Consider the following 72,089-nt stretch of genomic DNA (forward strand, 5'->3'; position numbering starts at 1 on the left):
TTTTTTGTCCGAACCCGCGTCGTCGATACCGTCGAGTTCAGCCGATAATGAGTGAATCGCGTCCAGCGATTGCGTAAAACCAAACGGGGAAGCAAATCGACGAACCCGACTCCGGGAAGTGTGTTCCGGAAGCGGTTCAGAGTGTGTGCAATTTTTAGAGAAGTGAAACCCCTGAAGAAGAGTCGAAACCAAACGTAGAAGCGGCTCTCCAGCAGAATCCATCATCATGCCGGTGAATGCCATCGGAGGCGAACAGCTGAGCGGCATCGAGGAAGAATCGGACATCTACGAAGCGTTCGCGCCCCATGTGGACACGGCCAACATCTCGGTCCTGACCGATACTCCGCCAGGTAGGTCAAACCGCCTTTCTTAAACCGTTAAAAACTTCTTGGCATAAAAAAAACCAAACCGGCACTGGTCATGTGTCGAACTCTCTGATATACCGCGACGACTGCCGGAGACTCGACCGTGATAAGGGAGTGGGAACCGGGCGTGCGCGTATCAGTAGCGGTTTGTTTTCGTATGCACACACGAACTCTCGGGGTGAACCGTTCAAGAGGTTCCACCCAGATATCGTGTGTGTATTCAGTGTTTACTAGCCAGTCGAGTGTTTTCGAGTGCCGACGAGCTACTGGGCGCCTCCCGAGTCCGAGGGTGACCCCCAAATGGGGACCGGCATCGAATGCACCCAGAATTGTTCCAGTCTTTAAAAGTTTAGGTGCTTGCTAATTGTGACTTACCATCGCATTGGAATTTTCGGCGCTGTCGGAACTAACATTTTCAATTGCATTTTTTTTTTCGAGCTGTGGACGCTGTTCTGGGTGTAGTTTGATTACTTATCGGGGATAGCAGAGAGGAACGTAAAGCTTTTACGAGCTAATCGAATTGGCTTTAAAAAAACGTTTTTTTTTTGTTGGTTCTGCTGGATTAACAGATAATATAAAAGAGGACAACTAGGATGTCCAGCGTTGGCTTTAGTTTTAAACATTGATATTTCATAAAGATATCTTAAAAAGTGTAATTTGATTAATATATTTACACTTTTTGTCGTAATTCTATCAATTTAGAAGTTCGAACCAAATAATATTATGATATTTTTTTCTTTCCATTTTTTAATCTATGGTTCAATAAACTTAAAAAACAAAGAATTCCTTTAGCCATCAGGGAAAAAGGAAGTATCACAACATCGAGCACCTAATCACACCTAATGTTGGCATATCAGCACTTTGACGTTCAATTCCAGCGTCTGAAAAGCTTTTTAAACTGAAATTGGGTAGAAAACGGTTCTGTAGAAAGTAAGCAAGCAACTTTCTCTGAAAAGTTTTGCACATAAGTGAAAGTTTAAATTTTGTAACTGAAATAGGACAAATAAAACAATAAAAAAGATGTAAATTTAAGAATGGCTTCAACTGGAAAACGATCCATTTTACTACAAATTATTAAAATTACTTTTTGTTTTTGACATTAAATTTATATTCAAAAATATATTTTTGAGGCTTGATTTTTTTATTGAAAGGTTTATATTTGTGAAAATAATTTCTTGCGATAAAAAATAAATTTAACGGTGCACATCAATGCTTTTGCACCAAGATTTTTGTTGCAGACATTTTAGTATCTTCAAAACTACTTTTATTTCTCCCCTAAAGTACAGTCTACCAAATAGTTTTCAACAAAATTTGATAATTTTTACAATCAGATTGCTGCAAGATTGGGTCCTTAAAATTGACAATTTTGGAATAAGAAGACAACAACTTCCTTGGTTGCTGTGCACTCTTAAAAATATATGTTATTGGTGTACCTATTTATAGTCGATTAGTCCTAATAACCTACTTGTTTGTAGAAACCAGTTATGCAAAAGGGCTTATGTTGACTTAAGGAATTGTTGGCAAAATTAAAATCTATTACAATATTGCAAAATTTCAAAAATTGTTAATGCTCTTCGATTGTTAATTTAGTTTGAAATCCAAAAATTAAGTCAGAGATGAGTAGTTCTCTAGACCTTCAATTATTTAAAATAAACCACGTGGTTCATGGATGGTCCCGTATCTTTAGAAGGGATCTTCTGATCGATTTGGTGCTTCGGGCAAAGTTGTGGATTATAATTAGGACTATTCAGAAAAAAAGTTATCTCTCAAAAAAATTACCCGTTTCTTTATCGAACTTTTCTTTATTTCATTTTATTTTGTTTTCAAGTTGAATTCACAAAATAAGTATTTTTTTATTTTTTTGGATGATAATGCAAAATCTGGTTTCACAGATATGATTTTTTGAAAAAAAAAAATGATTTTTTAAAAATATCGAAAATGCGATCAAACAAATTTAAAAACTTTTAAAAATTTGTATTTAAATAGTAGTTTATGCAACAAGTTGCAAAAAGTGGATTTTTTCAGCACGAGTCGTACATTTATCCAGCGAGGTTCACCGAGTTGGATAAATACGAAGAGTGCTGAAAAAATCAAGTTTTGCAACGAGTTCCATACAACATTTTTTGCAATTCCAAAAAAAACACACAATGAGTGAAACTTTAAGTTAAATTTACATGTATTTTGTCAATACATCGTTTAAATCAAAAATATGTTGAAAAGTGAAACAAGTGCTGAAAAGTTCAACTTTTCAGCACCCATTTGAGTGCTGAAAAGTAGAACTTTTCAGCATTTATTTTGAAAAGTGTTGCTATTCGATTCTGTTATTTTTGGTACAGAAAAGTAGGCTATTTCGTCGTTCAAGAATGACAGGAAAAGTAAGTAGTTTTACGACGGAATTGCAAAAAAATTACTTTACTACACCGGAGTGGTTCGATTTTGAAAATTACAGATTGATTAGGTGACACTTAGAAAAACTCATTTTCATCGATACAAACTATTTATAAGGCTAAACTAACAACTCAATCTCAGAATGAAAATTGAAGGATATTTTGTAAGCTCCGCAAAAAAAATCAGAGGTGCTTTTTTAAGAAGTTTTATTTGTAAACAAATTCGAAAGTAGCTTTAATTTGAGAACGATACATTTTAACAGAAAAAATGTAAAGTTCTTTTCGATTGCAAATTCAATTCGGGCTAAAAAATATATATATATTTTAAATGAATGGTGCACAGTAAAAACTTTGTTGTAAAGACTTCTGTAAACAGTTCTTTAGGGAATTAATCAGGAATTATATCGATAGTTCCGGTATTTTTCCAAATACTTCGAAATACATAAACCTTGGTGCAAAAGCTCTGGATTATGTGCACCGTTAAAGAAACACTATTTTTCAAATTGATTTTTCTGAAACCAGATTTCGCACTCATCATGACTTAAAGAATCATATAAAAAAATAGATTTCGGGAATTTAACTTTGAGTGATAAAATGAAATATAAAATATACAAAGGAGAGTCGATTTGCAAAACAGAAGAGAACTACTTAATTGTTTTCGACCATTATATCATTTTTTTTTTCAAATATCACTTCCCTTCAAACAATCATGACTTGTGCAAAACAATCTTGATCAATTTGTGCCATTGCTTAAAAGATGACGCCATTTTTGTCATTATATCATATTCAAAAATAAATAAAATAAGCAATGTCATTCAGATTGATCATTGTGTCGAGTTTGAGAGAATAAATTATCATCTTTCTTTAGCTAGTTTAAAAAGAAATATAAAAAACATGTCTGAAATCTTGATGTACCTCTTGTCAGCTGCAGTTTTTAGCAGATTGTTTTGGAACACTAAAATTCAGAATCGCTTAATGCCGTTTATAAAAAAATCAAAATAAATCAATTTGGATTAACTTAAATTACAAATAGATTGCAAAATCTTTGAGTATGCGTTCAAGCTGTCTGAAAATATCAGATAATCATCGAGTCACCTTGATGAATCAACTCAGGATTACCCCATCTATCTTCTGTTGTACCATCGATTGTCAATTTGTCATTTCAAGGCAAGTGACTATCTTCCGTACATTATACTTGAACTACTGACTCACATTTCTTCAAGTGATCTGATTTCAGCTTTCTTTGCCATTATCTGCAAAATGGCCAGTTTTTTATTTCTCTTGAATTGTTCAAACTTTTGAATTCTTTGGTTTTAAAATCTTTAATTGATCAAATTTAAGTTATTTTTTTATTATTACGATAAGTTTAATGCTCAACTTCTCACAAAACTCCCCAGCAATCGGTTGGCGGTGTCGTAAATTCCTCATAGATGTCACTTTAATTGCCTGTGTGCGCGCCATCTGGCGCTACCAAGACCAACTCGAATCACCACCACCAGCAAGTGGCGGACCATTCTAATTGTGTGCTAAGCAAGTCACTTTGCTGGAGATAAGCTGTCTTGCTGTCATATTAACTCGCGCACACCCTCTTGCTCCAATATTATGGTACCACACATTGACACACGGCTAAGCGGAGTGAGTGAGTGACCGCGTATGTAGGCTCAGCTGATTCGGGCCACGTGACTTGCCCGTTCGGGTGTCGGCTATGTTGGTGATTGTGTTGAGAATTGGCACGTTATCTATTACTAGGCCGGCCGTTGTTATTATTATTTGAAAACGAAAATTGAACTTTTATTGACGTTTTGATGTTTTTTTTTTTTTCAATAAGTTTGTAATTATATTGATTAAAGAATTAAAATCAATTTTGTTAAATAGAAATCTAAGAATAAAAAGAATCTGTTAATTGTCCATTGAAAATCCAAAAAATCCCCCTGTTTTTATTTCTATCATTTTTCATAACACGTCATGTGCAATGGCCAACCACCCCGTCACCACCATGGCGTCGTATCTCTGAGCTGCATAAATCTTATCAAACCCAGTTAGGTTCGCGCCTTCAACGATCGCAATAAATTGATTGATTTGATACGGTGACAATTTAATGTGCCTTGTTGTTGTTGTATCTCCTTCAATTTTCGTTACTTTATTGCCCAAGATAAAGTAGTGCGCTGAACGAAACTGCTCCAATTTACGTGTCGTGCCCATAATTTATTCGATTTGCATCGCGCGCGAAATCAGCTGCCAAGCAATTGTCGCGCGGGATAAAAACGGGATGTTACAAATTTAAAACAATCAAACCGTTTGGTACCTCCACACAACGGTTGCCGGTTCTGAGCGTTGTCAGACAGTATGACCATGACGGGGCTTAGACCTGTTGAGGCGAAAGTCGTCGACGCGTGCTCTATCATTCGAGATCTAGGTCAAGTCAAGCTCTCGAACCTCCAAGTCGCTCCAAGTTGATCATATCAACGCCAACCGCCCTGTTTGTTGGTCGTTGGCGTGTGTAATTGATGTGTGTGATAAGTTTGTAGGGTTCAACTCGGTTGCCGGTGTCATTGACCAACCCAGACGCGGAGTTAACCCTTAACAACTCCATATGGTAAGGTGAGCAATAAAGAAAAAAAAAATGGAATCGAAGGCTGAGGGTTAAGCTAACCTCCAGGTGACATTGTCCACGATCAGGTGGACCGTTCACTTGGCCACACATTAGACTAGATGTTGGACCCTCAAGATAGATTGCCGAGAGACAGGTGTGAGCATGAAAAATGGTGTTGCACGACTTGAAGGCCCAATCTCCGGGGAAATTGCCACCGTTTAGCCTCGATTGCATTCCTTTCTTGTAGCTATACTTATTGAACACGTCAAATCTGACCACATTGACTTAAGTAATTATAAGCTAGGGATCTATTTAAAACGTTGTTCCAATACAAATCCATCATCACAAGACGAGGATCGTGCACACGTGTCCGGCGCTGTTCCAATATTGACCAACTTAACACCCTGCAAATTGCCGATACACGAATTGTAAATTTCACCATTAACAACCTCCCTGTTGAACTCGGCAAATTAATGCAAATTTTGTGGCTTTTCTAAGCAGCTCGTGGACGTGACAATTGTCTGCGACCATTCAAATGATCTCGTGGCGGTAATTACAGTTGATTACCCGGGTCGAGTTCGAGCCTTCTAACGGCGGGAACGTGTCAACGTGGTGGCATCATATTCTGAACGGTAACTGAAACACAGTCGGTGTTCTTTGAATTGCGATAAAGCAGCATAACTGTTCCCGTTTAAAAATATTAAGTTTATTTCATTACAAAAGTTTTGCTTCTCTCATGTCACAAATCATAGTGCAAAACAAGAGCTCTTTTTCAAAATGTCCTGTGCACAATGGGTTTACTATACTGATAGAATCTAGCAGTTGTCTAGCTTCCGCATTTTTTTTAAATTTGGTATTTTTTATTTTAATGAAAATTTGTCTATTAATTTCTTAAGTCAAAATAAGCCACTGTGCATAATTGGTTTCTTCATACAAAATTTGGGGGCTGTCCATAGAAATGTGCTATGCAAATTTTCGAAAATCTGTATCTTGAGATGGGATTTTTTGATCGATTTGGTATCATCGGTAAAGTTGTAGATTATTCGTAAAAATCAGGTACATGCACAGCAAAAAGGTATTAATCCAGCTGCGTGTAAAAAGCCTGGGTGTAAAGTAAATGTTGCATTATTTTATGAAATTATATGTAATATTACACGCTGAAATATGTAGCCCATTAGTATGGGAAACCTACTTGTCCGAAATGTCAAGCTCATATATGCGTTTATCCTTTTCATTCCTCATCGGTCTGATGGCCGAGCGGGCTAAGGCGCCAGTCCGTATTGTTGGTGCTGGGTTTGAATCCCGTCGCTTGCAACTTTTTTTTGTGTTTACAAAACTTGTACATGCAGCGTGTAATATTAAGTGTCTTTTTTGACGAAGGTCGGATTATTTGCTGTGTGGAAACAAATTTTTACTTATTTTTTATCATCTTTTTCACAAAAAATCTATTTTACATCTCCTTCGTTTTTTTTTACTTCATTTATTTATATGTTTAAGTGAACAACTTTTGAGCTATAGTTTTTCGACATGTAATGAAGGGATTATTAGAAAGTATCGAAAATTCCTCAGGTGTTCAAACATAATTTTTGAATAAAAAATTAAATTTGGATTTGAAAAATGCATTCTTTGTGAGTTGAAGTCGTTTATTAATTCAACTTTTCAGGAAAAAAATATCTTATCAAAAAAAACCGTTGAAGTGCGTCCATCCCGGGAATTCCCGGGACAAAGATCCCTGGATTTTTCCATAACCGGGAATTTCCGAATCCCGGGAATTTTCATAATTTGTCCCAGGAATTCCCGAAATTGAAAAAAATATCAAATTTTGGTATGGAAATTCAGATTTGGTTGTAAAAATAGAATCAAACATCAAACACCAAAATCAAAACAATCAGTACACCGATTTCAAATTTATTGCTCTGAAATATTTTGTACCTTTTCAGCCTGTAGTCTTGATTTCCCCCAGTTGGCGGAAGTAACATAAAGATAATTAGTAAAATATGTTTTATATAAAATAAGACATTCAAAACTTATCCAAAATTTTAGATCGACTGGTATCATTTTATTTCCAGAGATTTTTTTTAAATCTCTGTAATTACTCTTAGCTTCAAGAAAAATGTAAATACAAAAGCCGATGATTTGCAAGCAGCTAACAATCGCCTCACACAGCTACCTAAATTCTTTGAAATTTTTGCTTGGCCTACTCGGCTTATCAACGACAGTCACTCACGAATTCGCTCAGAGAGGAGCGAAGCTAACAAAGTATCAGCATGGCACTCATTTGGCCTACACTACCACAGTTGGCCGTCAATTTTAATTTCGCATTAATATACTGTTGTCAAAAGTGTCTTTGATTTTGGGTACATAAAAAATGCATGTAGTTTTTTAAAAACACGAATTTTAAGCAATCGAATCAATGATTTAATCACAACCCATCTATTTTAAACCAGCTTGGAGCGATACAGCGCAATTGGTCTGGCTGAGAGGGAGATTAGAAGAGAGAGTATTCTTTTGCGATTGATGTGGTAGTGATAACTGATAGCGATTCATCTGGACAGATTTGCGTCACGTCCCATTTGTGCTCGGGAAAGAGAAGAAGGATTTAGAGTAATCAGGACCCTTGCATTATATTTGTTATAAAATACAAGCCTTACCCGTCAAACTTCGTTCTGCCTTTTTTCGATTGTTGACGTTTTTACATTTTTTGCTTCCTCAGCCTCCTGTGATCAAAATTTGATTTTAAGTAAGTTTTCCCATACAATCTGCAGATTTTCCGGAATCGGTTCCAGAGTGGCCAATGTTGTAACTTTTTGGCGTAAGAACCTTCCTTGAACTTATACGAACCCAACGCAACAAAAAGCTCGATCCGATGCTCCGTATTGAACTGATTCGTGTTCGAACAAAACCGTCGAAATTTTTAATATATGTAGATTTGTACGAGGAACCTTTAGATTTGAAAACTTGAAAATACTACTTCTCTCAGATGTATATTTCTGGAGTTTTTTTTGAAAAGGTCCAAAAAACCAAATTTTCAGTTTTTGCGTTTTGGGTGTTTTTGAAACCGCCTTGAGTCAGGAGTGTTAAAAAACACCCAAAAAGCAAAAATTCAAAATTTGGTTTATTGGACCTTTTAAAAAAACTCCAGATTTGAAGAAAAGCTCAAGTCTGCGTAAGATTTGATCTAATTCTTAGCTTCTTCGCCGTTGAAATGTTATCTTTAGTTCCACAATCCATTGCCATTTCTCCACACACTGCAAATCTGCACTCCAGTAACGACATGCTTCACGCTTCTTTTGAGCAATCAGTTCCATTCAACAACAACAATTACACTCACTCTTGCTTCTCGGATTTAATCTCGGACAAAGTGCAGACTAACACAAAACCATACCCAACTGCTGCACATCATCGTAGTAATTCTAACCACAGCGCCATTAACGACGCGTGTGGGTGTCTTTGTGCCAAACGAGATGAGCACGAGATTGGAGATTGTACACCTACAACCGTGGTGCATCATCAAACGACGACCACCGCACAGCACTCAACTCATTATCAACCATTCAACGTGATAATCAGTTGCTCAATGAGTGTCTCCATTGCGAAGAGGCTTTCCCCCCTCTGAAGTTGCGGTTTCTGGAATCTGGAATCAATCGTATTACATTGTAGAACGATGCCTTAAATGTCCATATAGAGCAGATTTAATGTTTCAATGTTGCAGAGACAGGCTTTGAAGTAGTCTACCTTAACCCATCGCGTACCACGATTGTAGTCGTCGGTATCAATAGTTACTACTTGGGTACGACCGCGATAGAGTGCGCGCCCTATCGAACGAAAGTTGGCTGTTATTATTAGAACCCCACACGACGACGACGGCGACGGCATCGCAATCACAATCACACAGACTAAAGTGGGCTGTTGATGTCGCGCAGGCTGCTCGGAACTCGGCCCAAGTCAGTACACCGTTGAGGATCGCCGCGATAGGTTCAGCCGCTGTGAATTGAACTTTCGTGCTTGGACTAGTTCCCGGAACTTCAAGTTGGAAGTTGTAGCGCAGTTGTGGGGCTAATCAGAACGTTTGAGATTCTTAGTGGGAGCTTTAGCACGGATGTCATTGGAAGTGTTCCGATAACCCAGAAACGGTGTTACGTACGACTACTCGTTGAGTGTTTATAGCAAAAGTGCTAGTGCGGTGAAAAAGTTGCCCAACCGTGAAGTGAAAACATGATGAGAAGCTGCTGATTATGTAAACAACCGATCGTCTTAGAACAGCTCGAACTTTGGATCGCTAGCGGCGCTAGCCGGCGCTGAAGACTGACCGCTGGCGAATCTCCAGTTTTAACTTTCCAGGCTCTTCGCCAGTTACTGACCTCTGCGGCGTCGATATGGTTCGATGATCTTCCAATCTACGCTTCGCGTACGGCACCAACGTCATCGCCGTCTAATGCACCATGAAAAATAGTGCAACTCGAGCGTAGTTTTCCCTCCGTGTCCTCCTCCCGTGTCTTTCTTTGTTGCATTGTCTCGACGACGTCACGCGGCATCCAATCTTGACACTACCACTTATCGTACTGTATATAAATAGTATAATTTCGTTTGTTGTTGTTTCTTTCCATTACCTCCCTCCCCTCTCAGTCGGGCCCAGAGGTAGCGATCGTCGACATTGGCGTTTTGTCGGTCGGATTTTGGTCGCTCGCGATGTGTAAGCGATATCCACCCGTCACTGTGTCGGTCAATAGTCGATATAATGTAGAACGGCACACAACACAGCGTTGAAAATCGGAGTGAAGTGCGAATGTCAGAGGGGTAGCGGCGATGTGGGAGATAGGGATGGTGCAGATTTTGTTTGAAGTACTTGGTCACGTGACAGAGCGGCAGCGTAACGTATCGAGAGAGTGTTGTGAGATATGGCGGAGAGCTTTTCGTACGGAGAGGCGGAGAGTCTACCATTTTTCGAAATGAAAGAGCATGTTTTCTTCAGTGCTTTTGATCCAAACATTATTTTTATTTTTTTGATAATCCGATGATTCGAAGAAACTTCGGTTGATCGAATCATGGAACATACAATTGTTTTCTCGAGTTTTTCGATCATGTTCAGCGTCCTTAAATTAATCAATTTAAATTTAGATTTTGGAGTTTGTGATCACATTTGAACTCAACGATCCAAAATGAGACAACAATTTTATTGTAGCGATTCGATTATCCTAAGATTCAGAAATTTTTCTGAGAACTTCGGAAAATAGAGGACTGTAATTTACACGTATTTTTGTGCTTCTCATCGTCATGAACATTGTTCAAATTTTTACAAACTTTTTTGTAATTGTTTTTTTGTTTTTAAGATTTGACTAAAACTTTAACCCAGCTCAGTGAAGCCATTTTGCATCATTACGTTGCCCCTACAATTTTGAAAACTGTTCATACAAAATGGGTTCTAGATAGTCGAAAATCTGTATCTTTGAAAAGAATGTTCTGATCGATTTGGTGTCTTCGGCAAAGTTGGAGGTATTTAAGCTCGACAGTCAAAAATAGGAAATAGATTTTTTTTTGTTATTCGATTATCCGAAGTGAAATGTTGCCAATGCCGTCGGATAATCGGGTCTTAACTGTTTTGGATTTAGGGCTATTTCTATTACCAACTTTTTATCACCGGACATTCCATAGATCTAGATAGATTTTTGAAATATTTTTATATGTTTTAGATTACCAAAAAAGTCATATTTTGTGCCACATAGAAGTATTGGAAGAACATATCTCACTGAGATAGTAATTTTTGAAAGAATATACATATTTAATTGAAATTTTATGCAAAAAATGGCTCAAGAATGTGGTATTTTTTTTCAGTGTAGACACTTTTGAAATAAAAAATAAATAAAAAAAATAAATATTGAAATAACAAGCCGTAGTTTCAGCATTTGCATGGAAAAGGTGTTTTAAAATGCATTTTACACTAGTTCAGTTGCATTTCAATAATTAATTTTCAAAAAATGAAAGATTTGACAAAATCAAAAATTTTAGCGGTAAAAAAACTTAAACTGCGAAAATTTTCAAAAACTCAAAATATTTTTAAATCAACTCAAACATGCTAAAAGTGATTTTAAACGCAGGGAAATGCATTTTAAATTGAGTTCAGCTAATTGTACTTAATTTTGAAGCTTTTTGAAAAAAATATTTTTTTGCTCCCTGTTTTTTCGGGCCAATTTTGAAGGAGAGGTGAGGGGGGACAAAAACTTTTAATAAAATTTGTACCAGCCTTTTTCTTCATGAAATAACCTCAAACGATGCATTTTCCAAAATGAAGAGTAATGCTTTTTTGTGATGAAAACATTATTTGAAAAATTAGGTAATGGGAAATGGGTTTTCCGAAAAATTGTGCTATTCTAGAGCTTTGAAAAATAATTATAAGAAGAGGTTACTTTTGGCTTGATTGTAAATTAGGGTGGTTCACGATAAGAATATTTTTGAAGTTACAATTTTGCAGGAATATTTTGGGAAGGATTTAGAATTTCTATTTTTGGTCATATATTGGGTGTCTATGTAAACGATTGATATAATCACACAGAAACCAAATTCCAAAAATTAACACTTTAACTTTTTGGCTCAATTCTGAGAGCAGATTAAGATTCAGCAGGCATATTCACATGGAAAAATATATTGTTGGACAATTTTCGAATTTCTTTAGAGAGGGTCTAATACATTTTTCCCTGGAATCAATTTTCTCTAAAACATAGCCCTAAATTTCTGCAATAAAAAAAAGATTTTTGATGGTTTGCTCATATACTTTCTCTTAATGTACTCGAAGAAGGCGTTGGTTTTGAGATAAAATCTGGAGTTTACTGTCCAATAAACCAAACTTCCAGATTTTGCTTTTTGGGTGTTTTTGAAACCGCCTTGAGTCAGGGTTGTTAAAAAACACCCTAAAAGTAAAAACAGAAAATTTGGTTTAATGGACCTTAAACAAATCTCCAGAACTTAATTTTTCAATGTAAAATCAAATTTGAAATCAAACAGTACTTTAGTAAAATGTTGATATCTTGGGCTGTTGCTTGGATTGACAAGGTCAACAAATTTCTAGAAGACAAACAGTTCTCAAAAATGTTCCTACAAAGTTATATTTTCAAAAATAGCCTGATTGTGAATCAGCCTAATTTTCAATTAAGCCAAGCCATTTTTCGTAAAATCCATTTTTATTTATTTTGCAATCTGGACCACTGTATGATGCAAAATGTATTATTTGGTTATAGAGTAGCCTCCTCTAAAGTTATAGTCAAATGAATAAAAAATACAAATGAAATTTATTTCCGATTGTCGTGAACAATTATGTTAAAATTTTTTTTTGAATAAATCAAAAATGTTGGATCTGAAGTGCGGATATGTTTTAAAACAAACCAAACACTACAATTGATACAAATTTGATCACGCTCCCGAAGCTGGCTCATGACGAAATGGTGCTGATCAATTACAACCTTCTCTCCGGACAGAACCAAAAATATTTGACGCTTTCCGGCAGCAATGATAGTCGCTAAATGGTTGTACAGATCGTGTCTGACAGTTTAGCAAATTGGGCCTAAAATTGACGATTTTGCTTGAACTTTTCATTAGCGCGAAATGACGATGACTCGAGTGGAATTATTTTTTCTACTTATTTTGAGCAAATTGAATGACAAGTGAGTACTGCTGAACTCACGTAAGCTGACCTGAACTTGGTGAATATTAGTAAACAAACCGGATGGCTTTCAAATCCAACCCACGCGACTCCGATTCCGCAATCCGATCGCCTTGCACATACCTTTCAAATCACGTGTTTACGTCCGAAAGGTGCTGCTGCATTCCAGTGGAATCGAATTTCCAGTCTGGATAAATCGATCAAATTTGCACTCCCATTTTGTCACCGCTCGAGTATGAATCACAGCTGTTTCTATCCTACCCTTGGGTCTTACGCTTTGTTTTTTCACTTCAGGAGAAGAGGGTTGACATTGACAAAAGGGAGAGATTTATAGTCCCTTGGGAAGGACGTGACGTTTTACTTGACTTGACGCGTAAGGGACTTGGTGACGAATCGCTGGATCTCAAGCTTTTAAAACGAACCTTTCGTTCAGTGATTCCAAAGGTCAGCAAATCCAGTTCCCCATAAGGTTTTATTATATAAAATTGTATTACAATAAAACCCTCATCAGCACTTCCGTAAAGTGCAAACGTGACACAGAATCCTCCTGCCATCATCAATCCTTTTACTCGCTAAGCTTCTGCGCAGTTATACTGGATGCAACACCCAGAGATTAAAAGTCGATTAGTCGTCCAAGCACAAATCAACAATACCCGCTGGCTGGGTAGCTTCTACTACTCCTCTATCACATTTCGCTTGTTCAAAGTTGACACCCAGCTGTGGTGAACTTCCAGCTAATCGAAGTATTTCAAACTCATTGCCGGCAACGTGACAACTCGCATGTAACCAGCCGTTTCTTCCTTTTATTTTTGCACACTCGCCGAGTTGGATATGCAAATTTTTCGTCAACAGGAAAACTTTGGTAGCTGCTGATTCGACAGCGCCTCAAATTTCAATGAATCACCTTTAGCTCGGCGACTACCGGCGAGGAATCGTACGATTCTTCGGACGACAACATCGACTTGATTTTTTTTAATCCAGTAAGCAATTCCAACCCTTTTCAACCCAAAAATTGCCGAACGTTTGCTCGTTACGCTCCGAAGGTCTTGATTTGGCCCGGCTGCGGTTGTGTTATTTGTTGCGGTCAGTGCGTTCCGCATCTTGAGGCGCGATAAAGAGGAGCAAGGTCGAACGCTTTCTGTTTTTCTATGTGCGTTGTCTTATTTGTTGTGTTCATGTTTCTGCACACGTACGACGCAGACCATCAGCAAATTGAACCGTTGTGAGAAAGCCTTGGGACGAGTCTCTCACTCGAGAGGATTGCGCTTAAATATTGATTGGAAATTGATTAACGCCGAACTTGAGCTAGCTGGGATGGCTATGGAGAGGCATTCCCAAGACAGGAAAACCAACTGGATGATTGATTGTGACACAAGCAAAAATTGAGCAGCAATTGATAAAGGTTGTGGCCGAGAGGATCTCGAGAGGTACTCAAAGGGTTATTACGAAACGATTTGGTTGGCACCACCGCCTGGGATTTGAAGGATCTGATTAGAGGTTGTCTTGAATCGATTTTTCTTTTCCTTTTTTGCCTTTCTTACTAAAGAAAGGTATAGTGTTTTTTTATTATGTACACACAGCAAAAACAGTAGATTTAAGCTGCGTTTAAAAAAAGTCAGTATTTGCAAATTGGACGAAATAAAGTTTTATGAGTCATTCCAGGTCAACTGGGTACACTTTTGGACTTGACCTTCACCGATTTGACCAAACTTGGAGGGAACGTTCATCTATCGATAGTTAACAGAAATCCCAAGATTGGTGCTGAATGGACCAACCATTTTGACGATTTTCTAAAATGCTTTTTTTTTTCTTTTGATCATAACTTTGAAACTATTTGAGCAATAGACTTTCTACAGGTTGCATTTTATAGAAATTTCCCAAGGAATTCGAATGAAATTCAACGCTTAAATGCTCCCTAATATTATATTTTAACGTTTTAAGTATTCAAATTTAGTTTGACCAATTCCTTGTATTTTTATTTTCTTTATTTTAACACCATCGTGTTCCCCGGACAATTTTACATAAACATCGATGTAAACCTCAAACTAAAATGAACTATTGGTGAGATACAGCGATTTTACTGAAAAAAAAGTTTGATTTTGGGCAGCACTCTGTTCTTGCCCGAAATAAGTTTCTCGCGTATAAAAACCGAACTATGCGGGATTCATCCCTTTTTGTTGAAAAGTACACAGAAAAAAATAATGTAAATTTGAGAGCTGTAATTTTGGAAGGTTGAATATTACCTCTTTTATGATGTAATTTTACCTCAATTTAGACTGAAAAAGTGACATTACACCAGAAAAGTGGTAAAATAACACATTTTCAGAGGTAAAATTACACCTTTTTTTGACATAAAAGATGTACCCCTTCCCAGATGTAATATTACCATGATTTTTTTTTTCTGTGTACACCATGTACTCCCGAGTGCTGCGCAAAATCAAACTTTTTACAATCAAATCGCTGTATCTCGCCAATAGCTCATTTTAGTTTGAGGTTTACATCGATTTTTATGTAAAATTGTCCGGGGAGCACGATGGTGATAAAATAAAGAAAACAAAAATATAAGAAATTGGTCTAAACTGAATGATTAAAAGAAAAAAAAAAGTTTTTTAGAAAATCGACAAAAAAGAGGGCGGTGCCAAAAATAGAGGGATATTCCAATCAGCACCAAACGTGGAATTTCCATTGACTATCTATAGATGAACGTCCCCTCCAAGTTTGGTCCAAATCGGTGGAGGTCGAGTCCAAAAGTGTACCCAGTTGAAGTGAATTTGACGTACCCAAACAGACACGAGTTTGACGTATCCAAACGAGCATTTGCCTTTGCGCCCAGCAAAACTTATCAGTGTTGCCAAGCTCAAACATACGTTGCCAGATCGATTTAGTCAGCTTAGACCAGTCCCTCTATTTAGGCTCTCTAAGTTGACCTGGAATGACCCTTACTTGTTGTCATCTAAATAGCCCTCATTTTTCAACTCGTGATATCTCGGGAACTGTTGATTCGATTTTCGTTGTTAAAAAATTAAATAGAAAGGTGATTTTGTCTGTTCTTTTAAGTATTTTTTTTTGAAATTTCAAAACTGTGCCTTATATTTGAATCTAATGATCTTATATCTAAGTACTAATATATGCTTTTTTTTTTAAAAAAAAGGAGAACATTTTACAAAAGTTTCAACGAGCTATAACAATCAGAAAAAAAATCATATTTCACAAAATTTAAATTTCAAGAGACTATGCCACCACAACCAGCAGTGATTAAAAAAGTCAAGAGAAAATTGTAGGACATTTTCTTAGTTTTTCAAAAATATTTTTTGAAGGGGCTTTTCCTTCATGAATTAATTTTAAATTGCAAAATACTCAATGAATATAACTTGAAAACGGTGCACTTTATCAAAAAATGTGTTAAATAATTTTCAATTTCAAATTTTGATTAGGCCGATGCAAATATTTTTCAAAGTTTTTGGCCCTCAGCTTTGGCCGGTGTCGAGAAGTGGGGGGACGAGGCATAAAAAAAATATATAAATATTGATATAACAAGCCATAGTTTAAGGATTTGAATGAAAAAAGTGCTTTAAAATGCATTTTACACTAGTTCAGTTGTTTTGCAATCATTAATTTTCGAAAAAAATGACGAAAACAAAAATTTTAGCGAAAAAAACTGAAACATCGAGATTTTTCAAAAATTCAAAAGAATTTTAAATTAACTCAAATATGCTTAAAGTAATTCTAAACGCAGGGAAACGCAATTAAAATTGATTTCAGCTGATTGTACTTAAATTTCCATTTAAATTTTGGAGTTTGGTGTGAAAAAAAATTTTGCCCTCTGATTTTTCAGGCCAACTTGGAAGGGAGTGGGAGACAAAAACTTTAAATTAAAATTTGTACCAGCCTTAACATCGAAAAATGATTTAAAAATTTTACTAGACATTATTTTAGAACTAAAAAAATCATATTTTTTCAAGAACTCCTGGAAAAAATGAATAAATAAATTTCAAAAAATATAGCATGGCATAGCATAGCATTGGTGTCTACCCGTAGCTGCTACTTCGTTATTGACCAGGACCCCCAAACATTGCTCCGTGGACCACAGATGAAAAGTAGGAACCAATCATCACCCCTTCGCAATTTTCAAAGGTCCCTATCGTGCTGATCAATACCGACGCCGGCCACGACCAGTGGTAAGACACGGGGAAGTGGATGGGAATGTTAGCCGATACTTGAGTGATGGGACCGCCAAATCGACTGCGTCTCCGACAAAGTATCACATGAGTTTTGAGGGGTTAGTAAGATGGGTATGAGGTCAGGATTCACTGTGGTAGGTGATGCGACCATGAGCAATTTGTTTATCGGTTGAAATTTTAAAAATCTTAGGCAGCCGGCTGCGGAAAGATACCTATCTAAGGATTTAAATATAGTATTAATTCGACCGCGATTCTCCAGAAATTCTCCGTCGGCGTGCCTTCCGATCAACGGTGATGTAGGAAGGGCTTCATTCATTAAAATTATTTTATATCATAAGCCTTAAAACATATCCGTCGACGTGCCTTCCGATCCTCGATGATATGGAAAGGACTTAATCCAGCAATACGACTTGCTTGTCTCAAAAAACAAAAATCGGATCGTTTCAATCGAAAACTATATAAAGAGAACAAAAATAAAATTTATCGGCCAACGAACGCGCGATCAAAAAATAAATGAAAAAAGAAGAAGAAGAAATCCAATCACCCCATGTACACAAATAGCGACACAAAAGAGACGGAAAATAAAACGAAAAAAAAACAGGACTGCGCGTCCACACAGGCACCGCACTACTGATGCCATTATTTAATTACCCCATGCACTCGAACAGCGACACAAAAGAGACGGAAAATAACACGAAAAAACAGGATTGAGCGTTCACACAGGCACCGCACTACTCTAAATAAATTTCAAAAAATATATAATAATAAATAAATTCTAGACCAAAAGAAGCTTTTTGAGTTCTCTAAACATAAAAAAATCGACTTTAAATTAAAAAATACTCAATTTGATCCAAACATTTCAGCAATCAAAATAAAAATAAAAAAAAAATTTTCTTTGGAAATCTTCAGCGTGATAATCCGTAAGGAAGTGAGGTAGTCCAGAGGCACTGTTACGCCCCCTTCTGCTCCCATGATTATAGCAATCGTGCGCTATATTTAATCAAGCAAAACCGGTTCGTCCATCCCCAGCCGTCAGTCAGGAAAGATGAGAAAAGTGCGCTTTGTGCACAATAATGGCTGCACATCGGACTCCTTGGATGCCTCAATGAGTGAGAATATCAAAATTAGAATTCAAGTCACCTAAAAGGTCGATGCTTTCCTCATGACAAATTTGATTACGCATTTAAATCAAATGATTCAAATCCGATTTTGTTCAATAAATAACAAAACAAAATTAAATATTTTGGATTTACGAGGTAAAACTTCCGTCAACCAAGTTCCGCCAACACACATTGCACCAGGGTGATGCTGATGGCGTGACGGAAGATATGATTGACAAACGAGCCTTCAGGAATGCACTTTCGGTCGTGCTGTTTCGTGACCCGTCCATTGTGACGCTGCGAAAACAGGTTCTGGAGTTCTGAATTCAATTTTTAAAATAAATGTGTTTATTTCGGTGGATGAGGTCACCCGGCGAAACAGAGTCCTTTTGTTGTTACTACAAAGATCGGGACCAAATCGGATGAGTCTTATTGGGAAAATCTTTCTACCCATTCCCGGGGATTTTTTTTTTATTACAGATAACAACCAGTGACTTCACATTACGGATTTCCACAAACCGCAATTTACATTTTCAATTTGCACGGCTTTGTACTTCGAAAGCGATAAACTCGCGCAAAACCCAGCAAAGCGCGCTCCAAAGCCATTCAGGGCCCGGGGCGTAAAAAGGTTGATCATTTTTAATGAACCAATTAGAGGAGCGCTCCTTTATGGGGTCCCGCGCACAAATGTTCATTAGGAGTTGTGTTGCCAACGGGCGGCTCGATCAGGTCAGATTAGGCCGATATGTGACCGGGTCTGACATAATCTGCGGTGACAGATCCGCTCCTGGCGTGGGCATCCCGTTACGCCCACGCGTCGTTTGTGCAAGAATTACGACTCTTGTCGTCGGACGGAATTACACCAAATCTCGCTGGTATCTTCCTGCCTGATAGTCGTTATTACGATCCAATTTCGTCCAGATAAGCATCCACTGCAATCCAGTCAGCTGTGGCGTCATTGGCTGCCAGAATTACCCACGGGGGGACAAATCTCGGATGGCCTACGCTGTGGGAATTTTGTGTATTCTGCACTATAACTATAAGTCTGATATACTGTGTGTGTTTGGTAAGACATTACTGTCTCTCTGTTTCAAAGTTGCTTCTTATCGGACTTTATGTTTGCAGTTTTGTTGTGCACAGTTAAAAAAAATCACAAAACTATTTTTTTTTTCAAAATAAAAAAGGTCACCCCTTTTAAATCTAATAAATATTATCTTTGTGGGAAAAAGAAAAACTGCAAGCTTTTTCAAAGTTTCTCACGCATTGCCATATTCACGGGTAAATCGGTGACGTTCTTATCTGTGACGGCAGTGCAAGAAAAGAAAGACGAGAACTGGAATTTTCCCGTTGGTGTCTGTCAAAATAATTTATGGTTATTTTGCAAACGATAAAAATCCCTTTTCATAACTGGTCCGTGGCTCGTGACGGGAACGTTGTTTGTTTTTGTTTACTGAAGTGCATTGTTTCAATTTTAATAAATATTCAATATGTTCAATATGAGTCAACATGAGTATTATTGAAATATTGAGAATGTTTTGTACTCGACGTAGTTTTCTAAATTAATTATGGCAAAGAGCACGTCAAATTTACATGCAATGAATTGATTATAAGTATTGGTGATTGCGATAAATTTCAATTTGTCGATAAATATCAATGTTATGTTATGTTTTATATAGTATAGTTTGTTCAGAATTCCATGGTTTCCATTTTTTTTAATGGTTATGTCGCCCTCCTTCAAAATTGGTCCGAAAAATCAGATGGCAATAAAAATCTTTATCTATTTTCATTATCATTTCGAAGTCTTTTGAAAAAAAAAAATGTTTTTGCCCCTCGATTTTTCGGAATTATTTTTATGGGGGCGACATAAACTTTGAAAAATATTTGCTACGGCCTAGCTACAAAAAAATGTCACCAAGTAATGAATTTTGAAAAAAAATAATGATTTTTTGTAACTAAAAATACTTAAAAAAAACAACTCTGAAAACAAATTGAAATGCCTGCGTTAAAAATAATTTTTAGCATGTTTGGGATCGATGAAAAATATATTCAATTTTTTAGAATTCAATCTACAGCAAAAAAAATTCTTCAGCTTTTGAATGATCAAAAATTGCTGGGCAGGTTCAAAATGCATTTTAAAACACTGTTTTCATTCAAATAATAATACCATGGCTTGTAATTTTAAAAATTTCTCAAAGATATGGTGATGATTAAAAAGTTAAACATAGATTTTTAAAATATGTCACTTGCAACGAAAGTAGCTTAAATCAAATCATCGTGAATCAATATCTTCCCAAGAATTATTCATAAAATCAACAATATTCATCGAAACTTTATCAAACCACTAACCGTGAAATTCCCCAAACCTTTTAGCCTCGAATTTTCCACATTCCATTCGCCGAATGCAAATCCAACTCAAATGTGTCCTCTTTGTTGCACTTGCCAATTCCGTGGAAATTTCAGCCCTTTCACAGTCATACAGCAAATTTCCCTACCACCACCACCACCGTGACTAATCTGAAAGCTCAAAAATAGCTCAAACCGCACTTAGAACGATCACCTCGCGATCGTCTTTCAACCAAAGCCACCCCTAATCTAATACCCGACCACCAACCGCACTCGTGATCAACCCCCTTCGAGTCGTGTCCGTATCGTCTTTCTTCCTTTCGTTGTTTGTTTATTTGTTTACGTTCGCATCGCCCCAAACGATCATCAGTGTGTGTGCGCGCGCGTATCTCACGACGATCACTCACCGCGCTGTTAGTACTCTCGTGCGATCTCCTCTTTCCCGATTACGCCGGTTTCAATTTGAAGCCATTCTTCAATTATCGCACCCTTTTCACACACTCATACGCAGAGCGCGCGCGCAAAAGAGAGGCACGATGGCTGCTGGAGTTCGGGCGATCCGACACTGCTATACTGCCGGCTGCGCCGAGTTCAGCTCGACAGTCGAGATCAAGCTGCGGAACCGGACGGACGTGTGCCCTTGGGAGAACCTCGGGAAATCGTCCAAGTCGTTGGCGCCAGGTTGTGTTTGTTGTGATTCGCGGAACTGTAATTGATACCGAGTTTGATCTTTGCTGTTGTTTACGTCGAGTGTGATCGCGTCGCTGATCAGTCGGGGATCCAGAAATAGCACAAGCGGTCAGTCTGAGGGTTCCAGTTCGAGCTCGAGAGCGAAGGGGGTTGAAAATTGGTATTGATGATGTTTTAACTCGCAGTGAAAGATGAATATTTGAACAAGTTCGGAGAAGACCGACCGCAGCCGGTGTCAGCCGGGCCAGAGACGAGTGGTCTTGTTTTCGAGTGTCCCGCGTGTGTGTTCAAGATTCGACCAAAGGTTCAACGAAGCGGAGATATATGGTGCAGTTTCAATCAGTGAAGAAGCCGGTCGTCGTTCTATATTTGGAAGAATTCAGGATGAGTGAGTTACTGGCACCGATCCTAGTGTCGCCGGTTCAAAAGTGAATTAGTGATCTAAGAGCGCCAGCTTTGAGCAAAAACAACACAAGTTTAAAGAAACAATTCTTGGCTGAACCAGCCAAACCACCCACAACAAAAATTCCGTCCAACGAGAAACGGCCGAGCGTCATGGTGGCCAAAACGCCCGAGGGCATCTCGCTGGAGAACCTCAGCAAGCAGCGGGCCTCGGTCTACATCGACCCGGACACCGATCTGTACCTGGAGCTGCAGTATCTCCAGTCGCGGGCTGACCTCACCAAGTGTACCTGCTTCGACCTGAAGCTGCTGGCGTCGTCAGGTAAAGTGGTTCCTCGATGGTCACGAATCGAGGAAAATTTAGCGTAAATCCGCAAGTCGTGCGATTCGTTCGTTAGTGAGTTGGGCGGCGATGACGAAGACGAATGTGATTGTTTTTGCGTGACAGTTTTCTTTGATGGATACTAATTGGCGCTAAAAATATGATAGATTCGTTTGCTTCAGTAAATTTCGCCAATGGTGAACCTTGTTGCTGTTTTGGCAAGTGTTTGCCAATTGATGGCTTCCGTTTTCATGACGAGCAAAAAGCTGAACAAAACAAGATTGATGAAATATTACTCTTTAAAACATTAAATTAAACAGCAGTTTTGTTTTTGTTATTTATTTTAACCCACCGTAAATATATTGTAATGATTTGAACGTTGTAAAGATTACTCAATCACGATTATTGCTTTTAAGCTCGTTCAAAAATTCCAAGATATTTCGTTTTTTTTTTTAAATCTAGAAGAATTTGGACAAATGGAAGTGATCCAAATCCATTTAAAAAAAAAGAAATTTTTACTAAATTTTACAAACAAACTGAGCAGTTTGTGAATTCCGTTATAACCAAGGACGTAAATAAAATGTCTATCAAAGTTCGACGCCGTCGTGCTATCATGACGTACGTCGCTTTTTGACGTTCAGAGAAAAACGCGTTTTAATGGTTGACCTTGAACAAACAAAAACGAGTGCACGCAATGTAAACAATAACAAACACGTTTTGTTTGGTTGACCATGTGCATTGTCCCGAAGTTTGGTTGATCAGAGATAAAAGTTACCCCGTAGGACAAAGTTTCACGCGAATCGAAGAGGGATCGGGGCAACTTTTCCCGATTTCGTGTGAGTTGGTAGAGAATTACCCAATACCAAAATGTGGTATCCTGACTTAGAAAATTTTGCCACAATTTCAAGTCATTGCTTTAGAGGGTATATCAAAACTTTTTGAAATCATGTTTGAAATTTTCGGTATTCAATCAAAGCAATCGCTTTGAAACATCATTTTAGCGCAAAATTTATTACCTTATCAGAATTGTTAAAAAAATCCAATGGTTTCAGAGGAAATCGACAAAATTCCATGATACCAAAAGAATACCAAAATGTGGTGTTCCATCAATGACAAATTCTGCAATTTTGCAATATTAAAACAATACCTTAAATTGGTATGAAGCCAAGTCTTGCTCTTGCATTGCCTCAAGACAGGGTACAGGAATACCGTAAACTGGGGTGACTTTGATAGCCCGGGGTGACTTTGATAAGTTTTTCAAATGCCCGTCAAATTAATATCTAAACATTTTTGAGAATTTTGAGTATGTAAGCATTAAGGGATAGCTTATTACCGAACATATATGCAAAAATGTTACTGTTACATTGAATGTATCAAAATTAGTGGCCAAATCAAATTTCTATCAATGTCATCCCGGGCTATCAAAGTCACCCCAGTTTACGGTACCAAAAGTTGGTATTGATGCCAGAGAAAAGTATTATCACGCATTTACTTTGTTATTTACCCATGCTCGAGTGACCACATACTCGTCCCACCAGTCTCGTTCCCAAAATACTAGAACAGTGGTTCTCAACCTTATTCGTACCATTTATCCTTCGGCAAATTTTAAAGAAAATCGTTTTCCAAAGAATGCAAAAACTCACTAAAGTGTAATTCTTAACGTTTTCGCAAAGGGATTTTATGACCGATTTGTTGTCTTAGGCAATTTTGTAGGTTATGATAAAAATTTAATAAATAAACAGGAATACGGAAAAACATACAATTTTTTTTTATTTATTGTTTCGTTACTAAAATCTGAACTTCCAAAATACTTATATTTTTATTTGTTCTAGAAGACTAAAAATGCATCTTTTGTGCTACATCTTAGGATGCTGGAAAATTTAGTACAGAATATATACTTTTTTTTGAAAAAAATCTATTTTTGGAAAAAAAATATAATATTTTTGGAAAAAATGGCGAGTTTTGGAAAAATTCTAAAATATTGTCAAACTAAATTTTATTTTCAGATGCAATATCAAATTTTCTGTCGAAAATGACTTAACACTTTAAGTAAAATACATTTTTTTGTCATGTTATTGCATGTTATTTTTTGTGATTTATCTGTTTTTTTTTTTGCCTTCCTCACCTCACTGAGGCAAGGCTATAAAATCACTCAAAAATTGAACTTTTTAAATAAGCCTCCCAGATATACCTTTACGTATACATATCGACTCAGAATCAAATTCTGAGCAAATGTCTGTGCGTGTGGATGGACGTAGAATTTTTTTTTCTCACTCACTTTTCTCGGAACTGGCTCGACCGATTTTGTCCGGATCTATGTTTTTGGATTTGCCTTCAGGTTCTTTAAGTCTTTTTTAAATTTCATCCGGCTTGGTGCAGTACTTTAAAAGATATGTTCGAAAAACTGTTTTGGTTGATACTAAAAAGGGTCATTATTTACATAATTTGAAAGCTCCGGCGGATAGCTGTCGGAACTTTACGCTCAGTGCACGCACACAAACACTGCAGTGCTTTCAAATGGTTCATTAAATTTATCATACCTAGATGGCAGCACTCAGATGTATAGTGTCTTTACTAAGTAAGCGTTAGCCAAGGCTTTTAGGAGAAAGGCAGCAACCACCTTCCGGTGGATTAAGTAACGTTTTTTTATAAATATTTTCTGAAGGAAAAATATTATTATTTTTGAAAAGCTGAAAAATTACTTTTTTTTTGTTTTTGACTTTGTTGGACTGCTGCTTAGATACAGCCTCTCAAAGCTAAGCCCCGGCGAAATATAGTGCACATTTTTTTCGGTAATTATCTCCTTTATTCAATGTTTATCACTTTCCAATGTTTCTCACCATGAGACATGTGTTGCTTTAATGAGATTTTTCTCAGTGTCATCTGATTAGCCTTAATTTTTCAACATGTGATTTCTTAGAAACTATTTGAAAAAAACCATTGTGAATTTTTTTGCCCTTTCCTACAAAAAAATCGAAATTTAAATATAGCCTTACAATTGAAAAATTTCAAAAATGAGTGTATTTCGCCCTTTCTAATTATTACCATTGATTTTATTTCATAACTGCGGTACCAGATTTTGCACCATCTTAAACTCTAGCGCAAAATAAAGCTTTAAAAAAAAGAAAAAAAAATCGCGTATTTTGAGAATTCAGCTTATTGTGATAAAAGGTTGAATAAAAAACTTGGGACATTATCCACACAGAAAAAATAATGATGGTAATATTCATCAGGAAATGGTGTCAGATTTTGTGGCAAAAAATTTGTAATATTACATCGGGAATTGGTGAATATTCATCAGGTTCACATTTTTACACATTTTTTGAGTAATATTACCCAAAAAATAGGTAATATTCAACCTACCAAATTTTCAACATTCCAAAATTCAACTTTTTTTTCTGTGCACAACTTTGCCGAAGACTCCAAATCGATCAGAAAATGTCTTTTCACATTTTGTATAACCAGCTTACATTATTGTATGGAGCCTTGCATGGAAAAACAACGATCTAAAAAATCGCCATACATCCATTTTTCAACCAATCTTTGATCTTTAAAAAGCATTGGAAACAAGAACTCTTTAAATTTTAGAAAATTATAGGGTTGGATGTTTAACTTGTTTTATGTGATTTTGCCATTATTTAAAAAAATGACATTTCTTTTGGGGGTCAACTTTGGCTGTGAAATTTACTAACATTTCCTATATTTTCAGTAAAAAGAGGTATGCAGTAATTTTTGTAGTGTCCCAGACTGTGTCTCTACGCATTATTTTACAATTTAAATGATGATGGTTCCATTCTATAGCAAAAAAATTGAAAAACAAGCAAAAAAATAAAAAAAGTGGCTGTAAAAAACGTGAAAAATTAGATAGGCAATACTAGAGGGTGACGATTCTTGAGATTTTCAATTTCCCGGGAATCGAGAGTTGAATTTGGCAATTTCCCGGGAATTCCCGGGACCCGGGAGTTTTTTTTTTAACTTTGCCAATAAAGCCAATAATTTTTAAAGAAAGGTAATAAATGTTTTTCTTTTCAATAAATTCAGTTACAATTAATTCGTACTTATTCATTGAAATGTTAATTAGAACCTCATTATTTTCGGGAAATGTCTACCTATTTTTTTCTAAATCTGCAAATATAAGATCGTTTTTTTGAGCTTTTTGTGACTGTGGATTGAAAAGTCAGCGAATCCTTATTCGCACAATATGATAAATAAAGACTCAAAACAACACTTTTTAATTTTTTTATTCTTTTTAATGTCAACTGTAAATATTCATTAAAGAAATAGTTATCAGGAAAACCAAATATTCACATATTGTGGACATTAACTTTACAAAGATTTGCAGAGTTTTTTTTTAATATGATTTAACATTCCAACGCCCAAGGCTCCAAAAAAAAGTTGGAACGGTAATTTCAACTCAATGGTTCTCAGGCATAACTCAACCAATCAAAATGATTCTTCTTTCCAGTGATTTGTTAGGATTTCTAGATGATTCTAGAACTTTGCAGAACTTAATTTGATCAAATCTGTAATTTCTGCGATCAAAAACATCGTTCCAACTTTTTTTTGCGTGTAAAAATGATCGTCAAAAAATCCGCGGAGGCAGTCGTTTTGAAAAAAGGTGGAACTGTAAAATTTTAGGATCATCTAGACATTCTTACAAATCACTGGAAACATCGTCCCGATTGGTTGAAAAATTCCCGAAAACCATCGAGTTGAAGCTTTTTTTTTGGGAGGCTTGGGCGTCCGTGTAAGTTGGGCATGCGTTGGGCGTTCCAGTGTTAAAAGAGATTAATTGGAAACACAAAATGACTTATTGTCATCGATAAAGAAAATTACCTTGATACAGCAAAATTAACTTACTTAGAATTTAGTCCTAAAATTAAGCTTAAATTTGTGATATTATTGTTCACAACGATAAAGCTTTTGAACGACCTCAAAGGAATGAAAATAGATTTTTAGTTCAATTTTTAAAATTTTCAAAAATTAACTTCGCAACCCTTCATGACAGAAAAGGCCCTACTTGACAGCTCGTTCCAAGGGAACCATAGTTGATCCATCGAAAAAATGTTGTCTTGTCAATAATTTGTTTGCATTAAAATGAAAAAAAAAAGTGATCAGAAATGGTTTTTAATTGTGTTTTTTATTAATGTGCATAAAAATTGACAAATGGCTTTAGTACCCAATGCTCGAGAGAGGATATGGAAATTATACTTATTTCGAAAAGTCTTTTCCCTCTTAGAAATAATAAATAGAAACAATAACAGTAATAATAACAGTATATTTAGGTGAATTTATAAGTATTTATAGGTGTTTGATAAGTTAAAATTTACACTTTCTGAATAAAAGAATATAAAGGGATGCATTGGGTTATTTAAACTTGAGCATCGAAATTTTGAAAACTAATGTTCTAAATAATTCAGAATTTTTCAAATGTTTTTTTCTGATGAGTTAATATAATATTGCTTCGATATTCATAATTTTAAAATTTCCCGGGAGTCTCGTCCAAATTTCCCGGGAATCGAGATGTCCAAAAATGGTCGATTTCCCGGGAATTCCCGCTCGTCACCCTCTTGGCAATACCAAAAACAAACATAGACTTAACAAGATAACTGCAAATAAAAATACTAAAAATGAAACAAGATAAACATAAAACAAGAGAAGGAAAGTTTTTCGTAGAACAAAAGTTGCTCAAAATGACCAATAAAAATTTGGGCAATAGAGGGTTAATAGATACATTTTCGATAGATCTTCATTTGAGGAAAACAGGATTAAAAAACATCTGCAAAAAACATTTATATGGAATTCCATTTCCTTAGTAATTTTTTTTTGCAAACGGTTTTTTTATATCAAAATGCACATGAAAATTCGATTTCATGCTGATAACAGCATAATATCGACAATTTCAAATGGAAACCTCTATTCATATTCACGCTGCAGTGAGTTTGAATTGCTTTAATCACCACACTGCGCAATCAATTATTATCCTATAATGCCATAATCCTTTGAAAGCTTTTGCAACGCTTGAATCGCCATCATTACCGGGAAAACTGTTACCCATTGTCGTTCACAATGTATTTCACCAGAGGGATCCTCCCACACACTGCACGTGAAGCGGCAGACAGACCGCCAGCATTGACGTAGGTGTCCCCGTTTCGCAGCAATAGTTTTCCCCTGTGACGTCGTTGCTCAACAATGTTGACGCAGAGGGCACCGCCCCCTTGGGGGAGGTCAACATCATCGATGGCGTCACCCCTTTATCAACGGTTCGTTTTGTTGGCAAATCAATTATTCACGTGGGCTATTGCACTCCGGTGCACGCAACAGTGTTGTTTGCGCCATGATTGATTGACGGACGTTTAATTGGGTATTGGCCATAATCGATGGAAATTACTCTAAACATGATTGAGTCAACATTTTGCAGGATATTTTCAGGACATGCCAACTCATGGTGATGAAGCAAATTTTCTAATAATTGTTTCTTTTCATTTTCTTCTCCACTTTTCAGGAAAGAAACCCAACCTAAAGACATTTCAGGATGTGCAATCACTCATACAGCAGGGCAAGAAACGTGAAGCCAAACTAGTGCTAAGGGAAAACTCGTGGCCCACCAACTCGCCGATCCGATCGCAGCTATGGCCGGCCCTGTGCAGCCAGCACCACGTTGGGAAGAACATGCTGGACGGGTTCTACTGGGACATGGTGAACCAGGTAAAGAGTGCACTTTCAAAATTTCAGTTCAATTTCTTACATTCGATTTTCCCCTCCCGCACAGGTCTTCGGCACGACCGAGCTGCCGGAGAAGCCGATCATGCTGCCCCCGTTCGTCGACTCCACGCACTGTCTGCCGTACCACCTGACGCGGAAGGGCCGGGCGGTGGCGGACCGCGTTGTCAGTGTCCTCGGGTACGCCTGCCCGGACATCACCTACAGTCCGACGCTGTACCCGATCACGGCGATGCTGCTGCACTTCATGTCCGGTAAGTTTCAAGTTGTACTGTGTGACCTCCCCTGCGAAACGTACTTTAAGTCAAACATCGGAAAGCAAGAAAATTTCGGTCTGTTTGTTGTTTCAACTTGCGCTGCGATGCGAAATTCGCCGAAATAACCTCACCGACACGGAACGAAATCCAAGCTCCGAATGTATAATATTTACCTTACCGCCCGGGCTTGTCTAATTCGCCGAAGGGAAAATAAACACAAGACGGTGGAAAATATTAGAATTTTCCAGCCCCACGACCGCACAAACCACTGAATAGCATCGGAGGGGGTTCAAATTGAATCTTGAAATTTATTTGCCTATTGGAGAGAGGAGTTAAATTATTTAACGACAGTCGCGCGCGCGCTCCGCAAAACAAGGGGAATCCGTATCGCGTTTGCCTTTTTTTAGCATTTAATTGCCCGCGCTGAACTCGAACGCCTATAATTACCATTTATTCCCGCTTCAATATTTATAAACCGCTTGGACTATGCCTTTTGGGGAGGTCGGTGCTGCATCGTGCCGTGTGTGAATGTGTGTTCGTTGTTTGAATTAAGATTGCGACGACACTCGGCCAGTCACATTGTGTCGTGATATAGTTTAAAATATGCAAAACTGGCACGTGTTGCTCATCAAATTGTGGTTGGATCAATTTTCAAGTGGAATCTCTTAAACAAAATACTTGATCTCAATCAGCGGGTTGACCTTGGAGGAGAACATTCCCCCACCCAAACCAACCCGAAATTTATTGTCCATTAATTTGAAACCAACTTCAATCACTTTCTTTTTGAACGCTTTCTCGGCTGGGTATCGGCAACCTTTTTGCAACCCGCCAACGATTCGTGAAAGCAATCGGGTCCCAAAAGATGAATGTCTAAATACTTTTTTTAATGGAAGATGAAAAGGTTAGGGCACGGATAATCATATCCCAAACATTTTGTGAGCTATTTTGATTAAAAAAGCCTAGACTCCAAAAACATGAATTTTTAACTTTTTGTTTTAAAGATTGTGATTTGAGACTGTAGAGCGAACCTTAATCCAAAAGTTCTGCACAAAATTTAAAAAAAAACCGCTGGAACGATGAAAAAATACATCGCAAAACAAACAAACATGGACATTTATTTTAAATCAACATGAACTTTGATATGAAAACAGCATGTATTTTATCGAGCAACTTACGTCATTTTTTTGGCAAAATTATTTGTTTGAAAAGTGAGGCGCATCAAATTGGATAGAATTCCCCTAAATGTATCGATTTTAACACTTTTCTGAATATTCTGATCGCTTCGAAAAATAAATAAATCTAGAGTAACATTTCAAAAGGGCCAATTTTTCAAAATTGCTCATCGGCACCTTAAAAAAATTAAAAACAGCAATTTTTTAGTGAAACAAAAGGCTATTTGGGTGTCAAAACTAGGAGCTTTTTTCAAAACTTCGCCCCACAAGCTTAATATTATTTCTTGACCTATTTTAGAACTCAGTGTCAAATTTGAGCAAACTCAACTTACTTTTTTATGGCTCAAAAGTTGCGGAGTTATGAGATATTGAATATACGGGTATTGGTAAGGTGAATTTTCACAACAACAAAAAAAAAATCGGCGTTAAAAATTCCGTTTACCATATTTTTGAATATTCCTCCGACTTTGCCAAAGACATCAAATTGATCAGAAAATGTCTTCAAAATATACAGATTTTCGAATATTTACGTCACATTTTTTGCATGGACAAAATTATATGGAGACTTTTAGGGGTGAACCAATGACACAAAATGGCCTCTTTGGTCATAGGGAAGACCATCAAAAAGATGGAACCAAATAAAAATAATGCAAATAAAATCCATTTCCGGAATATGGACAAAATTGTTCAGGTGGAAAAAAACCTTTGAAAAATATAAAGAAAATTTTGTGGCACCACTGGGCAAGTGGTCCAGATCGCAATGTTAAGTGGACTTGACAAAACTTGTTGCAAATGAAAAGGGGTAACTTTTGATTAGGTTGAAAATTAGGGTGGTTCACGATTAGGGTGATTTTAAAAAATTAACTTTTTAAGAATATTTTTGAGATTTTTTCTTCCTCAAAAAAAGAATTGGGCTTGCCTTTTCAAGCAACTTTGTCGAAGACACCAAAATTTTATCTCGTAATCTACGCCTTCTACGACCAAATTTATAGGAAGCATCTGAGCATACCTTCAAAAATCAGTGTTTTTGAACGTGGAAATTCAAGGTTAAGTTTTAGAGAAAAGTGTTATTTGGGGCAAACGAACATTTTTATGTTTTTGGCATGTCAATTTGGACTAAAGGGTCAAAAGTTACAGCCATTTAAGGTAAAAAAGATGCAAAATTAAAACTTGAATATCTCGACGGATTTTTCACTCTTTTTTTGGTAGGAGATGACCACTCAATTATTTTACTTCTTATTATTTATCAATTTCAAATTGCACGTAATTGTCGTAATTGCACAGAATCAATTATTAAACTGATGATCTACGAAAAAGAACTTGGATTTTTGTACAGAATGGCTATAATATTTAATATAGTTTTGAATGCGTTAACTTAAAATTTAAGTTTTTCTTTTCTGTGGAACTTGATTAAAAATGATTTTCAAATAAATGAGTAAACAAAAAATTATGTAGTTGTTAAATAAGTATTTCAGTAATAAATTTTAGGAAAAAGCTTTTTGTTCTGCAGTCTCGAAATAAGTCAAGAAATTAGCAAAAAATATATTTTTCAAATAAACTTCAATTGAAGATTTTTTTTAAAAATTTGGTGTGTTTATGAAACAATTTTAACCAAACATTAGTACCACCCCGCCATTGCTTCAGAAAAATCTGATCTGGCCCGCAGGGCCAAAAAGTTGGGCACCCCTGGTCTAGACTTAAATCTATCGGGCAAATATTATTAAAAACTTTTATTTCTTTTAGTTAGGAGAAAATTAAGACAACTTTTAAGGTGTTTTGAATTGGAATGAAAAACAAAAATTCTCAGAAAATTTAAAGGCTTTCAAATTTTTTTTAAAGGTTTAAAAAACTCACTCACCTTTGAGGATAAAATTAATAACTCAAGTTTTTGGGAAAATGTATCTTTTTCGATAAATCTCAATTTTACTTGAAAAACTCAAAGCTGGCGCCTTTTGCCCCATATCATGCATATCAAAATACAAAAAAAAATATAAAGAAAAACATAAAACAAGAAAGGTAGTATTTTAAGTAGAAGAAAGGTTGCTCAAAATTTCTTCTTGAACAAAGAACAAAACTCTCAAAAGATTGTCAAAAATTGTTATTTTTTTAAATTAAAAAAAATCATTTAAATAACAAACAAATATTTTAAAACTTTTCCCTTCTATAAAAGCGTCTTGTTTTTTCACATTTTTTTTTAAAGGAATAAACTCAAAATGTTAAGCTTTCAGTCAATAAAACGCGCCCCCTGAATTGATTACTCCCACGTTCGTCCCACCACCAACGTTTCAAAAGATGAAAGCAGAAGGTGTTCTTGCTTTCAATCTGTTACCTTCGAGGGTTCAATCCTCTGTGGGTTACGGTTCTTTTATTCATGAATCCTTGTCGTAAGATGTACTCAGATTAAGGCTACAGGATAATCTTGTTTTCGATACGCAAAATCGAATCCGCTCTGTGATCTGTGTGGGAGTGAGTCGCTGAATGGAAAGTTTCCATTTTTAACCTCGACTGAAATGGATATGGTAAATATGTACACCCCGTAAATGTCGATTCAATAATAGTGCGGAACCAGTTCAAACCAGACAATCCAATATAAACACTTCGAGCAAGTCTACAAACTGCAGCTCCACCTCGGACGTCGTCCAGGTTGATAAGCTCGGCTCGTTTTTTTCGCAAATTTATTATTTATTAAACAACCTGCCCGGAATGCTCTGCTTTTGCTCGGGTACGATTGTGTACACAATCGATGGCTTAGAACCATACTAGCCCGCGTTCCTCCTGTTTGGCAGTGTTTACACCGCCAATGAGCAGTCGGTCGTAAATTACATCGCCCGGTGTGGTTGCATGTGATCGATCCGTCAGGAGCTACAGTTGGACGTCCGAGGTGTCTGGAAACGGCAGATTTGCGGGGTTGACGGCCAAATCGAAACCCTTTCACTTTTCCTGATTTTTTCGGATTCATGATTTTATATTTCGTAAAAAAAGCGAATTTGTCCCAAGACGACACTCTGCTTGGGGGGTGCTGTACGATTTGACCGAATTTGCTGGAGAACTGGACAACGCAACCAAAATGAGGTTTTTCATAGTGGTGTGAAGCAGGCAATCCGCCGTAAACCGGAATCCGTCTGGCGTTGTCCGGCATTGCGCAGTTGCATTTCTGGAGCTTCCATGGAGGTGTTGGAAGTTGGGAAAGGTTCAGAGGCTCTGTATACTATTTAATCTGTGTTACTCAAAGTATACAAATGGAATGGAAATTGATAAGTTGCTGTTTATTGTTTAGTTTCAATTCCGACTCGAGTTCCGAGTTAGCTATTGCTGAAGGAAAAATTTAATTTTGGCTTACAGGAGTAGTTCATGACATTATGCCTGCGATTTTATCATTTTCGACAAAAGAAAAATGAACATTAGACAATCGCCAAGCCCCTCTTTAAACAGTTCTGATATGAAGGTTTATAAAATGTCTCTTCTGGTACATATGTTTATGATATCTTTCCTTCTAACCCTCTTCTGTTTGCATTTCATACCCTGCAAAAACCACCATCCACAATCTGCGACTCTTTCCAAATGTCCCCCAAGGGAGCTATTTCCCAAGTTACGAGAAGAAATGTGCCAAGCCGAGTCCCGTCTTCGCCAGATAGGACGACCAGAGAACGTAATTTGCGTGAAAGCTCCCATTCTGCACGGCTTGCGGGCTTTTGTGGCATTTCATTTCGACTACGACGATTTCACTTGTTTTTGTTGTAATGAATGTTGAATCATCTGTTGAATGTTTAAGTGGAAATCAGCTACGAAATTTCTCACTTTTAGCATGAAAGAAATGCTCCTAAACAAGCTAAAATATTGTCCGCTGAAGCCCAACAATCTTTCGCGAAGAACCCAAAACAAATTTAATCATGAATTTCATTTCCTCCCGAGACTTCCGTGAAAACGGCACGGAGGGCTCATTGCCTCCAAGAAGTTCGAAAGTGGGGACGTTCCGGAGGCTGAACAATTTGCAAATTACATTTCCCACTTGGGCGTCGACGGGGCGGCGATTCTGCTTCTTATTTTTATCCCAAGAATGGACTTCGTGTGTATCCTCGGAGGAAAGAGGATTTTAATGGTTTTATGGCGATGAGCAGCTGCTAGGCTGATGTGTTGGGCGGTGGACCGGGATTAGCTTACTTTTGGAATACTTTGGGTTTAATCTACTGGGTGGTCACTTGTTGATTGGAGGGACTTGAAAGTTAGAGCGACGATTGAATTAATTTTGGGGGGTTTGGGGATGTTATTCGTTTTCTGAGAAACTGAAATAGCTCACTGTCACTTAATAATGTTGAAAATCTTTGCCAAAAAAGAAACAACATATTTCGCAGATGAGCGATGTTCACAATATTTATCGCACGTTGTATAAATGTCGTGTGACAAACTGCAGAAAATAACAAATTACCTTCGACGGAAAATTTTCCACCTCGCCAAAAAATTTACATGTGAAATCCCGTTCGCGTCAATCTTCAAATAAAGACATTCCTTGGAAGGTTTCCAATCGTTGCCGACATGGAAGAAAATATATAGCTTCAAAACGATGGAGACACCCGGTGTTTATCAAAAAAATTTCAGTGAAGACGCTCGGTACTCGGAAATCGATTCGATTAATCTCAGAAAAAGGTTTCTTACGAGGAGTAAAGTCTTGGAAACAGATAAGCCGGTTTAGTGCCCTTGTAGTGATAATGCTCGCCCAAAATCCCATAAACGTGCCTCGAGGCAATAAATGTAAATATTATCTTGCCAATATACAAATCAGATTATTTGGGGTGGATAAATATTTTTGTGTGTGTGTGTGTGTGTGTGTGCAACCAACCAAACGGGACCACGCGGTCGCTTCTTACAAATTGAGTTGTTTCCATGTATTTTTTGATCTACATTCTATACATGCAAATAACTCGCATAGGCATTAGGAAGGTGTTAGCTCTGCCGAGCTTCGGTGACCCATTTCTACGCTGGCTAGCCGAGCGCGAGGTACCTCAGCTTGAATCGACAAGCCCCGCCCTGAAGAACGTTTGCATCAATCGGGTTCAAACGTTATTTAGAACTTCCGAACCCTTGTCAAATGCACAAGGACCCAGCGCGTATATAGTTGATAATAACAGTATTCCTAATTCCAGTCGCGATGGCCGAGTGGTTAGCATTTTTGCTTAACAATCCAAAGAACGGGGAATCGAACCTCAACTCGAGCGACTCTGATTTTTCGTTCATGTTCAGGGTTTCAAGATTTATATTTCCTATACTTTCTCGTTTGAAGCAGATGGGAATCGAACCCAGGACCATTCGCATAACGAACTCCGTAACCAGTCAGCTACGGCTGCTCCTTGGGAACGCCCTACCGGCGTAGTCTTGAATGATGTGTGTGTATGTCAGAATAAATGAAAGAATGGTTGTTTTATAAAAAGAACGAGCTCACCAGTGAACAAATTGTTCAAAACCAGCTTCTCTTCAATCGTCTTCGTCTTCGTCAAACGAGGGCGGGTACCCGCTCAAAGAGGCCTGTTCCCACTTGCCACCACCCACTCGTAATCCGCTCCGTCCACCTTTTGTAGGATTTTTCACGCTTTCGTTAGCGGGATGTTGACCTTGACGGGGACCGAGCACCATTCTGGTCTTCGGGAAAGGTTCGACACCTACCGAGTTCCATGCAAGTTCCGCAACCAATCCGGAACAGGCCACGTTCTCCATTGAACCGTCCTCCTCCAGCACAACCACCACCACCGCGATCCATCTAAATTATCCCATTTTTCCGCCGAACACTCGTTTGAAAAAATTAACTTTCCAAGTAATTTTCAGAATCTTTCATGAAAAATTATTGGAGCCCGAGAAAAACTGTGACAGCGAAAAGTTTTCGCGTCCGCACACCCCGATTGCTACGATCGATCTTCTTGGGGTGGATAAATATTTTTCTCCCAAAAAAAAAAAAAAAAAAAAAAAAAAAAAAAAAGAAAAGAAAATATCGGTACTATCTTGCTGGTATTCAATTCTTTATCGAATGAAAGGAAATAAAATTTCACTTTTTTGTTGCTTCAGCAATTCAACTGATTGCATTTAGATTCGATTCGAATTTTCAATACGAATTTCTCACTCTTAATATTTTATTGAATTTTTGAAATGTTTTTGAACTTATTTGGAACATAATTTATCGAGTAAATTAATTATTTTTGAATCTCTATAATGGACGACATTTCTTACATTTTTTAAACTTGTTCTTAATATTTTATAGGAACATATATTTTTCTTGTATATTAAACATAATTGTCTTTTTTTTGCAGGGTTACTTTTGTTTCGATCAAACTGTAATGGAATAGTTTGCATTAAAATTACTTACAGGATACCATTTCATGAATGTTTTTCATTTTTTAATTAAGATTGGTATATCTTGAAAACAAAATCGCATTGAACAAATTATTTTTGTTGCCAACTACAACTTATTTATAGCATGCATATGCATATCAAGGTTGCCCAACGTTATTGAATGGCTGGTAAATTCAAACTTTTGTAAAAAATGCCTGATGTCATTATTTTTTCAAAATAAGGCAATTTTATTTCATGTTATATTTTCTGAAAATTTAAATTACATTGAAAAAACTAGTGCAGTTGATTGTAAACAATTTCAAATATATTGTTTTACTTAAATAATCGTATTTTTAATATTTTATTTTATTTTTCGAGGCCACAGATCGGAAAAAGACATTACACCTTTAAAAAAATCATAGGTTCATTGATATTTGGCGGTAATAATAAGAATAATAATATATTATCATTTTGTGACACTTTTTGATCGAAATTTTTTAAAATAACCTTGAAATTTGTTTTTTTTCTGGCTTCCAACCCTCCTTAACCTTGCCCAGAGCCTTAGGCCGATGCAAATAGTTTTTAAAGTTTATATAACTAGACTAGCCAAATTGAGGGGTTTCTTGTGTTTTTTTCCATAGTTTCAACATTTGCAAGTGTTACACAATGCCGTACACACTAAGACAGATGTATTATTTTTTGTTTAGTTTTTAACGGTGCACATTAACCAGAACTTTGCGCCCGTTTTTTTTACAGACATTTTAGTATCTTCAAAACTACGGGTACTGTCGAAATGTTTTTTTATTCATCCCCTAAAGTACCGTTCACAAAGTAATTTACAACAAAGTTTTTGATAATTTTACAATCCCGTTATTGCAGGATTGGTCCGAAAGTTTGACAATTTTGGAATAAAAAGACAAGGACTTCCTTCGTGTACACCCTTTAAATGTTTTTTTTTTGCGAATACCTAACTCTTTGCGGCACTGTACACCAAAATTTCGGAAAAAAAAATCAAAATATTCATAAACTGCTTCAATGCCTCAATGCAAAAATATCAATACAACAAAATGCATTTGAAATTAAATTCAGATTTACGGTTTATATGTTTGAAAAGTTTGCTATTGGAACATTATTAACATTTGAGTAAATTCAAATAAAGCTTTGAAAACATACAAGTCTTGAATTTGATACAAACAAATGTTAAATGACCAAAAAATGTGTGGTGTTGTTTGTCAGGTCACAAAAAATAAATTAATACTAATAAATAACCCTAACTTGATGATAACAAATATCTGGTACTTTTTTTTATAGGTCCAATAAACCAAATTTTCAGTTTTTGCTTTTTGGGTGTTTTTAATACCCCTGACTCAAGGCGGTTTCAAAAACACCCAAAAAGCAAAAACTGGAAATTTGGTTTATTGGACCTTTTAAAAAAACTCCAGATATCTTGTTTACAAATTTTGCCAGTAGTTCATTAAATGAAAATTTAAAGGCTAATATTTTTTATATCTTTTGATTTATGTACCGCTTCTTAACAAAAGTTTTTTCAAAGCAATTTATTCAAAACCTGGAAAAAACCTAGATTTGTGAGTGAATTTCAGGGTTGTCAGTTTGCCAGATTTTCAAGTGCCTGACAGAGTACAGATAAACAATAAATGCTCTACACCAGTGATAAATGCTGAATGCTGTAATGATAAATACCTAAAACCAGTTTTATGTTGATTTTGGTAGATTTTTGATTTTCAGCTGATTTGAAATTAACTTTTTATCAAAATAAACAGTCACAACATTTCGTAAGATTAAGTTATGTTTTTGAATATACTTATATTTTATATATAGGTACTTTTTGCAATTTAATTTATCGAAAAAAAGGAATGGATTTACACCCAACCCCCGGTAGTTGGTCACTTTTTCGTTTGACACTTTTTTAGTTTGTACCCCGTTGGTTGGTCAAAGTCAAACTAAAAAGTGACGAACTGTCACATTTTACAGGGTGCTCACGCACACTATCAAAACAAACGTTTGGTAGTGTGTGTGAACGCCGTGTAAAATGGGTGTCAAACTAAAACGTGACCCCGTTCGTTTGACAGTTGGTGTCAAACCATCGGGGTTTGAGTGTAATTTGAAAAAATCACTTTTAAAAAAAATGTTACCTTCAACTTTTCCGTTTTCCGTCCATGGTGCATTTTTACTTGCCAGATTTAAAAAAATATATATCGGCGCCTTGTCAGATCTTAAATACTTTTACCTTGCAAGTTGCTACCCTGATGAAATCTGTTTTTTTTTTCTAAATATTTGGCTTGATATAACAATCATCAATCTTTGCAATTCCATTATGAAACTTCATCGTTGAAAACAACAATACTGAAAAGTATTTTTTGCAATTCCGTCGTGAAACTATTTACTTTTCCTGTCATTCTTGAACGACGAAATAGCCTACTTTTCTGTGCCAAAAATAACAGAATCGAATAGAAACACTTTTCAAAATAAATGCTGAAAAGTTCTATTTTTCAGCACTCAAATGGGTGCTGAAAAGTTGAACTTTTCAGCACTTGTTTTGAAAAGTTACACTTTTCAAAATTTTTTTTTGATTTAAACTATTTATTGACAAAATACATGAAAATTTGACATAAAATTTCACTCAGTGTGTGTTTTTTTTTGGAATTGCAAAAAATGTTTTATGGAACTCGTTACAAAACTTGATTTTTTCAGCACTCTTCGTATTTATCCAACTCGGTGAACCTCGTTGGATAAATGAACGACTCGTGCTGAAAAAATCCTCTTTTTACTACTTGTTGCATAAACTACTATTTGAACATCCATTTGAGTGCTTAAATGTTTTAACATTACAGTACTTGTATCGAAAATTAATATTTTTCTATACCCGATTTTGAAATTTTACTTTTATAACATTCAATAAATTAAATATTTGCTTTTGTTAACTTGATAAATTTTAAAAATTACCTGTTTTAATGTTCGTAAAAACGCGTTTAATTTCAGGGAGATAAGAAATTTTCATAAATCTCCTAATCATAAATGCCATTTTTCGACTATACCTCATAACTCAGCACCATTACAATTTAGACATTATCTCCAACCCCCAAAACAACCCCCCACTATCTGGAAACGTATTTTCCTTCTTAATGGCTCAATCGCAAAATCTAGCCAAATCCAGTTCAAAAACATCAACATTACTAAAATATGTTCCGCGTGCCCGGCCCAATCCGCTTGGACGACGAAATGCAAAACAACAACATTCCTGATAGCTGCACGACTGCCTACTGCCGGCATCGGTGACCTTATCTGGCGCGTTGATTGACATGTAGGGACGCAAAAACATGGCGACTGGCCCAGACAGTGCGGGAGCAACAGTTGACCTGCTCAAAGTTTTTTTGTTTTTGTTTCATTAGCCTCGGGATGTATTTTGGTGTGCGCGATTTTTTTGGGTTGATTTATTGTTTGCTTCAGATTTTGGGGGGTTCTGATTTTAATTACATTTTTTTCCTGCATCGTTCTTTTATCATCTTTCAATTAAGCTACTATTTCGTTTTGTGGTTCGTGCTTTTAACGAAAAAAACACGAAAAACATCGTTTCAGTTTCGGGTTGTTGACGCTCGTTTGCGTTTATTTGAGGGTGATTTATTTGCATTTGGTTTGCTCTCGTAATTATACGTTTTGCCAGGTAGACAGTTTGCTGTAGCACAAAAAATGTTTTCAGTGGCGTGGTCAATTTTAATTTGTTTCAGTGGAAGAACGAAACGGTTTATTTAAGCAACAATGACAAACAATGTACGTTTGGAAAGCATTTGAAAGGAAGGCTAATTTTTAAAATGGTTAGTTATTTTCAAAATGCATTAAACATTATTACTTGACATTTTTGAAATTAATGTTAGCAAACGCTTGAGTTTCTTCAAGGTATGATAGATTTGAGCTCCCTGAACATACTCCAATCAATAGAACAGAATTTTTGTAAATTTCCTGCCAATAAATATAATTGCAAATTTCCACACCGTCTACAAATGTGATTCTACCTTAGTTTGTTCAGTTTATTTGGTTTTCTTATCGTTCTTCTCATATGATAAAGTTTCTATTTTAGTAGTATCTCGTGACGTCAATGTTTACATCCTGAAATAGCTTTACCAGTGCGCGGCAGTGACTGCAAATTGTGTAGTTCACGGTTCGTAATTCTCTTGCATTCTTTCCTCCTCTGTACACAATATCACGGCAAGTGCAGCGTTATTTTCCTATTTGTTTGGCAAATATTTCCCTATCTACGTTACACACGCCCCAGGAAAGCTTCAGCATTACGGAGAATGAAAATATCTCCACCGATGCGAAACCAGCCGGGACTCCCCGTGTTGTGGATGGAATTTTTCAACCAGATGGCTTGCAAAATTGGCCAAACTTGGTGCAGACATCAGCAAAAAGAAAAACACTCTGAAATAACAGCTTTTTTTTACTACATCGAACCACTCGTTTTTCCCTCTCTTGATGGGGATGGATGGTACTTGGTGGTGGTGTTTTTACTTAAAACGCACCACCATTTCAGCTGCTGCTGCCGGACCACCGGTAAAAATAGAACTTTTTTTTCGGGGTGTGTTTATATTTTATTTGTTTTTTTGACCACCCTTCCTCCCAGAAACAAGCAATAGCTCACATTCGACTGCGCGAATGAGTTGAGAGAATTTGCATGACAGCTGACTATTTTTTTTTTGCGATTTTCGATGCTTTAATGTTTGTAATTTAAAAAAAATCTTAGAAATCATGTATTTTTTGCAAACTATTTACTACTATAAGGTGAATCAACCTTACAAACTGTGTTATTTCCCATCCCAGTTACAAATGTGCGAGCTCTGCTAAAATTGGACATTTCCCAGCATTAATGCCAAAAAGTGATAAATCATCTTCGAGGGCTGCTGCTGCTTTTTTTGCTTTCATCGGATGAACGTGCAAATTAGGTTCTGCACGGATTATGTGTTGCCAGTCGGTAGCTTTTTTTGCAAAGTTTAGGACGATGACGAGAAGTTAGTTGTGGTTTTACGTAAAGAATGAAGTTATATTAAGTAAAAAGTTCGGTGTTAATTTGCAAGTGGGACATTTATCGATGAGCTCAAATCAACTTTCAAATCGCAGAAATTTAGACTGTTAAATGAAATTCTACAAAACACAAAAACTGAATCAGGTTTGAAATACATTTTATTGAATTAGGAATCACTGAAATTAAAACATCTGAACATTTGAAAAGAATAAGAGTGAAAAGTAAAGAGAGAGAAGAGAATGTAAGAAGAGAGAGAGAGAGAGAGAGAGAGAGAGAGAGAGAGAGAGAGAGAGAGATGATTTTCTGATGTTGTTGTCTTCATAAAAGTTTCTTTTTTCTGAATCGCGCTACTCTCAGCAGGCTGTTCAACGAAATATGAAGAGGATAATTATTATTAAAAAAAAAGTTTATTTACTGTCAACACACATTTTTTATTTAAGTTTTTTATTTAAAAAAGAAATTCTAAAAGACCCTTTTTTATAATTTTGTTTTATCCACACTTTTTTTTCAACCTCCTTCCGACAGTAACCTCCAATAACTCCGAAAAAAGTCTGACAAAGCTGAAAAACAGGGCTCGCACCCTGTTGGGGGCCTAAAAGGGTGCGGCAGACAGCTGGAAACTGACAGAGGTCAATAGTTTTGTAAACATAAAAATGTATTTTTTTTCCAGCTCCTGAGGGGAACACTTTTGAAAAGTATCGGGGCCGGCATTTACAAAGCGGATTCAGTGGCAGTTTTTAATTCAACTTATGTTAACATGTTAAGGTTAATGTTTCCATAGGTCGCCTTCCTAAGGTGTCGTTGATAAGGTCCAGTTTGTGACGATACACTACCTTCCCTTTACTAAGCAGCGAATCCAGAAGGGAAAAGATCACCAGTTGTGTTGGTCCGAGCTGGGATTTGAACCCGGATCTACCGCTTACGAGGCGGTAACGCTTTCGCTAGGGTATTTCACTCGGCATACATACATAGCTTATGAAAAAAAAAACTTTAGACAACTTTTAGAAGACTAGAAGCATAACTTGTTACTAGTATAAATCAGCATTCCAATGAATTAAAAAAATTGAATTTTCTCACTGTTTTTCTACTGACGATATCTCGGCAACTAATGGTTTGATTTGCAATGATAAAAAGTGAAATTTCTGTGAAAATATCGTATCTTTCAAATTGATTTGTTTCAGTTGTTCAAAATCAACCATATCATTTCAAAATGATCAATAAATTTTCTTTAGCTCTTTTAAAATATGCTTGATTTTGAAATGTTAAAATCATTTTTATTTTAAAAATAGAAAATTTACAACTAGATTTCATTGTTTCAACCTTTAACTTAGTCATTTGAAAAATCAGGGATTATTGGAAAACACATAAAAAAAATCAAAATATAATTTTTAGTTTTTGCGATGCACTTTCTTGACAACTATTTGTCCGGTGTTCAAAGTTTAAAAAAAATAATTGCAGCGAATTTTCTCAACTATTCGATTTTTTGGTTTTAGAAATGGACAATACACAGTAAAAAAAAAATTAAATTTGGAAGGTGTGATTTTGGAAGGTTGAATATTACCTCTTTTATGATGTAATTTTACCTCAATTTAGACTGAAAAAAATTTAGAGGTAAAATTACACTTTTTTCTGACATAAAACATGTACCTTCATAGATGTAATATTACCATGTTTTTTTACTGTTTATATCAAAAAATGAAAAAAATAACCCTCAAATGGCTACAAATTGAAAACAGTACGTTTTATCGCAAAACTTATAACGCACTTTTTTGCAATTCCGTCGTGAAACTACTCACTCATCCTGTCATTCTTGAACGACGAAACAGCCTACTTTTCTGTACCAAAAATAACAGAATCGAATAGCAACACTTTCCAAAATAAATGCTGAAAAGTTCTACTTTTCAGCACTCAAATGGGTGCTGAAAAGTTGAATTTTTCAGCACTTGTTTTGAAAAGTAATACTTTTCAACATTTTTTTTTTTGATTTAAACGATTTATTGACAAAATACATGAAAATTTGACTAAAAATTTCACTCAGTGTGTGTTTTTTTGGAATTGCAAAAAATGTTGTATGGAACTCGTTGCAAAACTTGATTTTTTCAGCACTCTTCGTATTTATCCAACTCAGTGAACCTCGTTGGATAAATGTACAACTCGTGCTGAAAAAAACCTCTTTTTGCAACTTGTTGCATAAACTACTAGTTTTAAATTTAATTGACGCCCTTTTGAGACCATTTGAAAATATAATAATCTGGGGGATGGATAGAGAGAATGCGTAACGTGATTTTCGAATGATCCTACTTTGTTTACATTTAGAAAGTAGGCTTGTTCAAGCAAAAGCATGACTTTTTCTTACTGGTAAATGAGCTGTTTTATAATCAGTATAATGTGTTTTATTTTGTCTAGTTTTTGTCATTTTTTTCTGGAAAATTGTGCGTGTTTTTAAGTTTCGATCGGTTAGAAGAGATTTTTCTTTTTTACGGCGAGAATGTCATTCTGCGAAGTCGCAGATAAATTCCCTGGCTGATTTTGGAATCCTGCAGCTCTTCCTGGTCCAGTGAAAAAACATCGCTAATTCTACAAACAGAGAAGATTTGCACTGAACCAGTAGATTTTCAAACGGAATCATACAATAAAGATTGCTTCTGGATGGATACAACCGAGTTGACTTCGATCTCGCCTTCAATTTTAGGTTCCAAAATCTACACATTTTTTATTCTTGCAAAAAAAAACAATATTTAATGATCGATAACAATACTCTCTACCTTTGGCGAACAGTAAATTGGTTCCACTTTGACAGTTCAAAATTGAGGCCGTTTTGCGAACCACTACTCAACACCCAGATAATAATCATCAGGAATTCTTCAAAAGACAGACCAATACTAGCAAATTTTTTATGATTCTAAATCTATCTTAAGTTCTTCTTATGGAACATATAAAACAGGTTTTTGGGGAATGTTGTTTTTTCGTTTAAACATTAATTTAATTATCTAATCAACGGCTATATTTTTTTAATGACTGATTTTTGGTATTGTCCATCATAAACTAAAACTTTGCTGAAGACACCAAATTGATTAGAATATCGCTTCCCGAGATACAGATTTTAAAATATTTTCATACCATTTGTGTATTGACAGCTGCCAAAATTGTGTGGAGATTTGCATAGACTAGACAATGTGAGAAAAATGAAGAAAAAAATCATTTAAAGAAGCATGTAAAGAAGAAGCTCTAAAAAAAAGTTTTAGCCATTAAACAAAAGTTTTGTTGAGAATAGTTCATAAGTTTGCAAATTCAAATTTTTAAATGCGAATTAAGGATGTCGTAAATATTTTAAAATTCAAGGTGTCCTTTCAAAGCAGAAACATTAAAAAAACAATGATTTTTTAGTGTAATTGGTCTTAGTTTTACTAATTTTTAACGATTCTGATTTGGTACAATCTTTATTCAACTACTCATTCCTTGCATATTGTTGTTGTTTTTATGTAATGCAACCCATCTTCTTTTCTATAATCCTTTCTCAATATGGTCAACATACAGCTCCATTCACAAGACCCAAAATAAGCTTAAATAATGGGCACCTTAATCTTCCTACCCTCACAAAAGGTTACCAATAAACAAAACCCATTCTACCATAGCGTTCTCCGCAATATGTGTGTGTGCAAAACAAGTTGATGTCACAGTCGAGACAATTGCACGTCGCCATCGTCATCGCAATGGCAAACCACTTCAAGCTTCGTATATGTGTCTTGCGTGTGCGACAATTCAACTATTTTTACTATTCATTATCCCTATATGTGTTTTATATAACTTTACTTATCCCCACCACTCCCTTTTTACACCTTTACTAAAAAAAAATTAATCACCCAAAAACTCTACTCAAAAATCCCACATCAAAAAACCCTAACCCCCCAAAACACATAATCAAACCCCAAAACTCTCTACCACCCTCTCTCTCCACCCTCAAACCAATACCAATATTTCATCTCCCTTCAACTAACCAAAATTACAATAACATTATTCACCCCCACAATCTACTCCCCTAATTCCCATCATACAAATATTTCCTATCCTCCATCCAATACTTCAAAAAAATAAAAAAATTAAAATCCCTCAAAAAAAAACTCCTTACCTCCCTAAAATCAATTCTTCAACACCAAACCCCAACTCCCACTACCACACCCACCCCTCCCCCCTCCCTATTACATTCCCACCTAACTATACAACTCCCCATCCCAAACTCCCTCTCCTCCCTCCCATTACCACTCCTTTTCACAACAATATCAAAAAACACTATACCTATTCAATCTCCTTATGTCTCCCCCACATCCATTACCCCACAAATCCAAAACATCACAATAACTAATTCTCAACAACATAAAAACCAAAATAAACAAAATATCCCTTTCCTATATCTACCCAATTACATTCCTATCCATTATTCCTCCTTCACCGATTATAACCTCCTACTACGCTTCTGAACCTAATTCACCCTTTCATTACATAGATTCCACAAATATCCCCACAAACATGCTTTGTATAATAATATATTAACACGATAATAAAACAGCACTCGTCATATTAATCCAGCTCGGCAGAGCTTCGTCGGGTTGAAGTTTGACTCTTGCTTGACAGCGGTCCTCATTTTTCGTTCTTTCATCTACGCGCAGAAATCCGCCGTGCTGTATTTAACGAGATTATGCCCGGGCCAAAAGTCCGAGCGCATCTTCATGGACTGGTGCTGGTGGATCCTGGGCGGGCTGCCCTTTCCCCACCTGGTGCGCGTCATGGACTGCTTCTTCCACGAGGGCATCAAGGTGCTGTACCGGGTGTCGCTGGCGGTCCTCATTCTGTTCCACAAGCACGCCACCGCCACCAACAGCGACTGGGACGCGGACACGATCAAGAACGACATCGACAACGCGCTGCCCAAGTTCTGCAAAAACATCCCGGTGTCGCCCGCGAAGCTGCTGCGGACGGCGTTTAGTATAAGAGCACTTAGGTATTTTCGGCTGAGGGTTGCCACATAAGGAGCTAATTTGAACTAATTTCGCCTTTTTCAAATTTTCAGTTCAACCTACATATCTAGGATTTTTCTAAAGACTGAAATGGTACTAAAGAGTAAGTCTGTCCTTAGTGGTTCGAAGCAGATGGTAAGATCACGTTCTAGCGATAATTTACCAACGAGTCAATCCCAAGTCAACGTACAAATGATGTCACACACACTAACCATTAGAGAGGTGAGTACTGGCCGGTTAACGGCACCTTTAAAACTTTTTCCCTTATCAGGACTGTCTGGTTGTCGCGGTGGTGGTAGCCTGTCACAACATTTCATTATTAGAAAAGTTTTTCCCACCCTTCCCTGTATGTCCATTAGAGTGTAACAAAAATGACTTTTTGGCGGGCATTCAAGGGTTTGTTCCGGTGGGCATACTAAGCCCAAATCCAAAATATGAGCTTGATTGGACGTAACAGGAGCTGGCGCTCCGCTCTTCAATTTTAAATGGGATTTAACCCGTAAAAAAAGATTTTTTCAAAAATGACACTTTTTGAGGCATTTTGGCCACCAATGCGTTTACCAAAAACATCACTGGCGTGTTGGCCAGATCCTTGCGCATCTTTTGGTATATATAACATTGACATTTGGAGCACCTTGGAGCTCAGTACAGGCCTTCAAAGTTTGGCATTTTTTCGAAAAATCGGTCCCGGCAAAAATGATATGCGTCGCGCCTCGCGACGCCCTAGACACCATTTGATTTTGCCGGGGCCGATTTTTCGAAAAAATGCCAAACTTTGAAGGCCTGTACCGAGCTCCAGGGTGCTCCAAATGTCAATGTTATATATACCAAAAGATGCGCAAGGATCTGGCCAACACGCCAGTGATGTTTTTGGTAAACGCATTGGTGGCCAAAATGCCTCAAAAAGTGTCATTTTTGAAAAAATCTTTTTTTACGGGTTAAATCCCATTTAAAATTGAAGGGCGGAGCGCCAGCTCCTGTTACGTCCAATCAAGCTCATATTTTGGATTTGGGCTTAGTATGCCCACCGGAACAAACCCTTGAATGCCCGCCAAAAAGTCATTTTTGTTACATCCTAATGTCCATTGTGTAAAGAGCATTCCGTCTGGCGCCAGGCCAGGCCATAACTTTTCCAAACCCCATCCCGCAACTCCACCGTCGTGGGTGTAATTGCACATTTGTCTCATGTTTCTGCCTTTTTTTTCTTTCTTTCTCTCTCTCTATTTTCCCCCTCCCACCCGTGTCCAAAAACATTGCAATTTGCCCATGGGCCTGTTGGCCATCCTTTTCCTTCCAACTCCGGAACATGATGGTTCTGTTTTAGAGATCCAAGGATTGTCGGGACACGTGCCGGGCCATGGTAGGGGTACAGTGTCGTTTACTAACCCAGCTTTTCTAAGAGTGTTTTTGGTTTTCAATGGATAATCACTAAACAATGTTTTTATTGGAACTAATTTTGTTTGAAAATTTTTAAACCTATTTTTCATTAACAAAGTTAGCATAAATGTTAGACTGAATAATTTTAACTAGATGCCATTTTCATCCCCCTAGCCCTTTCTGAACGGTTTTATTTATCCTTTGATGTTGGCACTCGATACCCCGAGTTAATTGGCTACTTAATTTTTGTAATCTCCAGTTTAAATTTAAGAAAAAAATCCTGCGCAGTAATTTTTTTATAAATTTGGAAGGTTAAATGTTGTAATTTTACCTCCATTAAGACTGAAAAAGTGACATTCAGGGAAGGAATAATCGCGAAAATATCAATTTCGCTTGCGAACTTTCTTCACCCGCGAAAGAGAGATGTGGCAAATCACGCAAAAGAAAATCGCTCCCGAAATTCTTCAAGAAAATCAATCTGCTGATGTTTTTTTTGCGAATTTCCTTGTCAGCACCACTCAAAAAAAAAAAAAATTCACTTTGTATACACACATTGCCCATCTACAAAATATGGCAGGTCATTTTTGTTCGTTTGACGTTACACTTGCAAGTGTAGTAGTGAAAAAGATTTTCCGTCGAATAATCAAGATGATGATTTTTTTAGATTCTTTTTACTGATCTTTCGTGCGCAAGAGAGGAGAGCCATGCTCCCTTCGGATTTTTTTCTCTTGATGAACATCCAACAATTTTCTTTTGATGATGATTATTCCATCGCTGGTGACATGTGTAATGTGGTAAAATTACACTTTTTTTACCAAAAAGATGTACAGTCAAGCCCCCCTGTAATAATTTTTTTTAAAGACTCAAAATTTTCACAAAACTACGTATTTTAAAAAAGTACTCAAAATTTCAGTTTTTTTTATCAATATGGGTATCAAATGATCGGGATTTTTTATATATTTTTTCACACTTTTTTTTGAAAATACTTAAAATTTTCACAAAACTACGTATTTTCGAAAAAATACTCAAAATCAGGTTTTTTTTTCAAATTTATTTGATTTAAAATGAATGCATAAATAATCATTTTGTATTCTGAGTTATTTACAATCAATTTTATAAGTGTTTTCAATGAATATTAAAATTTTGGTCCGTAATTTTGTTTCGCTACCTCATTTAGAAAGAAAATTAAAATTTTCAGGTGATTTCAAAAGGCATTTCTTAGAGAAGAAGCCAACAACTGTTTTCAATGTACCGGATTTGGAATACTTACTAGATACACAGTAAAAAATTGTATATCTTTGGATGATTAATTTTGGAAGGATAAATATCACCTCTTTTAAGGTGTAATTTTGCCTCAATTAAGACTGAAAAAAAAACAAAACAATTCTTAAAACAAAACAATTCTTAGTTTGAATTCCGGAGTGACTATGATAGTCATAGTTTTTCTTTTTAAAATCAGATTTAAGGTGTTCAAACTTTATTTTCACGTCAAATGTACCATCACTTCTGCTCTGCACTTATTTAACCTTCTGCTAGAGGAAAATTGTCCAAATAATCCAAAGAATGACTGTACCCATTCTCAGAGGTAATATTACTATGATTTTTTTACTGTGTAAGACTTTTACGTTTTGTACCGTTCTGTAATTAAACAAGTTCAATAGTCGTAAAAAGATTTAAAAGTCTTTATTTGATTTATAAGTCATTAATAAGCGTTTTGTATTCTGAGTTATTTACAATCAATTTTCTAAGTGTTTTAAATGAAAAATTAAAATGTTGCTTAGTAATTTTGTTTTGCATTCCTTAGAGAAGAACCCAGAAACTGTTTTCAAAATACCGATTTTGGAGTACTTAGATAAGCAGTAAAAAAATGTGTAAATTTGGAAGCTGTAATTTTGGAAGGTAGAACATTACCTCTTTTATGAAGTAATTGTACCTCAATTTAGACTGAAAAAGTGACATTAAACCAGAAAAGTTGTAAAATTACACATTTTCAGAAGTAAAATTACACATTTTTCCTGACATAAAAGATGTACCTCTTCCCAGACGTAATATTACCATGATTTTTTTACTGTGTAGCATTTTTGTAGCTGCTTAAATTGTATGGAGATTTGTATGAATGAACTCACAATGCAAAATGACCTCTTTGGTCGCAATAATAATATTTACAGATTTTTAGCCGCACAGAATATTTCAAGTAAAACCAGACAATGGCTCGTTTCTAATAATTGTTCACATGGAAGTTTTCATTTCAAAAAGTCGTCTTTAATAATGTTTAGGTTTTTAACACATTTCTAAAGTATTTTTTTTAAAGCTATTAACTATTTTCTTCCATATGGTTATAGCACCTACAGTATGTAAAAAAAGTATTTACACCCCTTTGGCACTATGCACATTTTGTGATGAAACATGTAAAAATGTAAAGTTTGACAGGAACCTAGTACTACGTTTTGTTCAGAAACTCATGCCAAACATTTTGCTACAAAAAGCCCATGAAAAGATTATTTCTATAAAAAGTTAAATAACAAATACTATTACGAAAATAAAAAAGGTGCAAAAAAAGTTTGTACACCTTTCGAAAAATTAACATAAATAATGTTATTTGTTGACAAATCACCATAAATCCAGTCTCCCAACTCCAAATAGGCATCCTTGACTGATTAAAAAAATAATTTGGATTGAATATTAAGTTTACTAACTACTTAGTATAAAAGTTTATATAACTCTGGAAATTCTATATAAAACTCATCTAAACTTAATTTTGCAAACTTTTAATTCAACTAAATGTCAATATATTACCATAGAATTGCTAAATAAACATTTTGGAGTGGGTATAACACCGTTTTGGGGGTATTTGTATCGATAGAATAGATTTTTCGTTGGAATTTCGTACCAACCCGGAATTACGTCGTCGGAAAATCGGCCGGCATCTGAACCGGTCCACAATTCAAAAGTCAACCTATGTGGGATCGGAAAGGGCATAAAATTTCCGATCTTTTGATACCCATACATCTAGGTTTTCTTTAAAACCTACGTTTTTAAATACCTGGGCAAAAAGTAAGTTTGATCCACGAGAACAAAAATTACGAAATTCCATACATTTTTGGCAGATTGCTCAAACGAAACCATAACAATGTTTTTGCTCAGGTATTTAAAAACGTGGGTTTTACAGAAAACCTAGATGTATGGGTATCAAAAGATCGGAAATTTTATGCCCTTTTCGATGCCACATAGGTTGACTTAAGAATTATGGACCGGTTCGAATGCCGGCGGATTTTCCGACGACGTAATTCCGGGTTGGTACGAAATTCCAACTAAAAATCTATTCTATCGATACAAATACCCCCAAAACGGTGTTATACCCACTCCAAAATGTTTATTTAGCAATTATATGGTAATATATTGACATTTAGTTGAATTAAAAGTTTGCAAAATTAAGTTTAGATAAGTTTAGTTAAGTTTCCAGAGTTATATAAACTTTTATACTAAGTAGTTAGTAAACTTTATATTCAATCCAAATCATTTTTTTAATCAGTCAAGGATGCCTATTTGGAGTTGGGAGACTGGATTTATGGTGATTTGTCAACAAATAACATTATTTATGTTAATTTTTCGAAAGGTGTACAAACTTTTTTTGCACCTTTTTTATTTTCGTAATAGTATTTGTTTTATAACTTTTTATAGAAATCATCTTTTCATGAGCTGTTTGTAGCAAAATGTTTGGCATGAGTTTCTGAACAAAACGTAGTACTAGGTTCCTGTCAAACTTTAAATTCTTTACATGTTTCATCACAAAATGTGCATAGTGCTCAAGGGGTGTAAATACTTTTTTTACATACTGTATATAGCCCCGCACGCCTCCATTTTGCATCCCCCATATGCGTTGCTTAACCGAGGCATGACTGTACCCATTCTCGGATGTAATATTACCATGTTTTTTATTGTTAAACAGATTTAAAAGTCTTTATTTGATTTAAAATGCATAAATAAGCATTTTGTATTCTGAGTTATTTACAATCAATTTTATAAGTGTTTTCAATGAAAATTAAAATTTTGGTTCGTAATTTTGTTTCGCTACCTCATTTAGAAAGAAAATTAAAATTTTCAGGTGATTTTAAAAGGCATTTCTTAGAGAAGAAGCCAACAACTGTTTTCAATATACCGGATTTGGAATACTTACTAGATACACAGTAAAAAATTGTATATCTTTGGATGATTTAATTTTGGAAGGATAAATATCACCTCTTTTAAGGTGTAATTTTGCCTCAATTAAGACTGAAAAAAAAAACAAAACAATTCTTAAAACAAAACAATTCTTAGTTTGAATTCCGGAGTGACTATGATAGTCATAGTTTTTCTTTTTAAAATCAGATTTAAGGTGTTCAAACTTTATTTTCACGTCAAATGTACCATCACTTCTGCTCTGCACTTATTTAACCTTCTGCTAGAGGAAAATTGTCCAAATAATCCAAAGAATGGCTGAACCCATTCTCAGAGGTAATATTACTATGATTTTTTTACTGTGTAAGACTTTTACGTTTTGTACCGTTCTGTAATTAAACAAGTTCAATAGTCGTAAAAAGATTTAAAAGTCTTTATTTGATTTATAAGTCATTAATAAGCGTTTTGTATTCTGAGTTATTTACAATCAATTTTCTAAGTGTTTTAAATGAAAATTAAAATGTTGCTTAATAATTTTGTTTTGCATTCCTTAGAGAAGAACCCAGAAACTGTTTTCAAAATACCGATTTTGGAGTACTTAGATAAGCAGTAAAAAAATGTGTAAATTTGGAAGCTGTAATTTTGAAAGGTAGAACATTACCTCTTTTATGAAGTAATTGTACCTCAATTAAGACTGAAAAAGTGACATTAAACCAGAAAAGTTGTAAAATTACACATTTTCTGAAGTAAAATTACACATTTTTCCTGACATAAAAGATGTACCTCTTCCCAGACGTAATATTACCATGATTTTTTTACTGTGTAGCATTTTTGTATCTGCTTAAATTGTATGGAGATTTGTATGAACGAACTCACAATGCAAAATGTCCTCTTTGGTCGCAATAATAATATTAACAGATTTTTAGCCGCATAGAAAATTTCAAGTAAAACCAGACAATGGCTCGTTTCTAATAATTGTTCACATGGAAGTTTTCATTTCAAAAAGTCGTCTTTAATAATGTTTAGGTTTTTATCTACATTTCTAAAGCATTTTTTGAAAAGCTATTAACTATTTTCTTCCATATGGTTATAGCACCTATAAAAAAATCTAGATTTCATCATGAGCAAATCTCTACGGAATTGCCCTTTTCTTTACAATTTTACTTTTGTTTTTTTTTTCAATCTGGCAGATCATTTAAAAGCTCCTTCCGTATGCCCAAAAAAGCAATTTTGCATAATCAGTTTGTCCATACAAAATTGGCAGCTGTCCTAACAAAAATGGTTTGAGGGAATTCTAAAATCTGTCTCTTTTGAAGGATTTTTTAATTGGTTTGGTTTCCAGAATTGGTGAAAAATCAATGACCAAGCTATTTTTTTAACAATAGTGAATTTGAACAAAAATCTATAAAAATCTAATACATTTTTGACTTCAACTTTTTGGGTAAAATTAGGTTCAGAATTGTTTGTGTAAAATTAAATTTGCAATCAAAGTGAAGTAGTAACTAAATGATTTTTTTTATAAAATGTTCCGTTTTCAGGTTATCGTTAACTTTCTTTTTAGAAAAGTCGCTTTATTTCCTTTTTTTTCAAAGTAGTGCCCAGCCTGAAAAGAATATGTTTGAAAAGCCAAAATTCCCTTATTTATTTTTTCGTTTTTGAGCTTTGTAGGCATACGGCATTCGGTTGCTGATATATTAACAAGCCAATATATAAAAAAAAAACAAGGACAATCAGATTTTCTCAGTGTTGCCCACTTTGCCTTGGAAATGTACATGGAAAATGATATGGACAAACTGATGATGTAAAATGGCTACTGTGGGCAAAGAATGTAGTCCACTAATTGGAAAATAATTTAATTCTATATATGAGTCTTCGGATCAATTTCCCTTATGTTTTGATTTTAACTCAAGTCCTGAGCAGCAAGTCAATCAATCACCACCGTTAGCTTCACCTTATTAATTTCTCATAAATAATTATAATCCATTCCGTTTTAATTAATTCTGTCTAATTAAATTCCATCGTATTTTCCTTCTCTCTCATTCTAATTCATGCTGCGTTCTGTGGAAAACAAAACAACTACTAATAACCATAACACACTTTTTAACCCCCTTCGTTCGATTGATAAACCTCTCACGGTCTTACCCCTTACAAATGGTGGCCCGTTTATTAAAATCAATTAATTTGATCACTCGGCGCAATTTTCCTCGAAACCCCCCAACTCCTGTTGTTGTGTTGTGGGTGGTAAATTAACCCTCACCGCGCACAGGGTGCGCACTCGCCCGACGTGAGAGTTTTATCGATGGGCGTTTTCCCGACACAAGCAATAAAAAGCAAAGTTTGCGATCAGGATGACGTAAGTGGCGGTGTTGCTGTTTTGATGTTTTTTACTTTACAATTATTTGTGATTTTTTTAACTGATTTATGTTGCTGATATTTATTTCCTTTTTTAATTCAAAATATCACATTATTGTAACCAACATTTAACTAATATTTTGCTCCTTTCTGAAAATCTTCCGCCAGCTATTTACGCTTTGGTCCTGGCTGCCAGTAAGGATAACAATGTATCAACCCGTACTGCTATACACGACGGAGGAGCACGGTTGCTCGCTGACGACGTTCTACGTGCGGGTCGAGCAGCACGAGCCGACCCTGCTCATGATCAAAACCTGCAACAATGAGGTAATTTCGTTTTCATTCTATGTATTTCTAAACTTATCTAATCATTAAATTTCTCCAAGGTATTCGGCGCCTACTGTTCGTCCCGGTGGTTCGAGCGCAACCTGAAGGACGACCGCGGCCAACGGCAGGCGTACTTCGGTACCGGCGAGACGTTCCTCTTCTCGCTGTACCCCGAGCGGGCCAAGTACCCCTGGGTGGGCATCGAGGGCGACAAGGGCCTGGGGCACGCGTCGGAGCTGTTTATGGCGGCGGACTCGAAGATGATCACCATCGGAGGAGGGTGAGTTTTGCTTGAGAGTTATTCCGTTTAATTTGAGGAATTTTAAAATTTTAGATTGATATTGAGATACAAGAAATTGCTCTAATTTTTTGTTTAATTTGTGTTTGTACTTTTAGCTCCGGCCAGGCCATCTGGATGGACGAGAACATCCGCTTCGGCAAGACGGACCGCTGCCAGACGTTCAACAATCCGCCGCTATGCGCGAGCGGTGACTTTGAGATCCGAGTGCTCGAAGTGTACGGCTTTGTAGGTGCGTGAACAACCTCCAACTCCAGTAAACCTGCGCTATACCAACTACTATCACTACTACTACTACTAGTACTATTGCTCCTACTGCATCTGCATCCACACCAAACCAACCAACAAAACCCCATTTGCAACCAGTTTCATCTGTATGTGTGTGTGTGTCTTGTATCTCTGTGCGAACGATGCTCATAACTCCTCCCCGCGGGGTCCACACAAATCGTAACGTTTGCCAAAGCCGACGAACGCTGGGTACGACGAACTCCTCACGCATCCTATTTTAACCCTGAACAAAACTGTGAGCAAACCGTATCTTCCTTGATATTATAATCGACCCACACCCTCCAAACCTAACCCACAACCATGCGCGCAAGCCTGCAACATTGACGAGATCGAGATCGAATTCTAAGGGGACGATTCGCAAACTACGTTATTACTAGTGTTATGTGTAAAGAGAATGGAAAACGAATGCTGCAAAGGCTAACTAATTTGGGAATTTGAACTAAAATGTGTCGTTTAACGAGCTGAATTAATTTGAACAAAATTTTCTATTTTCTTCTTTTTTCTCTCTTTTAAGAATGTGAATAACGGTTTAGGATTAGAGAAGAAGATTGTACACACACGACTCTACACCAAACGCTATGATTTAGGATGTTTTATTTTGTTTCGTTATTTGAAATGAGATGAGAAAGTGTGTGGATTCACCGTCAACCACAACAACGCTTGAATAAAGAGCTGAGTGTTAAATACTACCCCCGGGAGCAGTAAGTTGCCCGCAAACTTATCTACTATCTACATCTATATTGCATTCTCTTCCTAAGTTATGCAGTAAAAACATATTCGCTCTTGCATGATGGAACCTTTCATCAGTCAATGTTTAGTACTAACTCGGCTCTCAAACAAGCATACTTTGAGGAGTAGAATTAGCGTGATATACAACGAACTAACCCCAAAATCCCCCCTCTAGTTTTGCCATATTTTAACCCCCTTTTCCCGTCACTTAAATTTGGGTGTGTGAACTTATATCAAAGTATAACATTCCACCGTTTTTCGTCGTCGTTTTTTTTCTTCTTTCATTTCGATGAAAAGTCTCCTCCTCCCGGCTGTTGATGTTGGAAATATTTGTAAAAAGTTGAAATAATAACATTCTAGTCCTGTTTGTTGTACCTTCCCCTCCCCCATACCGTATCTGCTCTAAGCTTTAAGCGAACAACGAAGTCGAATCAATGAAAAACTACTCTTTGTGGAAGGTGTATATTTGTTTCAGTGTGTGCGTGTATCTTTCCTCCCAGGAAAACAGAAAGTTGTCGTTTCAGTAGTGAGATGGAGGTTTCTGGTGGCTTTGACACGGATTGTGAGAAAAAAAATTAAGCACTGAAGTTTTTTTTTAATAACTCGATATTTTCATGAGTCATTTTTTTTAAATGAATCAATATTGGACTAATCTCAGCTTGGTATAAATTTTAATAAATTCTGAATAAATTATTTTTTTTAAGAATTTTGTGAAGAAATTGTTGAATTAAATCTAATTTAGAAATTCCAAACATCTGTCATATTTTGTTTTAGCTGTTTTGTAAACAGCACTAGAAGTTCAAACCTGCACTAATAATTACATGAGATTCATTAAAGTTGCCAAAATCGAAAGACTGTTTTCCTAAAGAAATTTTCGTTTGATTCTCTCTCTCTCAGTGAGTACTCAGTAAACTTTTCTTCTGATTGGATTTTTTAATGTTTGCCATCAAGGTTGTTAATCGATAAAACTATCGTAGAAAATGTTAGCGTCTAACGATAACGATAATGGTTATCATCATCATATCATGTCGAATTTTCATTTTTTTTTTTTCATTTAGATTGTTTTATTGATAATGTCGTGAGTTTCTGTCCATAAATAAGGCCATTGCAAATTTTATTTCACGTTTCAAGTGAAAATTCATACAAAATTTCACACCGTCTGATACCCATATTGGAAATCATGAAAATTTGAGTGTTTTCGAAAAAATACGGTATATTGTAAATATTCGAGTATTTTATAAAACAGTCATAAATAAAGTTAAAATGCATGCAAAATTTCGCTTTATTTGATACCTATATTGCAAATTATGAAAACGTGAGTATTTTTTTTTGTTTGGATGAAACACCCTAATACATATAAAAAACTCTAATGTAGTGAAATGCATGCAAAATTTCACGTCAAAAAAATACGGTATTTTGTGAAAATTCGAATGTTTTACAAAAAAAAATCGTAAATAAAGTGAAAATGCATACTAAATAACTCTTTATTTGATACACATATTGTAAATTATGAAAACTCGAGTATTTTCAAAAATACGGTAATTTATGAATCGAACCTCGATAATTTTATCGATAACGACCTCGTCTTGTCATGTCATTAGGACACGTATCAATAAGAACGAATTTCTTCTGAAAATCATGAAAATTTTGAAATTACTGAAATTTTGCTTAAGTTTGAAGAGAGTTTCGTTTGATATTTCGTTTTTTATGCTCTCAAATATTGGAAATATTGTAAGTTCATAGATATTTAGGAAATTATCTGAAGAACAAGCGAAATGAATTTGCTTTTAATGTTTTTTTTTTCTTTTAATCCGTGTCAGATTACCTTCGACGCTCAATAACCCTTGCTGCATGTTGTAAAATAACTTTGATATGTCTTCTTCGAGCTACTTGACCTATTTTGCCGCCGCCCAAAACTCCTCCCTGAACTTGTTGTCACTTTTACTGTTTTAATTGCATACCCGAGCTGTCAAACCAACAGCAACTCTCCGTTAGATTGGATTCTTTTGGTTCCGCCTAAATGTGTGTTTCATTCACAATCGTGTATAAATCGAAAAGTTAATTGTGATTAATCGCTGTAAAATACAAACAATCATTATTCATTGCAAAACAGTACATATTTAATCTAAACGGTTTGATCAAATTATCCCATTTACAACAATAAACTTATACATTTAGCCTTATAGGAACGTGATTAGAGCAGACTATTATTAAGCAAAAAAAAACAAACAAAATGCAGTTGGACCATTGAAACAAATTTTGACAGAGACAAAGAGCGATAAAGAGAAAGAGCAATAGGCGTTAGGCGTAGGAGAAAAACAAAAGAACGAGTCACGTTATGGATCAAAACATTTACAATAGAACCGAATACATTTAACGACCTCACACTCACACACACACTCATGAAGGTAGATTATGAAATCACACGCATACACACCAATCCACCTACGCTTCAAGCTTTCGTTTGCAATAATCATTCAAAAAATAAAATCATGAGAGAAATTTTAAACGTAAATCAGACATTTGAAAGAAAAAAAAAGTTTCAGCAAATAAATGTTAAGCATTCATTAAACCACAATCCAAAAAAGAGAGAAAAAACAACGGTCTCCATAGTCAAGTAAATGTCGTCAAACGAATCAAACAAAACAAACATACTGTTATAAGAACAATTACAAGCAAAGTTACTCTCACTCTCTCTGTATAATGAGAGGCGCGAGAGAGTTTGTTGAGAAAAAAAGCTGTTTTCGGTAGTTCTTAGTAGGCCGCGTGGCTTCGATATCTGTGTGTGCGTGTGCGTTAGTGTTAACAGTAGTGACAGCAGCAGACAAATAACAAAAAACATAGCTATTGTTCTGAACAATGTAATCAATAAAATAATGAGGGAAATCGAGGAAAAGGAAGCTTAGCATTCGTCTTGCGGGGAAGCAATCAGCAAATGAGCTTGGCATGCTTTGATAATGGTCGTGTGTTTGGAGAAACCCAAAATGGGTGAGGAAGCGCTTGCTCTTCAAAGTTAGTCAACTTGTTTTATCCGGAGAATGTTTTGTTACAACATTGCAAACCAACTTGAGTTTCTGTATAAATTGTGTAACGATGAGATGTGTAACTATTTTCTTCATAATCATTACAGTATAGTACGTATGATAGGCAACCAAACCTATGTTATTGTGATTTTTATTATTATTATTACTACGGTATAGTTTTTGTTATAAAATGACCTATTTGTATAGTGTTTGTAAATTTACGATTTATTTATATTTAGTTTATTGGAGATGCAAATAATGCAAGTGAGAAAAAAAAACCTTCTGAAGTGGGCGAAATAATACTGAGAATGAATCAAAACCACATACAATCAGTCATTTAAAAATATCCGAAATCCTTTATTAATAAGTTTTTAATGCGATTCTCATTTTGTCCCTCTCTCCTCAATTGCACTAAGAAAGGCGTAAAATGAATTTGTTGTCTTTCTACGCTGAAATGATTTGGAATTTTTAAATCCAAGATGGTGATGAAATATTGGAATAGTAGTTTATGCAACAAGTTGCAAAAAGTAGGTTTTTTCAGCACGAGTCGTGCAAATGCCTGGTTTACCGTGTTGTATGAATACGATTATTGCTGAAAAAACAAATTTTGCAACGAGTTGCTTACAACATTTTTTGCAATTTGCAAACGTTTCTTGAGTGGAATTTTGTGTTCAACTTCCATGTGTTAAGTCAATTCACCGGGCAAAACAAAAAAAAAATGTTGAAAAATGTTACTTTTTGACACAAGTGTTGAAAAGTAGAACTTTTCAGAAATGGTTTGGAAGGTTTTAATTTTCCATTCTGTTAGTTTTGGTAGAAAAAAGTAGGCCGTTTCGTCGCTCGAGAGTGACAAGAAAAGTAAGACGATTCACGGCGGAATCCAAAAAAAAAAAATATTTTGAAATTTTATAGCCAATCAACTATTTAACTACAATATGTTCGAATTTAATATAAAAAAACGAAAAACATTGTTTTGTTTGTGATTCGATTATGCAGAGTTCTTACAAACCTTATGACCCTTTGTCCTTTTTCCATTTTCATCTATTTGTTTAAATTTTAGACCCAACAAAACCGAATATTTTGGAAAAGTCATTCAAAATATATAATATGATGGAAATTGAGTTAATTTCTGGTCACTTATCTAACAGTTGGAGATTTACGAAATCTAATTTTTATTCATTATAATGGTCATATTTTGGATTTAAATGATAATTTTACATGGAAACCCAAAATATGACCAAAAATCGTTTTTTCACACTTTGGCTTAATTCTAAGTACAGATTCAAGTTCAGCGGTCAAAACTACATGGAAAAACTTATATTTGGACAATTTTCGAATTTCGTTAGGGTGGTCCCATATGGTTTTCCCTTGAAAATTAGACTTTTTCAAATGAAGATATTTCGAGTTTAAAGGAAAACAAACACCTCTGAGATTTTTTCATCCTTTTTTTTATCTCCTTTTTCAAATGCATCCTGGCGCTTAAAATTTGAGTTGGCGAATCGACGCGCGCGAGAATCCGCGAGAAAGTGCTAGAAGATTCTTGAATTCATTGAAAGGGTGTGTCGCGTGGCCTTGAGAGTTTGGCCCTCAGTCGTGTGGTGTTCGTGGGGGAGATCAGTTGGCGAATCGACGCGCGCGAGAATCCGCGAGAAAGTGCTAGAAGATTCTTGAATTCATTGAAAGGGTGTGTCGCGTGGCCTTGAGAGTTTGGCCCTCAGTCGTGTTGTGTTCGTGGGGGAGATCAGTTGGCGAATCGACGCGCGCGAGAATCCGCGAGAAAGTGCTAAAAGATTCTTGAATTCATTGAAAGGGTGTGTCGCGTGGCCTTGAGAGTTTGGCCCTCAGTCGTGTGGTGTTCGTGGAGGAGATCAGTTGGCGAATCGACGCGCGCGAGAATCCGCGAGAAAGTGCTAGAAGATTCTTGAATTCATTGAAAGGGTGTGTCGCGTGGCCTTGAGAGTTTGGCCCTCAGTCGTGTGGTGTTCGTGGAGGAGATCAGTTGGCGAATCGACGCGCGCGAGAATCCGCGAGAAAGTGCTAGAAGATTCTTGAATTCATTGAAAGGGTGTGTCGCGTGGCCTTGAGAGTTTGGCCCTCAGTCGTGTTGTGTTCGTGGGGGAGATCAGTTGGCGAATCGACGCGCGCGAGAATCCGCGAGAAAGTGCTAGAAGATTCTTGAATTCATTGAAAGGGTGTGTCGCGTGGCCTTGAGAGTTTGGCCCTCAGTCGTGTGGTGTTCGTGGGGGGGATCCGTTGGCGAATCGACGCGCGATAATCCGCGGCAAAGTAGTGAAGTTTCTTGAATTTAATGATAGAAGGCTTCGCGTCGTCGTGTCTTTCTGTTTTTGAGCCGAGTTACTAAAAATTTAATTTTGTTTTGAAAGCCCTTCCCATAGCATCGATGCTCGGATGGCACGCCGACGGTAAGAACTAAAAAATACGGGATTGAGAATATAATTAAGTCATTTTCAAAGCGTCGAAGCTCGTAAGGCAACGATTATGTTTCACTTTCTGATCATATCATCTACCAATAATAAATCCGGATCTAGTTTAAATTGTACGTCACCGAATAATGCGTTAATTCAAATTTCATTTCGTTTTGAAAGTCCATCCCAAAGCATCGTTGCTCGGATGGCACGCCGGCGGTTTGAAGTAAAAAATACGCGAATGATAAGTCCTTCTCATAGCGCCGTAGCTCAGAAGGCAACGATTATGGTTCACATTCTGGTCATATCATCTACCAAGATGAATCCTGACCTTCCCTTTCCTTCCCCTACTAACACAATTCCCCCACTTCCCGTGATGCTTGAAGGAGATGCTGTGGATTCAACGGTCTCATGCGGTGTCAACAGGTATAGAGCGACAAACTCTGTGTCTGATGAGTCTGCAACTTCAACTATCGGACTAACATTCCTACCTTTGTTGAACTGCATCTCCTTGGGGGGGCGCCGGTATTGACTTAAAGCAGAGATCTTCAGGGGTTATACAGTGAGGATGATTAGCTCCCACTACTCATCTGTTGGTTCATTGTGTAACTTCAGCTGATCCGTCAATAACGGAGTAGCAGCTCATTGGCAGTCAACCATGCTCATGCTCATGCTCATGCTCATGCATCCTGGCGCTTAAAATTTGGCATTTGCATCTTTCTTATCTTAAAATGGCTGTAACTTTTGACCCTTAAGTCCAGATTGACTAGTCAAAAGATAAAAATGTTTGTAAAGCTCTAAAAGTGCTCCGAGTATTACTTTTCTCTAAAACTTAACTCTGTATTGCCACGTTCAAAAAACTGTTTTTTTTTAAGGTTTGCTCAGATGCTATCTATAGATTTGGTCGTTGAAGGCGTAGATTACGAGATAAAATTTTGATGTCTTCGACAAAGTTGGTTGTATTGGCTATTTTCAAAATCACTCTCATCGTGAATCACCCTAATTTTGAACCAAACCAAAAGTTGCCCTTTATTATTTACAACAACTCTCCCGAAGACACTAAAGCTCCAAAACTTCACAATTGTTCAGAAAATCCTTTTTCCACTAAATTTTGCGATCTGGACCACTGTGCATTGTTGGTAATGAGTGAGGAAGACACCAGCCAATTAGGTGGATTAAGTTAGTTTTTAGAGCATGATTATAGCCTAACCAAGGGTACTGATTGCTCAAAATCAATCACTCCATTCGCGAGCGCAAATAGCAGGCGACGCGATACTGCCCTGATGAATTCCTACCGTTTGTCACTTTCAATCCATTCGCTCCCGAACACTCTCTTTTCAACTCTCCTTCTCTCTCTGATCGGCTCAGTCTCCGAACGGCTCAGGCAGGCCGAACGTCGCCGATCACTCTGAACTGAACACATTTTTTCTCTGATGCGCTGCGTTATACTCATTGATTCGGGTTGCCTAAAATCAATGTTATCAATTAAATTGTGCATTTATTTTGATTTCATAACATTATAGACACCATACAAAGAAACTTCCACAAAGAAAAAATCAAATTGATGGCAAACTGAGGGCGTGAAGACAAAAAGACTGCCGCGCTGGCATTTTGTGAGAGTGGCTCTTCGCTGAGTATGTTAGTGTGTGAGTGTCGTCGAGCGGCGGAGTAGGCAAATATTTTCACGATGTATTTGTTCGCTGAGTGAACAGTTCGGGCCACTCGCTGGATGGATGCGAGACTCATTCGCTTATGAATCCTAGCGGGTTGGAATAGGTGACGAATGGATAGGCGATGAGTGAGTGGTTTCTATTCATTGAGCCGAAAATCAGGACCCTTGAGCCTTAGTGAGAAAGGCATGGCGGTAATCCGAGCGGTAGGGCAGATTCGAACTATCCAGCTTTTTAATCGAAAATGGCGTTACGAATGGTGCACGCCCGAAATGTCAAAATCACGCAGTGGTACCAACATTATGAAAAAAAGTATGCCATGGCATGACAGCCACACTTTTTTTTCTCTAATGTTGGTACCACTGCGTAATTTCTAGCTCAAGTACGGTTTCCTTTTTTACTCTTATTTATTTATTTTTTTAACAGTTGCAGAATTATAAAATTTTACACAATTTTATTGTTATATAAACTTTTATTCACGAACACAGACAACCACACACGGTCGACTCACCTTTCCACTTCTACCTTTTTGGTTCAGCTTATCATCTGTCACTGCGATGTTGCCTTTGCTCTTGACATTCGTAAACACTTTCTGCTTCAAAACAGACCAATCATCATCCCAGTTGACCGGCTGATTCAGAACCTGCTTGCTTTGAATTTCTTAATTGCCACCAAATTCCCCGTTAAAATGTCCCACAACCACTCGCACGGCCACGGGGGGTGTGCCCACGAGGCGCTCGGAATCGACGACGAGCTGGAGATGGGCATCCAGTACAGTTTGTACGAAAAGATCGACATGCTGAACGTGGAGTGTCTGAACGAGGAAAGCGAAGGGTCCGGCCGGACGGTGTTCAAGCCGTACGCCCAGCGGCTGGATTTCGACAAGTTTGTGACGAGCGATGCCGACGAGGAGCTGCTGTTCAATGTTCCCTTTACGGGGAACGTTAAGCTGAAGGGCGTCATTGTGGTGGGGGCGAACGACGATAGTCATCCGAAGAAGATGCGATTGTGAGTTTGTGGGGAGGGATGGCAGGTTGCAATTTATTTGGCTCTCTTTATACATTTTTAGGTTCAAGAATCGTCCAAAGATGACCTTTGACGATGTCGGTGCCCAGGCCGACCAGGAGTTTGAACTGGAAAGGGACTCTAATGGCGTTATCGAGTATTCTACCAAGTGAGTTTTTATTTTTTGTTATCATATTATGTACTAACTTAATTCATAAAACACAACTCAACAGAGTCGTCACCTTCTCGTCGGTCCACCACCTCTCCATTCATCTGCCCACCAACTACGGCGACTCGAACACCACCGTGTACTACATCGGCCTGAAGGGAGAGTTCAGCGAGGCCCACAACCACGGCGTCACGATCTGCACGTACGAATCGCGCCCCAACGTGTCGGACCACAAGAACGACGTGTTCGATTCGGTCAACCACCAGGTCCAGTGAGTGTGATATTTCTGAAAAGTTTTGTGCTTTCTTTTTTTCGGAATATAAAGTTAATTTATTAAACTTTCTCTCTTTGTAATATTGCTAGATTAAGTGAGAAATCCATTTGTGAAGAAAATGTCAAGTTCAAGAAGTGGAAGAAATGAAAAAACCCTTATTTTGTATTTTTTTATTTGAACGTATTTCTACAAAAAAGTAACATACAATACATACAACAGAGTTTTTACTCAACTGTAACACAAACAGTTGATGCTCTTAAAAGGTAGAATTTTGATATGGTCGTTTCTAAACTATGTTTGCCAAATTTAATGTGTTTCCTTTAAAAATCTTGCCTTAAATTACAATCTTATGCTTGGTTATTACACTTGAAAACACTTTGTTTCCACTTGATTATGAGTTATTTTAGTGGAGGAGAGGAGAGGCGAAGGAGTGTTTTACTAACATAGCAAATTGTACGTACACTGAGTTATTTCACACGACAGTTGCCGGACCACGGTAATAATAAATAGTTTCACTTGTTTAACTGGAGGGAGGGACTGCTGGTGGGCGGGGCCTGGGAGGATAAAGGGTGTACACGTTAATAGCGACTTAACAACTAATGAGATTACTTTGCGTTACAGCTTTTTGAGCGCTTGCTTTTGGGGGAATGTGTTTGTTTACGATAGTTTTTATTTGTCTGCTACATAACTGTTGTTTTGAGTGTATGTTTTTTTGAGTAACGCAAATTCTGTGATCATTATTCAAAATGTCACTTTTCAGATGTTCTACAACATTATTTTTGAAAAAAGAGGAATCAACTTTAAATATATCAAACAAACGAGAAATTTTATTGGAAGTTGGAAGTTCAAATTAAGATTGAGAGCTTACATTTGTAGGTTTTACATTCCCAAAAAACACTATTTGTTGAAAAAAGTCATAACTTGGTCAAAACAAACTGCCAGTCATGTCCTCCCAGTCACGAAATATTCTAGCAGAGCTGGTTCTGTCAGAATCCTGCTAGAACGGTAGAACATTTTTGCTAGAATGCTGTAAGAATATCTAACTCTGTAAGAACTCTGCTAGAATCCTGCTAGAACGTCCTGACTGGGCTATAGCTCAAAAGTGTTCCACTAAAACTCTTGTTGTATTTTCATTAAAAAAAATTCGTTCACGCAAAAAATAAAATTTCTGAGCCCAGCCTATAATTTTCGTATGGTCTTAAAAATCATTTTGCCATCGTTACCTATCATTATACATTAATAGTTACGTGAATCCAAAATTTCAGATTTTGAACTGAGCAAACACAATTAACAGAACTTTTGGTTACAGAGCGAAACATTTTTGAAAAATCATGATTCTTCAAAAATATTAAAAATATATTCAAAAAAGTGCAAATTCATTTCAGAATGTTTTAGAAAATTTTCAATCAAAAAGTACTTGACAATTTGTTTGAATTATTTTTTTCTTAAAGTTATAACCAATTAGTTCTGTGCAAAATGTATTTTACTATTTTGTAAAGTGTCCAACGTTAAAAAAAATCTTGAAGACTCATTCACTCGCGATCACAAATCGAACGCAACGCAAAACTGCTCAGACCGTTTCCTACCGTTTGTCATTACCACACCAATCGCTACTGAATTCTCTCTCTTTGCTCTCCCGCTCACTCCAAGCTGACTCAAAATAGTCTGCTCAAAGCTGACTCAAAATAGTCTGCGATCGGCTTGGTTACGTTCATTTATTAAACTGCTTATAATCAATGTTATCAAAAATGTTTTGCAATTATTCTTTTGATAGCACAACATCAAAAAAACGTTTGACAGCAATAATAAATTGGCGGCTAACTGTGTTAGTGCAGGCCAAGTGAGCGCCTCGCTGGTATTTTGTTAGATTCTCTCCTCTCTGAACATATTCGTTTGTGACTCGGTTCGACGGACGGAGTAGGCAAAGAAATTCACGAATTATTTGTTTCGTTGTGTGAGGCAATTGGCCAAGGTGCTGACAGCTAGCAGTTCTTGTTCGCTCGCGAATGGTTGCGCGCTTCAGTCGGCAAAGATTCGTTCGGCGTTGAGTGAGTGATTTCTGATATTCGAGCCGAAAATCAGGGCCTTGGTTAAAAATAATATTTTACAAAACTTAGATTTTTTTTATCGAATTCGGTAGTTTAAAAATCGGTAAAGTTTAGATCAATAAACAAACAGTCAAAATGAACGAAATTTTACCGAATTTCGGTTGTACGACAAACAATAATGAACTTCATTACCAAATTTCGGTAAGTTTTTACCGAATTCGGTTATATTCAGTTTACCGAACTGTTTAGCAGTTGAAAAATCGGTAAACTTTACCGAATTCGGTAAAAAATTTAAGTGTGTAACTTTTTAAATAAGACAATTATTGATTGCTTAGTTTTAACTTTAATACAATAAAATAAAAATCAAAAATTCACCGTATCATTTGAAAAAAAAACAGATAACTTTTTTTCTCCTTTTGAAATGCTACACAGCTGAAAAATTAGTTATCCAGCTGCGTGTAAAAGGCCTGGGTGTAAAATAAAAATTTGCATTATTTTATACAATTTTATGTAATTTTACACCTTGAAATATGTAGCCCATCAGTATCGAAAACCTACTTGACCGAAATGTCAAGCGTTAATCCTTTCAGCTATTCATCGGTCTGACGGCCGAGTGGGCTATGGCGCCAATCCTTACTGTTGGTGCTGTGTTTGAATCCCATCGGTTGCAACTTTTTTTGTGGTTGCAAAAATTGTACATGCACTGTGTAATATTAAGTGTCTATTGTGACGAAGGTGATGTGCATGCTTTTGCATGCGATTTTACCATCGGTTTTTTTTGCTGGTTATTGTTAATCCGAATGTTATGAAAAAATCTTTGGAAAGATAGAAAAATTTCACATTGGGTCGTAGAAAAATATTTTTTCAGCACGAGTCGTACATTTATCCAACGAGCTTAAATACGACGAGTGCTTAAAAAAATCAAGTTTTACAACGGGTTCCATACAACATTATTTGAAATTTCGAAAAAAAACCCTTTGAATGGAATTTTAAGTAAAATGACTTAGTGATAATTCAATTCACCGATAAAATCTGAACAATATTGAAAAATATTACTTTTCACAAAATTTAAAACAGATAAATTTAATGCTTTTTACCAAATCAGACCATTAATAAACAGCAACATTCTAAAACATCTTTCTGAAAAATGTCATTCTATAACTTGTTCAAACTTGATCAGTTATGTTCACTTCTTATGTTTTCGTCAGCTGTAAGTGTTTATTTTTGTGCTATTTGTTTTAAATAGCTTATCTTCTTAACACTTACTTGTATAAAGCTATTTTTTGTTTCGTTTCCCCAAATGATTTTCCGTTAAATGACTAATTTTTCAACAGGTTGGAAAGCAGGGAATGTTTTAAAATTTCAATATTTTTGTTTGTGCAATGTAAATTCCAGGAAGACCATCAAGATATTGATTCGTTTAGATTTGTGTGAAACTCTTTTTTTTATCAGAACAAATGAAGGACGATGAATGATTCATGACTACAACGTACACATTTTAAGCTGGCTTAACACTGCTCTAACATAAACTGCTCGTTGAGGGGGCTCGATTTGCTTCAATTTCATTTGAGTAGCGCAGATCAGGCTCACTTCTTCGGCGCGAAGTAATACTTGACGGGTAACGCCTTCGGGGTGATAATTTCGTCATCCTGCAGCAAGAAGTCGTCGTCGCTGCCGTTTTGCTCGGTGATCTCCAGCGGAACAAACTCCACGTCGGCACTGGTCGTGAAGAAGGTCCGGTGCGTTGTCGAAGTGGCCGCTGGCGTTGGTGTCGTGGAGGAGGTCTGATCCGGCTGGCCGACGTCCGTGGTGTAGATATCCGAGCCGACGTCCTCGGGGACGTTCTTGTCGGGGGTTTTGATCTCGGTGATGGCCGTCACTTCGTCTTTGAGGAGTTCCGGGTAGAGCACGTCGTCCACGTAGAACATGGTGCCGAGGTTGTAGACGAAGACCTCGGACTCGACGATGCGGGCACTGTTGACGGTGACGTTCTGGTCAAAGGTTCGGTGGATCTTGACCGGCATTCCGCCGATCGTGTCCAGCACTTCACCGTCCTTGAGATCACGATCGTACAGGCGTCCCTTGATGAAGTGGTTTAGAAGAAGTTTGACGCCCTTTTCGGACGCTAGCACGTTATCCGGCAGAATGTCGAAGCTGTACCGCTCAAAGGCCTCATCTGTTGGGACGAAGAAGGTGTAGTTGGAGCCGGAGATAAACTGGGCAATTTCGGCCGTGTTGAGGAAGCGCGTAATCTGCGTGAATCTGTTATCCCGTTCCAGGGCCAGGAAGGAGTGCGACAGGAATTGGGCGCCGAACCAGGGGAATGCCAGCAGTGGGGGCGTTTCCTTGTCCTTGTGCATCTGGAAGAAGATCGTTGGTTTAAACTTCCCCAGAACAACTTCAACCTTCTCTTACCTGATGTAGTCGCGACACAACGGCTTCCGAAACAAACAGAACCTCAGAGATTACAAACACCTCGACTCCGTTGGAAAGCGTGTAGTCGTACATGATCGATACGTTGTTTACGTTTGGAATTGCTGCAATTTAAATAAATCGAATTAAAGACAACCTACAATCATCCACAAATCTCAACTCACGCTTGCTCTTAAGTACGACCATTTCTCCACCCAGCGTTTTAAACTTTTGCTCGCCAGCCCCACTCCTCAAATCGGCCATCCGTGGAGGTTGCCGCACGCGGACAAAGTGGTTCCGCAGCACACTCTCGGTGAACTCCTGCACGCTAAACGGGTAGAAGCCCCAGTCGATTGGGTGCCACCGCTGGAAGGCCGTATCGGATGGGATCAGGACCATGTATGAGCTGTCGTCCAGTAGTTGACTTAGGTTGCTGCTGGACAGGAAGTGCTGGAACACTTTGGTGCCGGATTTCATGCTGGCCAGGAAGTTCATCAGGTGCTGGCCGATGCGGTTCTCCTTGATGGCGGCCAGTTCTTTGGTGGCGTTTTTCATCTCGAGGCGTTGGGGTTCGTTGTAACTGCAAACAGATGGATGTTTTTATTATTATTTGTAATTTCTGAGAACATTTAACACAAATTGATTTTTGAAAATCGCTTCATACTAACAACATTAGAAAAAAATTGAGTCTGAGGGACAAATTCTAAAAATCTGTAACATTAATCAGGCTGGACGAACGAACTTGATGTCTTCGGCAAAGTTATTCCCTGGATCACAGTCTACAAGCTCATGATTTTGATAAATCCAAAAATAATTAAGAGACTGAAAACCCAAATCAAAAAGCACTATTCAACGGATCAAATATCGATCCCAATACGCCAAGCATTGTTGCTACAAATCAAGATTACATATTCTGAAGCTGTAGGTTTTTTTTCTCTGTGGTCTAGAAATTCTTTTTAAACGCTGGAAAGTGACCAATAACATAAAAAAATAAATGATGTTTTAAAAAATGGTTTCAATAAATTTAAATTAAAAAAAAAAAGAACTTGAACCAATGCCTATGATACTTGTGATAAATGAATAAAATGTTTTATATTGTCAAGCTCATTTCTCACCTTAAGTATTGCAGTCCATAATTACGCAATTTTAACTGAGTTTTTTATTTTGTATTTTTTTAGATGGATAAATTCTAATACAGTCCAGACTCGATTATCCAAAGCCCTTGGCAAAATTTCACTTCGGATAATCGAATCAATTTTTTTTCTTTGTCTTATTTTTGATTGTCGAGCTTAAGTATGACCCCTCAACTACTCTAAAGTGATTTAGATTTATTTTTAATCTAAGATGCATTTTTTAATTTAATATGCAATCAACCATTCAAGTTTGACGAATTTGATGTTAGAAGTAAATAAAATGAAAAACACGAAAAAAATTTTTTTTTGATTCGATTATCTGAAGTTCTAAGCAAACTTTCGGATAATCGAACTTCGTATAATCGAAATTTCGGATATTCGAGGCTGCGGATTATCGAGTTTGGACTGTATTGGTATTGAAAGAAGTAAAATTTTGTTTGATTATTCATTTTTATTAGTATATTTTTAAAATACTTATTACTTAAATTTTTACAAAATTCCTTATTTTAACGAAAATACTCAAATTTTCATTATTTGCAAAATGGGTACAAGACGATTTGAAAAATTTCATGATTTTTACCGTTTTAGAGTTTTTATAAATTACCCAAATATTTACAATAAACCGTATTTTTTTAAATGGACTCAAATTTTTATAATTTGCAACATGAATCTCAAACGATTCGAAACTTTGAATACATTTCCGCTGTTTTTTCCAATTAAAAATATTTATTCAGAACATATATTTTACTCCAAAAACTCTAAATGAATGGAAATGCATGTAAAATTTCAAATTGTCTGATATCCATATTGCAAATTAATGCAAATTTGAGTATTTAAAAAAAATGTTTTTTTGTGAAAATTTAAATATTCAATTAATTTTTTTTTTGGTAAAATCGCGATAACTCGTGATGTTTATAAGCAAAACCTCTATGTTTATATATCAAAATTTTTGTAATTGTTGGCTCTACAACTTTGTAGAACATAATTACACTCTAAAAAATAACCCTGTAATGTTAGAAAAAAAAACACGAAATCTTAAAATAAAAAAAATTGTTCTAAATGAAAAAAATGACCCTTCTGGGTCAATGTAGATTCGAAAAGAACATTAAATTTCCCATTAAAATGACATGTTCCAAAATTTCTTACAGTCGAGTAACGAAAAATGGGAGAATTTTTAAAACTCTTTTAGTGTTTTTTTTCGATGAAAAATACGTTTTTTCAGAATTCTGAGTACGCCATCAAATCGGGCGTCTAATTTTACATAAAAGTCCCCTTGACACCAAATTTCCATCTCATCACCGTTTCAGGCTGCAAATTATTGAAAAACACCTCTTTTTTTGCATGTCCAAAAATGGAGGGGGTCCTACCGCCCCTCCGTCACGAGATATCAAAAAACGGACCTCGGATTCGTGATCAGGGACAAAAGTCGCCCCTTAGGACAAAGTTTCACGCAAATCGAAGAGGGTCGGGGCAACTTTTCCCGATTTCGTGTGAGTTGGTAGAGAATTACCCAATTATGAAAAAATTTAGTACTTTATAAAAAAAATACATTATTTCGTGGAAATTTTAGTATTTCATTCAAATACTTCGTATCTTTTGGGAACCATATTGAAAATTTTGAAAATTTGAGTGCTTTTAAAAAAATACTGTATTTCATGAAAATTTGTGTATTTAATTCCAAAAACTCCAAATCAGCGAAAATGTGTGCAAAATTTCGAATCGTCTGATACCCATTTTGCAAATTGTTAATAGTTGAAAAAATCCTCTATAATTCATACGTTTCGGAAGAGCTCAATCTTAAATGTGAAACAGACAAAACTTATTTTTTTTAAATCGTGAT

General features: G+C 36.4%; 3 protein-coding genes and 1 long non-coding RNA gene across 6 annotated transcripts in view; 3 read left to right on the forward strand and 1 right to left on the reverse strand.

Annotated features, from left to right (window-relative positions):
• The window catches only part of LOC120425331 (uncharacterized), a 19,805-nt gene extending 19,454 nt beyond the window's left edge, over nt 1-351 (forward strand). The window contains exon 2 of the long non-coding RNA XR_005606505.1: nt 1-351. This exon is cut by the window's left edge and continues 494 nt beyond it. This is a non-coding gene — a long non-coding RNA (uncharacterized LOC120425331).
• Nucleotides 352-21,252: 20,901 nt separating this feature from the next.
• On the forward strand, nt 21,253-59,434 carry LOC120425342 (GTPase-activating protein skywalker). Its single transcript, XM_039589835.2, has 11 exons — nt 21,253-22,037; nt 28,543-28,745; nt 28,810-29,139; nt 46,213-46,544; nt 46,614-46,782; nt 47,885-47,926; nt 54,362-54,448; nt 54,616-54,774; nt 54,834-55,054; nt 55,171-55,304; nt 55,875-59,434. Exons 1-11 carry the CDS (start codon nt 21,869-21,871, stop codon nt 55,883-55,885), a joined length of 1,857 nt encoding a protein of 618 aa, XP_039445769.1. The 5' UTR covers nt 21,253-21,868; the 3' UTR covers nt 55,886-59,434.
• Nucleotides 59,435-63,826: 4,392 nt separating this feature from the next.
• On the forward strand, nt 63,827-64,723 carry LOC120425340 (PITH domain-containing protein GA19395). The gene is made up of 3 exons (XM_039589832.2): nt 63,827-64,216; nt 64,278-64,382; nt 64,447-64,723. Exons 1-3 carry the CDS (start codon nt 63,897-63,899, stop codon nt 64,655-64,657), a joined length of 636 nt encoding a protein of 211 aa, XP_039445766.2. The 5' UTR covers nt 63,827-63,896; the 3' UTR covers nt 64,658-64,723.
• A 91-nt stretch (nt 64,724-64,814) lies between these two features.
• LOC120427360 (uncharacterized) overlaps nt 64,815-72,089 on the reverse strand; it is a 33,069-nt gene continuing 25,794 nt past the window's right edge. For all 3 annotated transcript variants that reach the window (XM_052707604.1, XM_052707605.1, XM_052707606.1), the window contains exons 4-6: nt 69,302-69,696; nt 69,120-69,241; nt 64,815-69,064 (exon numbers count right to left, since the gene is read on the reverse strand). In XM_052707604.1, the coding sequence (XP_052563564.1) occupies nt 68,291-69,064; nt 69,120-69,241; nt 69,302-69,696 (1,291 nt within the window). In that variant the 3' untranslated portion in view covers nt 64,815-68,290. The remainder of the gene's footprint in view (nt 69,065-69,119; nt 69,242-69,301; nt 69,697-72,089) is intronic.

The sequence above is a fragment of the Culex pipiens genome, chromosome 2 (genome assembly GCF_016801865.2).
Source record: "Culex pipiens pallens isolate TS chromosome 2, TS_CPP_V2, whole genome shotgun sequence".
In the NCBI taxonomy this organism is placed as follows: domain Eukaryota; kingdom Metazoa; phylum Arthropoda; class Insecta; order Diptera; family Culicidae; genus Culex; species Culex pipiens.

What these genes read in the sequence shown, in the direction of transcription:
- LOC120425342 (XM_039589835.2), top strand. Translation starts at nt 21,869, where the DNA reads ATGGTGGCCAAAACGCCCGAGGGCATCTCGCTGGAGAACCTCAGCAAG. An exon ending in ACTGGGACATGGTGAACCAG is followed by an intron (nt 28,746 to 28,809) that starts GTAAAGAGTGCA and finishes CCTCCCGCACAG; the next exon opens with GTCTTCGGCACGACCGAGCT. An exon ending in ACACACTAACCATTAGAGAG is followed by an intron (nt 46,783 to 47,884) that starts GTGAGTACTGGC and finishes GTTCTGTTTTAG; the next exon opens with AGATCCAAGGATTGTCGGGA.
- LOC120425340 (XM_039589832.2), top strand. Translation starts at nt 63,897, where the DNA reads ATGTCCCACAACCACTCGCACGGCCACGGGGGGTGTGCCCACGAGGCG. An exon ending in CATCCGAAGAAGATGCGATT is followed by an intron (nt 64,217 to 64,277) that starts GTGAGTTTGTGG and finishes ATACATTTTTAG; the next exon opens with GTTCAAGAATCGTCCAAAGA. An exon ending in GTTATCGAGTATTCTACCAA is followed by an intron (nt 64,383 to 64,446) that starts GTGAGTTTTTAT and finishes ACAACTCAACAG; the next exon opens with AGTCGTCACCTTCTCGTCGG.